Source organism: Gobius niger (assembly GCF_951799975.1).
Source record: "Gobius niger genome assembly, chromosome: 24".
Classification (NCBI taxonomy): Eukaryota; Metazoa; Chordata; class Actinopteri; order Gobiiformes; family Gobiidae; genus Gobius; species Gobius niger.
This window is the reverse complement of record NC_136875.1, coordinates 1639245-1711333: the sequence shown is the minus strand read 5'-3', so window position 1 is coordinate 1711333 and position 72089 is coordinate 1639245. Positions and strand designations below refer to the sequence as shown.

The following is a 72089-nucleotide window of genomic DNA, read 5'->3' as shown; positions in this document are numbered from 1 at the left end:
ATGAGGCCAATGAAGAAACGGACAGGTTTAGGCAAGAAGCAAGCGTTCTACGTGGACAGGTGGAGAAACTGTATGAGAATTTGAACTCTTCTGCAGCTGACCAAGAACTACTACAGATAAATCTTCAGGAGAAAGTTAAAATAATCAGGCACTTTGAAGAAATAAACAAGTCGCTTGTGTCTGAAAAATGCGTCTTAGCAGAAGAGCTAAAGACGTCGAAAGCACAAACATCAGGGACCATATTACAGCTGGAAACACAGCTCCAGGAGGCCAAGACGGAGCTGGAAAAATCAAAGAACTTCCAACAGCAGCTGCAGCAGAATATGGAAACCAACCTGATCCTTAAGAAACTCGAAGAGGAGAAATTAGAAATGAAGGCGGACCGTGATCAGGCCGTGGAAGAGGCAGACAAGTTGAGAGAAGAAGCTCGGGTTCTCCAGATAAATAATAAGGTCATTTATGCGAATCTGGAACACGCCGCCAACGTCTATGTGGAAATGATGTCTGACATAGAGGCACTTCGGAAAGACAACATCAGCCTTTTACGCCAAAACATCGCTTATGAGAAGGCAGAGAAGGCAGCAGCCGCACAGCAGGAGACGAACGAAAAACCACCAGATCTGCTGAAAACCGTGGAGCCAGAGAGGAGCTCAGAACCTCAGGACACACGGGCAACCAACAGCTACGCCTCACAAGACATCAGGAACCGGAGACAGAACGACCAGAGGAACGATTCAGACCAGAACATGCCCAACGTTCAAGGCCGGTGGAGGCAAAATGGCTTCAACAGGAGACGCTAGGAGGAGCAGGGTTAGAGGAGAAACGGTCACTGGGCCTGAGGGGAACAGATCTCTCTCACGAGGTCTGAGGGAACAGATCTCTCACGAGGTCTGAGGAGGACAGATCTCTCACGAGGTCTGAGGGAACAGATCTCTCACGAGGTCTGAGGGGAACGGATCTCTCTCACGAGGTCTGAGGGAACAGATCTCTCTTGAGGTCTGAGGGAACAGATCTCTCTTGAGGTCTGAGGAGGACAGATCTCTCTTGAGGTCTGAGGGAACAGATCTCTCTCGAGGTCTGAGGAGGACGGATCTCTCTCGAGGTCTGAGGAGGACAGATCTCTCTTGAGGTCTGAGGAGGACAGATCTCTCTCACGAGGTCTGAGGAGGACAGATCTCTCACGAGGTCTGAGGAGGACAGATCTCTCTCGAGGTCTGAGGAGGACAGATCTCTCTCACGAGGTCTGAGGGAACAGATCTCTCTTGAGGTCTGAGGAGGACGGATCTCTCTCGAGGTCTGAGGAGGACAGATCTCTCTTGAGGTCTGAGGGAACAGATCTCTCTCGAGGTCTGAGGGAACAGATCTCTCTCTCGAGGTCTGAGGAAGACAGATCTCTCACGAGGTCTGAGGAGGACAGATCTCTCTTGGGCAAGACACTTCACCCGCCTTGCCTCCAGTGTCTGACGCTGGTGTGTGAATGAGTGTGAATGGGTGAGTGGTTCCTTGATGTAAAGCCTTCTGAGTGCCTCAGTGCAAGTACAAAGGGTGATACATATATGGGACCATTCACCAGTTCCCCTTCTCTCTCTTCTTTCATTTTTTTCTTTTTCTGGGGTGACAGTGGCGCTGGGTCGTCGCTTAACCCTCGTGTCGCCTTCGCGGGTTATTTTGACCCGCTGTCATGTTCCGGGCATTTGGATGCAAGGTGACACAAGGGGGCGCCCTTCCAACCTTCTCAGTGTAAACGTGAGTTGACTTTCTTCAGAGTGAGACTTTAGGTCAGACACCATGACTGACAGTAACATGACGCTAAATACAGTGAGCTCTTTGTTTGCAGTAAAAAGTCTGAGGCCTCATTGCTCTTCAGGCACAGACTGAGAAGTGAAGAAGGAAGTCATGGATCTTCTGCTTTAGACAGAACTTCAGACTTCTGCAGCATATAAGAGTCATATCATTTTCTGAAAGTCAATGATGTAGTAAAAACATAATAAATGGAAAATTATTATTACAATTACAAAAAGAAAAATATTTGATATCTAATCAGTTTTAATCAATCAATCTAATATTTTTTTTAATTTACCCTCATTCAAAAAAAACAAAAAAACAAGCCAGGTCATTTGTATCTGCTGTAGAGTCATGTTTGATCCAGTTCCTCTGAGTCGTGGTGCAGCAGGACTTATGTGGACAGATGTTACAGAAGAAGCTCATGAGGTTCATTTCTTCAACAGTTACTATAGTAACTATTTTCTCCAAAGTAAAAGTAGATCTACCACAGTCCTGTCCACATCTGTCATGGTCCACCAGGACCCACCACGACTCAGAGGAACTGGGACAAACATGACTTTACAGCAAATACAAATGGTTAGGGTTTGTTTGGGTTTTCATTTTTTAGAATGAGAGCAAATAAAATAAAAAACTAATTTCTATATTAGATACAGGATTTTCAAATATTTTTCTTTTTGTAATTGTAATAACTATTTTCCATATATTATGTTTTTACTACAGATTTTAGTTTTAGAATATGATCAATCAATCAAACTTTATAAAGCACTTTTCATACCAAAAGGAATCACAAAGCGCTTTACAGATTACAATATTTGATATGATATGACTCTTACATGCAGCAGAAGTCTGAAGTTCTGTCTAAAGCAGAAGCTCCATGACTTCCTTCCTCACTTCTCAGTCTGTGACTGAAGAGCAATGAGGCCTCAGCCTTTTTACTGGAAACAAAGAGCTCACTGTATTTAGCGTCATGTTACTGTCACTCATGGTGTCTGACCGAAAGTCTCACTCTGAAGAAAGTCAACTCACGTTTGTTGGAAGGGCGCCCCCTTGTGTCACCTTGCATCCAAATGCCCGGAACATGACAGCGGGTCAAAATGACCCGCGAAGGCGACACGAGGGTTAAGCGGAATGTCCTGTAGGCGCACACTGTCGTTGTGTCCTTGGGCAAGACACTTCACCCGCCTTGCCTCCAGTGTCTGACGCTGGTGCATGAATGAGTGTGAATGTGTGATTTCCTTTTTCTTTTTCCCTTCTCTCTGTTCTTCCCCCTCTCTTCTCTCCATTCCCGTCTTCTCTCCTTCTCCCCCGTCCTCTCCTCTCTCCACCCCTGTCCTCCATCCTCTCCTGAAAACCATCTCGTTTCTCATCCGCAGACCTCCTCTCTCCCACCAACAGATCCTGTAGTCTCTTTGACCCTGTAGACCCTTCTCACCCTGGACATGGACTATTCACCCTGCCTGTCAACTGCTGAGGGATCCTTCGGCCCTGGGTCTCTACAGCCTGTCCGTCCATGGGAGTGGATCTCTCCTTCTGTGGTTCTCCCCAAGGTTTCTCTTTTGTCCCGCTGGGTTTTTGAGTTGTTCCTTGCCGTGCTGGAGAGTCTAAGGACGGGGGAGGCCCGCGCCGCTCGTCGCCACCTGCTGCCGACTTTTATTTGGACATTATATTTGCCTGGACACGCGATACAAAACATTAAACCATTAAACTTAAACTTAAGCCCCTAGGGTTTAAGGAGGCTACGGTCCACTCAGACCTACACCTCCAACCACATGAACAGTTTATTCTCCTCCACCATCAGACTCATGAACGATCACAGGGCCCAATAACTCTGTATCAGACTCATGAAGATGAGTTTGCACGGCTCTATTGCTCTATTGCACTATTTGTGTAGTTTATTATTGATCTAAGTTATGTGTTAAATGTTTTATGTTTCATGCTGCATGATTGAACCAGAAAGAATTCCTGGTTGTGAACCTGTTCATTAACAATGGCAAATAAAACATTTCTGATTCTGATTCTGCTTTCTGGTCACATTAGCATCATTTTTCTTTACTTTTGTTTATTTCCTTTGAAACAGCTCGTCCTGGTAACAAAGGCCTATATTAAATGCTTGATGTCATTAAACAGAGTTGAATGAACATCTAAACTTCATACGCAGGAAACAAATCCCAATCGAGACGGGTTAGTGAGTTTCATATTACTGACGCACTCGGATACACAAAAATATATCAACAAAATAAAACCATACATTTAACCATAAATTAAACCATACATTTAATCTCCCTATATTAAAGTATTAATTTTTGGTTGAAGTGGAGATTTTCTTCCCATAACATTTTAGTTTTCAAGTATCAAATTTGTCAAAACTTACACTGTATGATACTTAATTTGTGATGTTTTGAAGAAGCTGCAACATCTCTGTGGCTAATATTGACATATTTTATATCCACTTGTCCAAGGTGACGCTGTAAACCAAATATGGAGTTTTTCCTTCTGTGAGGCCCTCGGTTCAGAAGAGCGGAGAAATGTTACTTAACAGTTTGGGCTTTTTATGCACAAAACGCCTTATTCTTATATGAAAAGCAACGGGTGAGGAAAGCTCTTCACTTTGGTCGTTTGCACTGCTTAAAAGCCTGGAGAATCTGCAGTTACGCTTCAGACCTGAGGTGGCAGTAGTGAGTATTAAATGACGAACTTGCATCTAGTCCCTTTAAGTATAATTGTCAGGGGAGTCTCAGCCTCAGAGGCGATCATATTGAACATTTATTGTTTAAAGCAGTACTAAGTAGCTCATGCCCCTAGAGGCCGTAAGCGCCACTGCAGGTGTCGTAGCATGTTACGTTTTTTTTTACTCATTAATTGTCCGTTAATACACTGACAAAAAGGACAAAGGGACAGAGGGATATTGTACATCCAATTACACAATGGAGATCATTTTTTTTACTCAAACTTGGCTGTAAATACTTTCTATTACTATAGGCCAATGTAACCCCTTATTTGAAAGCTAAGACCTACATGATTTAACCCCTGACCTGTAGAGCACAAATCACTGAGTATGTCAAAAAGAAAGAGTCTCTCGCCCATTCCTGTGTGGAGCTATGATTATTTTTTAACCAAGTAACCAATAGACTCAGCCATTAGGGAGAAACTTAAATAAATAAAAAAGATTTCCACACTTGTCCAGCAGAGGGCACTGACATAAGAGATCAGGATATAAACACATTATAGCCACGTGGTAAATGAAGTCTCTACTTCACAATGAGGCCTGCTGCATTTTGGTCTGGGTCATCTATGTTATAGCCAACCCGGCCCGGCCCCCCATCACAGTCAGGAACCATAATGTGGCCCCCAGAGAAAAAGTTTGAGGACCCCTGATCTAAAACCTGTCCGTCCATTGGAGTAGATCTCTCTTTCTGTGGTTCTACCCAAGGTTTCTCTTTTCTCTCAGGTTTTTTTTTAGCTTTTCCTTGCCATGGCGGAGAGTCTGAGGATGACGGACGCCCGGGGCCCGTTTCCATCTGCTGCTGACACTTATTTGGAAAGGACCTCTATCTGGACTTTAAGTCCCATAATGTAAACACCCGATGGAGCGGCCAGGACAGAGCAGTGAGTCAATCAAAACGTGTGTGCTAGCGTGTGTGTTAGCGTGTGTGTTAGCGTGTGTTAGCGTGTGTGTTAGCGTGTGTTTGCGTGTGTGTGAGCGTGTGTACTAGCGTGTGTGTTTGCGTGTGTGTTCATGTGTGTTAGCGTGTGTGATAAATCCCTCGTGTCGCCTTCGCGGGTCTTTTAGACCCGCTGGTATGCTCCGGGCATTTGGATGCAAGGTGACACAAGGGTGTAAATGTGAGTTGACTTTCTTCAGAGTGAGACTTTCGGTCAGACACCATGAGTGACAGTAACATGACACTAAATACAGTGAGCTCTTTGTTTCCAGTAAAAAGGCTGAGGCCTCATTGCTCTTCAGTCACAAACTGAGAAGTGAAGAAGGAAGTCATGGAGCTTCTGCTTTAGACAGAACTTTAGTGTTCTGCTGCATGTAGGGGTCATATTACATCATATCAAATGTTGTAATCTGTAAAGCACTTTGTGATACCTTTCGGTATAAAAAGTGCTTTATCAAAAAAGGTTGATTGATTGATTGATTGATAATATTCTGAAACTCAAATCTGTAGTAAAAATATAATATATGGAAAATAATTACAATTACAAAAATGCTGTATCTAATCAAAAAAATAAAAAAAAATTTTAATTTACTCTAATTCTAAAAAAGAAAACCCAGGTCATTTGTATCTGCTGTAGGTCATGTGTGTCCCAGTTCCTCTGAGTCGTGGTGCAGCAGGACTGATGTGGACAGATGTTACAGAAGAAGCTCGTGAGGTTCATTTCTTCAACAGTTACTATAGTAACTATTTTCTCCAAAGTAAAAGTAGATCTACCACAGTCCTGTCCACATCTGTCATGGCCCACCAGGACCCACCACGACTCAGAGGAACTGGGACAAACATGACTTTACAGCAGATACAAATGGTTTGTTTGTTTTTTATTTTTTTTTAGAATGAGAGTCAATAAAACTATTTTTTTGATTAGATACATGATTTACAAATATTTTTCTTTTTCTAATTGTAATAATTATTTCCATATATTATGTTTTTACTATAGATTTGAGTTTCAGATTATGATCAATCAATCTTCTTAAAGCGCTTCGCATACTGAAAGGTATCACAAAGTGCTTTACAGATTACAACATTAGATATGATGTAATATGACCCCTACATGCAGCAGAAGTCTGAAGTTCTGTCTAAAGCAGAAGCTCCGTGACTTCCTTCTTCACTTCTCAGTCTGTGACTGAAGAGCAAAGAGGCCTCAGCCTTTTTACTGCAAACAAAGAGCTCACTGTATTTAGCGTCATGTTACTGTCACTCATGGTGTCTGACCTAAAGTCTAACTCTGAAGAAAGTCAACTCACATTTACACTGAGAAGGTTGGAAGGGCGCCCCCTTGTGTCACCTTGCATCCAAATGCCAAGAACATGACAGCGGGTCAAAAAGACCCGCGAAGGCGACACGAGGGTTATATTTTTCTATATTCTCTCTTTCTTACTGTCGGCCAATTTGGCCGATGGACATAATTTTTACCGGCCATTTGCTTTGCAAACCGGGCTACAGCCGGCTAACGGAAACCCTGCCCTCCGCTCCTCCTCAGTCAAAATGGGCTGCTTCTCTGCAGAAGTTTTCAACTCGGGTTGTGCAATATCTTCTTGATCTTCTCTCCAGAACCTCCATTTCACCAACATCAGTGTCTAAACTTGTATCGTGTAAACTACAGTTTTATTTTATGAGGCCACTTTTCCTTTAACTTCTATGTGTTTTCTTGTTTCTCTGAGCCTGGACCAGAACACAGAGACACAGTCCTGTCACACTAGAGCCACTGCAGAGACACTGTAGAGTTAAGACTATACTTTCAGGGATCATTTCTATAGTTTATGACTTGAGAAATGTGTTTCTAAAGTGTATGGTCTCGCTGCCCATGATGAAGAGTTGGAGATACTCCTTCTTGAACATGAAGAAGGTGGAGACTTGGTTCATCCATGTTCTCTGCTACTTTTGACTGTTCACTGTTCCTGCTGGAGACAGTGAGGGACGGAGTATGATCTGAGTGGTTTCTCAGATGTTTTGTACCAAAATATATATCAATGCAGTTTTCTTGTTTTATTTAGCTGAGTATCAAAGGAAAAAGTAATCATAAATACAACTCAAGCCTAACCTGCTGCATCTGCCTCATCAGATCACTCCTCTCCACGGCTCATCAGCAACTCAGGTCATACAACATTTTCTTCATTTTCTCATCACAAGTTCCTCTTCACCACCACCAGTGTCTAGACTTGTATTGTCTGAAAAAAGTTTTTTTTTATGAGGCCCCTTTTTTTTTTTGATCCTGGACCAGAACACAGAGACACAGTCCTGTCACACTAGAGCCACTGCAGAGACACTGTAGAGTTAAGACTATACTTTCAGGGATCATTTCTACAGTTTGTGACTTGAGAAATGTGTTTCTAAAGTGTGTGGTCTCGCTGCCCACGATGAAGAGTTGGTGATACTCCTTCCTGAACATGAAGAAGGTCAAGACTTGTTTCATTCATGTTCTCTGCTACTGATGACTGTTCACTAGTGATGGCAAGATGAAGCCCCATGAAGCACTGAAGCATCGCAGCCAACTGCGTCACACATAGTTCGAAGCATCACAACGCTTTATTTGCTCCACTAAGCCATCATGTGGACAAAATATATGTAGCATGCTGAGTGCTTACAATAAATGGTGGGGGTTGAAAGTGAAAGAAATTTCAGAATTCAGAGAGTTGTGATGTAAAATGTGCTTGTGTTACTTTGTTTATGTCTGTGCTTATGCAACACGTAAATGTGTGTAACAAAAAAATAATAATAATAATACATTTATTCATTTTTATTTAGAAATAATTTTTCCACAGTACTTGGACTCAGGCGGTTTCTTTTTTTGCACAGGATTTCACCTGCTTTTGAAAAAACTCTTTCACAGGGCACAGATGATGCAGGAGTGCATAAAAATGACAAGGCAAGTTTGTACAAATTTGGATATGTAGACTTATGTCTTTCCCAATATTGAAGGGGGCTTTCGAGTCTGGCAATACTTGGTTCCCCCACATAGGTTTGCACCTCAACTGTTGCATTGGCAGTAACATTCGGGGTTCTTGTCTGCTGGCATGTGGGGTCAAAATGCCTCCACAGTTTACTTCCTACAACAGACAAACAGGCTGTAAGTGACAAAATATTAGCACAATTAGAAGATATTAATTACCTCCTGCCACAGATTGAGAAGCAGAAGATGATGATGAAGCAGAAGATGATGATGAAGCAGAAGATGATGATGAAACAGAAGATGATGATGAAGCACATGATGATGAAGCAAAAGATGATGAAGCTTCTGATGATGATGAAGCAGATGATGATGATGAAGCAGAAGATGATGATGAAGCAGAAGATGATGATGAAGCACATGATGATGAAGCAAAAGATGATGAAGCTTCTGATGATGATGAAGCAGATGATGATGATGAAGCAGATGATGATGAAGCAGATGATGACGATGTGAGCCTTATAACTGCAGCACATTCCACGATCAACCTTTTTTCTGCTTCCACTGCTCTATTGGCGCTAAAGAAGCCTATTTTTTTTAACCTTGGGTCAAGCAGAGTACCAGGGACATAATGCTCATGGACTGGAGAAGGTTCAGCTTCTCTCTCCGCTGTCTTCGCAGATACTCAGCCATTGCTCTGCTATCAGGTGTCTGAATGGGTCAAATCTCCTCTTCTTCCAGAGAATGATGGAGAATGGCCAAAAGTGGAATCACTTTTGATCCGGACACCTTCTCATCCTCAGACAGCACTATTGTAGCATAGTGAAATGGTGCTAGCACTTTGAGACTGTCTGCAATAATTCTAAATTGTTCTGCAGTGAGTGGAGCAATGTCTGTACGCAGACCGGCCAAAGCTGCTCCAACAGGCTCTCTCAGATCATACAGACGTTGGAGCATGAGATACGTACTGTTCCACCGTGTATCAACCTCCTGCAGAAGTTTAAGCACTGGGTGGCCCATTTGCACTTGCATCTGTGTTAGTCTCTCCTATAAAACAGTCAACAAACCTATGATTGCATGTGTCAATGCAGAGGCAGAAATGATATTTCACATATTACAAGTAAGGACCTTACCTTCGCAGTGGTGCTGCTCTTGAAATAGCCAACAATCTTACGACTGTTAGTCCGGATGTCACATAATTCAGGACTTTGGTCAAGAGCTTTTTTTATCATCAGGTTCAGACTATGCGCCACACAAATAGTGTGACGCAAATGAAGCTCTCGAGCACAAGCACCCATATTGGCAGCATCGTCAGTCACCAGACATGTCACCTTTTCTGCTATACCCCATTCAGACATGAGAGAGGTCTTCACTCTAGCCAGATTTGCTGCAGTGTGTGCCTCAGGGAAGTGCTGCACCCCAAGGTCAACTGACTGCAGAGAGGTGTCTTCATCAATAAAATGACACGTCACAGCGAGAAAAGCATCCGTGTTGATAGAGGTCCACATGTCTGATGTTAAACTCACAGCAGACGCTTTAGCCACAATGGCTTTGGCTTTCTCCTTGGCTTCCTTGTACCTCTTCTCCACCAAGGCTTTCAAAGTCTAAAAAGAAAAGTAAAATCTAGAAATGGCTAATCTGACAAAATAGTACAAATAATTGCTTGACGTGTTCACATACATACCTGCCGTGTGGGTAGAACATAGGATGGAGCCAAAGCTTTTACAAGCTTTCGGAACCCAGTTCCCTCCACAAAGGAAAAGGGTTGGGTATCCTCTACCACCATATCCACCAACACCTGTCAAGTCAACCTTCCCAGCTGAATGAAAGTATATGACATAGTTAGACATTTTAATACAAATATCAATTCAATTTGTTTGGAGCAAATAGTGTAATTAACTAGCAATTATGATCATGAATTAAAATGGCCTACCTGAGACAGGTTCACCTTGGTTAGCCTCCTCGCTGCCATGCAAGGCTCGATAGTGCCTTAGCATAGATGAGGTGTTGTTGTTATACCCCAGTTGCTTGGAACACACCAGACACTTCACCTTAAATAATCATTAAAAATAACAATAATTCAGATGCATTCAGAAAAGAGAAGTGTGAAGAATAAAAATGATGTGTTGTCATAGTTGTGCAATCTATTATTACATAATTATTGCTATGCCTTACCTTATTAGGTGAGATCAGCTCAAAATGCTCCCAAACTGGGGAAAATCTCCTCTTTCTTGCTGGTTCCATCGCAGAAAATAGAAGCTCGAAAAGGATGACAAAAGAAGCGCAATAGCAATAACCCAAAAACACAAAATGTGAGGAGGAATCCATTACGTTTCACTGTCGCTTTTATTTTGAATCGCGCTCCAAACCCACGAATCAGTTCCTGAATCAGTCACGTGGTACCGGCCACTTCCCGAGGCTTCGAACGTCACCACACACGTGATCAACACACGCTTCGATACACGCCTCAATAAACACCCCTCAAGATTACTCGGCACACGCTTCGAAGCCTCGACACGATCGGCACATCACTAATGATATGACTCTTACATGCAGCAGAAGTCTGAAGTTCTGTCTAAAGCAGAAGCGCCACGACTTCCTTCTTCACTTCTCAGTCTGTGACTGAAGAGCAATGAGACCTCAGCCTTTTTACGGCAAACAAAGTGCCCGGAACATGACAGCGGGTCAAAATGACCCGCGAAGGCGACACGAGGGCTAATCTCTCATCAGACATCTCTCATTGTTCATTTTCTCATCAGAACTCCCTTTTCACTCCCACCAGTGTTGAGACTTGTATTGTCTAACCAAAAGTTTTATTTTAGCAGTCTGCTTTTCTTTTACCTTGTACATATCTTCTTGCTTCTTTGAACCTGGACCAGAACACAGAGACACAGTCCTGTCACACTAGAGCCACTGCAGAGACACTGTAGAGTTAAGACTATACTTTCAGGGATCATTTCTATAGTTTGTGACTTGAGAAATGTGTTTCTAAAGTGTATGGTCTCGCTGCCCACGATGAAGAGTTGGAGATACTCCTTCTTGAACATGAAGAAGGTGGAGACTTGGTTCATCCATGTTCTCTGCTACTGATGACTGTTCATTGTTCCTGTTGGAGACAGTGAGAGAAGGAGTATGATCTGAGTGGTTTCTCAGATGTTTTTTACCAACATAAATATCAATGCAGTTTTCTGGTTTTATTTATTTGAGCATCAAAGGAAAAAGTAATCATAAATACAAATCAAGCCTAACCTGCTGCATCTGTGCCTCATCAGATCACTCCTCTCCACGGCTCCTCAGCAACTCAGGTCATACAACATTTTCTTCATTTTCTCATCAGAAGTTCCTCTTCACCACCACCAGTGTCTAGACTTGTTTTGTCTGGAAAAAGTTTAATTTTATGAGGCCCCTTTTTTTGTTTGAACCTGGACCAGAACACAGAGACACAGTCCTGTCACACTAGAGCCACTGCAGAGACACTGTAGAGTTAAGACTATACTTTCAGGGATCATTTCTATAGTTTGTAACTTGAGAAATGTGTTTCTAAAGTGTATGGTCTCGCTGCCCACGATGAAGAGTTGGTGATACTCCTTCTTGAACATGAAGAAGGTGGAGACTTGGTTCATCCATGTTCTCTGCCGCTGATGACTGTTCACCTTTTCTTCTAGAAACAGTGAGGGAAGGAGTATGATCTGAGTGGTCACTAAGATATTGTGATAAATAATAATCATCACAGCACTTGACTGTTTTGGTTTGTTGAATATGAAAGGATAAATCAAGACAAACCTGCTGAAGGTGGGCTTCTTGTAAGATCACACCTCTCCACTCCTCCTCAGCTTCTCTGCAGCAGTAAGCAACTCAGGTCATACAATATCGTCTTCATTTTCTCATCAGAACTTCCACATCACCACCATCAGGGACGAAACTTTTATCGTCTAAAGTTTTATTTCAGAGGCCTGCTTTTCCTTTACCTTTCACATCTTTTTGTTTCTCTGAGACAGGACCAGAACACAGAGACACAGCCCAAATACAAATCAAGCCTAACCTGCCCACGTTGAAGAGTTGGTGATACTCCTTCTTGAACATGAAGAAGGTTTAGACTTAGTTCATCCATGTTCTCTGCTACTGATGCCCTTCGGAATGACCAGGGAGAATCAGATGTATTTTTCAAAGTTTATTTTGAGCTCAAAACATTACAAAAAGGGAAACGTAGGTCCTCTGTGAACACACAATAAAAATGGTAGGTTTTATCATATTGAGGATTAAGTTCGATGGGTAAACAAGCAGATAAAATGACACTTACCTGTCCCACAGGTGTAAAATGGCTTTGGCCACGGCCCACTTCTGTGCCACAGCTTCTGCTCTGAGGCTGTGGCCTAGATTTATTACCGCCATAGTGTTTCTGTGGTGGCTCTAGTGTGACAGGGCTGTGTCTCTGTGTTCTGGTCCTGTCTCAGAGAAACAAAAAGATGTGAAAGGTAAAGGAAAAGCAGGCCTCTAAAATAAAACCTTAGACGATAAAAGTTTCGTCCCTGATGGTGGTGATGTGGAAGCTCTGATGAGAAAATGAAGACGATATTGTATGACCTGAGTTGCTTACTGCTGCAGAGAAGCTGAGGAGTGGAGAGGTGTGATCTTACAAGAAGCCCACCCTCAGCAGGTTTGTCTTGATTTATCCTTTCATATTCAACAAACCAAAACAGTTAAGTGCTGTGATGATTATTATTTATCACAATATTTTAGTGACCACTCAGATCATACTCCTTCCCTCACTGTCTCCAGCAGGAACAGTGAACAGTCATCAGTAGCAGAGAACATGGATGAACCAAGTCTACACCTTCTTCATGTTCAAGAAGGAGTATCTCCAACTCTTCATCGTGGGCAGCGAGACAATACACGTAAGAAACACATTTCTCAAGTCACAAACTATAGAAATGATCCCTGAAAGTATAGTCTTAACTCTACAGTGTCTCTGCAGTGGCTCTAGTGTGACAGGGCTGTGTCTCTGTGTTCTGGTCCAGGCTCAAAGAAACAAGAAAGTGTGTAGAAGGTAAAGGAAAATTGGCCTCATAAAATAAAGCTTTACTTTAGAAGTTTAGACACTGGTGAAGAGAAAGTTCTGATGAGAAAATGAAGAGGATAATGTATGACCTGAGTTGCTAACTGCTGATGAAGAGTTGGTGATACTCCTTCCTGAACATGAAACAGAGACTTAGTTATTAGTTTTGTTGTCTGCTTCTGACGATCGGTCACTTTGTCTTCCCGTGACAGTGAAGGAAGGAATATGATGTGAGTGTTTTTTCAGATCGGACAAGAATAATGAGTCCTTCTCGAACTTCCTCTTTATCAAAAAGAATGACAAAAAGACTTATCAACACACATAGACGTAGAAGTAGAAGTAGAAGATGGGCAAGATGAACCTTCATGAAACTCCGAAGCAGCTCAAGCGATTGTGCCAGTGCCTCAGTTTGAATCACTCCACAGTGACATCTAGTGGCAAAGTGGCATTACAACAGCATTTCCAGTGTTTCAGGATTCAACCATGTTAACCCTCGTGTTGCCTTCGCGGGTCTTTTAGACCCGCTGGTATGTTCCTGGCATTTGGATGCAAGGTGACACAAGGGGGCTCCCTTCCAACCTTCTCAGTATAAACGTGAGTTGACTTTCTTCAGAGTTAGACTTTAGGTCAGACACCATGAGTGACAGTAACATGACGCTAAATACAGTGAGCTCTTTGTTTCCAGTAAAAAGTCTGAGGCCTCATTGCTCTTCAGTCACAGACTGAGAAGTGAAGAAGGAAGTCATGGAGCTTCTGCTTTAGACAGAACTTCAGACTTCTGCTGCATGTAAGAGTCATATCATTTTCTGAAACTCAAATCTGTAGTAAAAACATAATATATGGAAAATTATTATTACAATGTAATTGTAATATTCAAAGAAGAATATTTGAAAATCCTGTATCTAATCAAAGTTTTATTTTATTTGCTCTCATTCTGAAAAATAAAACCCAAACAAACCCTAACCATTTGTATCTGCTGTAAAGTCATGTTTGTCCCAGTTCCTCTGAGTCGTGGTGGGTCATGATGGACCATGACAGATGTGGACAGGACTGTAGTAGATCTACTTTTACTTTGGAGAAAATAGTTACCATAGTAACTGTTGAAGAAATGAACCTCATGAGCTTCTTCTGTAACATCTGTCCACATCAGTCCTGCTGCACCACGACTCAGAGGAACTGGGACAAACATGACTCTACAGCAGATACAAATGACCTGGCTTTGTTTTTTTGTTTTTTGTAGAATGAGGGTAAATTTAAAAAAAACTAATTTTTTGATTAGATACATGATTTTCAAATATTTTTCTTTTTGTGATTGTAATAATAATTTTCCATATATTATGTTTCTACTACAGATTTGAGTTTCAGAATATGATCAATCAATCAATCATCAAACAGCTCTTTTCATACCAAAAGGTATCACAAAGTGCTTTACAGATTACAACATTTGATATGATGTGATATGACTCTTACATGCAGCAGAAGTCTGAAGTTCTGTCTAAAGCAGAAGCTCCATGACTTCCTTCTTCACTTCTCAGTCTGTGACTGAAGAGCAATGAGGCCTCAGACTTTTTACTGCAAACAAAGAGCTCACTGTATTTAGCGTCATGTTACTGTCACTCATGGTGTCTGACCTAAAGTCTCACTCTGAAGAAAGTCAACTCACATTTCCACTGAGAAGGTTAGAAGGGCGCCCCCTTGTGTCACCTTGCATCCAAATGCCCGGAACATGACAGCGGGTCAAAATGACCCGCGAAGGCGACACGAGGGTTAATAACACAGATTTATATTATGATTTTATTTTCAGGAAAACCATGACTTGCCCGGAATACTCTCCAGTTTTCAGGCAGCTTTTGCAGATGCACAGGAGAGTGTAGTAATTGCCCGCAGAAAAAGGACTGTCCGCAGTGCCAAAATCGCCATGGACAGTCCCAATTTTTTATGGAATAGAACCCCATCTGTAGAGATCAAGCCCTCGCCGATGGAAAGTATCAGCTTGCTGGCAAACTAGCAGCTTGGTCCATTTTTCACAATGGCCCTGGTCCACGAGGAATAAACAAACAATTATTCCAACATACGTGTGGTCAGAAAACGGACCTTGGTGTTCTGGGCCCTGATGTCCTGACAGACGAAGATGAACGGCTGAAAATGGAGCAGGTATTTAATGTTTAATTTGATGTGTAATGACTTTGATGGTATGACAGTGCCACTGCAGTGTGTACAGGTGTGGAAGTGCTTGTCCCAGGAAGATGTCAGCAAACTGAAAGAGGAACTTGGGGACGGGGTGGCGTCCTGTGGCGTGCCTGAAGTCTTTGCCACAACCTTGGAAAAGCTCCCAGTTGTGCAAATAAGACTAATGGAGCATTTCTTATTTCACAGGTAAAAAAATATAAATAAATTGTTAATATTTGGTCAATTAATAATTAAAAGCTGTGCTAGATTAATAGTTGAAATGCATTATACTAATTTTTTCAGTTTACCAAAAACATATATTTTCCTTACAGAACGGCCAGCATGATACGATATTGAGGGATTTAACTCCTGTGGGGGCTTCTGGGAAATCGCCCAGAGATCCTCTGTGCAGTTTCAGCCGGTGTTTTGTCACACGGGTGAGAAGCTGACAAGAAACAACATGCAGGCACTTTTCAAGATGAAATGGTCGGTGGCTGGCAGCAATCGCAGGGAGTCGGAGGAGGAAACGATATTTTGCTGGGCATGCTGGCTGAGGGATATTCACGGTAAACAAATCTAGCCTAATGAATTTGTTCATTATGAAAGAAGTTAGTATTTGACACTGTCTTTACAGAGGGCCAAGTTGACCTGACACTACAGGATGTCCTTGTGTTCGTTACTGGAGCAGATGCGGTGCCCCCTCTGGGATTCGAGCCAGCACCAGCAATTGACTTTTTAGACCAGGAGCCTGGGGAAAAACGTTTGCCATATGCATCAACATGTGCATTGGTTTTGTTCCTACCAAGAGGGGTAGAAGAAGAAAAGACTTCCGTGCAATGATGGACTTTGCGATTAAAGGTTCACTTGGATTTGGCAAAGTCTGAGACTAGTCTGTCTTTCAAGTGTTCTGTACTGTAACAGAAAATTAGTATCTGTGATGGTCCTGTGGTAGATTGAGGTGGAAAAAGAATGAAATATAATATAATATAAAATAATTTAATATACTAACTATATAATATATAAAATAATCATATAAATAACATTTAAAAAGTTACAGAACACATTCCTTATTCTTGTGTTAGGTTGTATGTGGAGGTCACATATGCATATGAATATAATTTCCTCATTTAAGAACTTAAGATTAAGTCCTTACCTTATATAATACCAGCATCTTACTTTGTATTACACAAATGTAAAGAGTGCCATTAAAATCTGTGAGGGTCGAAAGCTATCAATTTGTTTTTTGATAAAGAATGTTTCAAAAGTTCCACTTCACAGGTGTAAAATGAGCCTAATGTATAATGTTGATAAAGAATGTCGTTCTTGAATTGAATACTGTTTACTTCCCCATGTGTCAGTCAGATACATACATTTGATGATTTGCCTTTGTGTGATTGTTTTGCTTTTTTACTGGTCGGCCAGTCGCTGGCATAATTTTGAGAGTCAACGCAAATAGTTTTAATCCAGTTTAGGTAAGGAGGTGGTTTGTGATAGTCCTGTGTGCTGTGGTGGATGGAGGGGGGGAATAAACAACAACAACAAATAAAACAGTACAAAGTTACATAACGCACTGGCTATTCTTGTGTTAGTTTGTGGAGGTCACAGGTCACTTTAAGCATATCAATATAATTTGCTCATTTAAGAACTTAAGAGCAAGTTATTAACTAATTCCATAGCCAAAATAATAACAGCATTAGGTTTTGGTTATGAATTGTTATCCACCTGCATCTTTACTTTGCATGACACACTTTTACTGGATCCAAAATTGCTATTGCTGTAAAAGCCCAGTAGATGGCAGCAAATAATAGTAAATGACAGTCTATGGTCGTGCTTTTCCCCTCAAATAATATTTTACTATGAATATCTCTTACACTATTCTATTCCTAGAATGACCTCTTGTCTTATTTTATCCCTGACAGGAGTCTGTGTCCTGGCCAGCTGTCTCGCTCCTCCATCAGCAGGCAGTCCGACCAGGTGGAACCAATGTTGAAATCGCTTCGTTCCAACACGGACCGAATGAACCAAAGGACTTCTATTCCAAGATGTAAACAAGAGAAGTGTAAGTAAGCTGTGTTTCTGTTGCTCTTATTCACACTGGGTGACTTATTTCAGTGTTAACTGCTAAATGATTGTTTATGGGATTATGCTCAAAACAGCACAACACAAAAAAGTGAACAAAAAGGCTTGTTTCCTACATATTCATTGAAATATCTACTCCAGTTCATTAGCGAAATCATACATTCAACACAATGCTTTATTTATGCATTTGTTTACATACATATTTACATGCTATTGTCTTGTGTTTTTAAGGATTGTCTCCTGTGTCAAAGCAAAGTCTCCAATAAAACAAAAAACGGAAGAAAAAAAACAAGTGGAAAGAAAAAGACGTTGGGGTGAAAAACCAATACAACTTCCACGTGGAAAAGGTCATCCTTTCAAGTTGAGGAGGCGCAAGGACAATCTTGACACTTTGTGTGAATGTTAAAAGTCCTATATCCTGCTATTTTAGCCATTCCAAAGTTAAGTATAGGCATGTATATGATATATTGTACCTCTACCACTATGGAGCACTTATTTTTGTGATAAATATAAGTGTTTTCTGGAGGTATTTTTCAAACCCGGAAGAACCCAGTTAACTCTACAGTGTCCCTGCAGTGGCTCTAGTGTGACAGGACTGTGTCTCTGTGTTTTGGTCCAGGCTCAAAGAAACAAGAAAACACATAGAAGGTCAAGGAAAAGTGGCCTCATAAAATAAAACTGTAGTTTACACAATACAAGTTTAGACTGAGGAGGAGCGGAGAGGTATGATCTGATAACAGGCTCTCACGGTTACTCTTGATTTGTATCTGACTAAGTCCATTGATACTAAGCAACATAAAACCAGGAAACTGTGGGGACAAGTTGCAATTTTTAATCAAATGTTCACTCCTTCACAATTTTTGAGAAACCACTCAGATCATACTCCGTCCCTCACTGTCTCCAGCAGGAAGAGTGAACAGTCATCAGTAGCAGAGAACATGGATGAACCAAGTCTCGACCTTCTTCATGTTCAGGAAGGAGTATCTCCAACTCTTCATTGTGGGCAGCGAGACCATACACTTTAGAAACACATTTCTCAAGTCTCAAACTATAGAAATGATCCCTGAAAGTATAGTCTTAACTCTACAGTGTCTCTGCAGTGGCTCTAGTGTGACAGGACTGTGTCTCTGTGTTCTGGTCCAGGCTCAAACAAAAAAAGGGGCCTCATAAAATAAAACTTTTTTCAGACAATACAAGTCTAGACACTGGTGGTGGTGAAGAGGAACTTGTGATGAGAAAATGAAGAAAATGTTTTATGACCTGAGTTGCTGAGGAGCCGTGGAGAGGAGTGATCTGATGAGGCAGATGCAGCAGGTTAGGCTTGATTTGTATTTATGATTACTTTTTCCTTTGATACTCAGCTAAATGAAACCAAAAAACTACATTGATATATATTTTGGTACAAAACAGCTGAGGAACCACTCAGATCATACTCCTTCCCTCACTGTCTCCAGCAGGAACAGTGAACAGTCATCAGTAGCAGAGAACATGGATGAACCAAGTCTCCACCTTCTTCATGTTCAGGAAGGAGTATCACCAACTCTTCATCGTGGGCAGCGAGACCATACAGTTTAGAAACACATTTCTCAAGTCACAAACTATAGAAATGATCCCTGAAAGTATAGTCTTAACTCTACAGTGTCTCTGCAGTGGCTCTAGTGTGACAGGACTGTGTCTCTGTGTTCTGGTCCAGGCTCAAAGAAACAAGAAAACACATAGTAGTTAACAGGGACACGGAAACATGACCATATCTCACCGGTTTTAGCTTCTCTCCATTGGCTCCCAGTCAGATTTAGAGTTGATTTCAAAATTCTTCTCTTTACTTTTAAAAGTGTGAATGGTCTCGCCCCCTCCTATCTGTCTGACCTGATTCAGCCTCACGCCCCCTCTCGTGCTCTCAGGTCAGCGGATCAGCTGCAACTGGTGGTCCCAAAAACCAAGCGCAAACTTCGGGGAGATCGGGCCTTCTCTGTTGCACACATATAACACATCGTTATAGTTCCTTTACTTTGATGTGAAAAGGCTTTGTCTGTATTTTTTTATGTAACAAGCACAGTTAAACTTTTTTGAAACTATTTCAGTTTGTGTAGGACTATCAATGCTTTCTGAACATATTAACACACATTTAAATAAAACACCGCGATAATACCGAAAACCGTGATAATTTTGGTCACAATAACCGTGAGGTAAAATTTTCATACCGTGACAGCCCTATTTGAAAGTGAATTAACTTTCAATCAAAGGTGCTTATAAAAGGTTAACATGTTAAATGCTACACATAAAGAATTAAGAATTAATTAATAAGGAATATGTATCCACGTTGAAGAGAAAAACCCCGCCGGGGTTCAAACCCATGAATAGAAAACACAACTGCCATAGAGCCACACGCGCTGCCCACTACGCCATCATCTCAGATGGATATTCTGAGTCCTTAAAGTACTTATATATTGTCCATTTAGAATTAAATGTTAATTCAGAAATAAAATAAGGACATTCTGAAAGTGATCTGCCTCTCGTGATCTTTTACACTGCGTTCCAAATTATTATGCAAATGACATTTTTCTAAGATTTTCTAAATTGTCAACTCAAATGAGAGTCAGCATAATTTTCAAGTCTTTAGCTGGTAGAGGATCAATTAAATGTGGTGGAAAAAATTTCCTAGTGATAACGGTATTTTTTTCAAAAATAAATATAGTAAAAACCTCAAAATCCACTGTTCCAAATTATTATGCAACTCATCGTTTCAATAGATTTTAAAGCTTGTAATTAACTGAAAATGGTAATTTGTTGAATGTGTAGCATTAGGAGGTCATATTTACTGAAATCAAAAGCTATTTCAATCAAACAAATATTAACAGGTGAAGTTATATTTTACCATAGGAGCCCTTGTGTGAAGCAGCTTCAAAATTCTTAAATCCATTAAACTTGTGAGTTTTTGGATAGTTTCTGCTCTGATTTCTTTGCAGGATGTTAGAATAGCCTCCCAGAGCTGCTGTTTGGATGAAAACTGCCTCCCACCATCATAGAAGTTTTTTTTGTTGAGGCTCCAAAGGCTCTCAACAGGGTTGAGGTCAGGAAAGGATGGGGTCCACATCATGAGTTTCTCTCCTTTTATGCCCATAGCAGCCAGTGATGCAGAGGTTTTCTTTACAGCAGGACATGGTGCGTTGTCATGCATGAAGAGGATTTTGTTCGGGAAAGCACGGCTCTTCATTTTGTAGCATAGAAGACAGTTGTCAGTCAGAAACTTCACATATTTTTCAAAGGTCATTTTCACACCTTCAGGGAGCCCAAAAGGGCCTAAAGGAGCCAACCAGCTCTCTCCTCATGATTCTGGCTCAAAACATGACTCCGCCACCTCTTTACTGACGTCACAGCCTTGTTGGGACATTGTGGCCATTCACCAACTATCCACTACTCCATTGATTTGACCATCCAGGGTTACACGGCCTCATCAGTGAACAAGACTGTTTGAAAATTAGTCCTCATGTATTTCTGAGCCACTGCAGCCGTTTCTGTTACTCAGCATTCAATTAACAATTTAGGGGAGGCCGGATAGAAGGTTTATGCACAACTGTAGCCTCTGGAGGGTCCTACACCTTGAGGTTCGGGAGACTCCCGAGGCACCAGCAGCTTCAAACACCTGTATGCTGCTTTGTAGCATCTGTTCTCCTAATCTGATGTGTTTGTCTGGCAGAAACCGTCCATATTGTGCCTTTATCTGCACAAACCCGAGTGTGTCTGAATCATCCACAAATCTCTTATCTGTATGATGATTACGCTTAATCTTTCATGAAATATCGAAGGTTTTCATACCTAGACCAAGGCATTCAACTATTTCATGCTTTTCATCAGCAGAGAGACCCTTTTTCTTTACCATATTGCTTGAAAATAATGATCTGCATAATAAAGTGGAACACCCTTTTTCAGTAGTTTTTCCCGTAACTGGGCTTAACCTGACAACTAATAATCCAAGGTCTCTGAGATTAATGTCAGTGATTCATAGAGCCCCAAGACACGATACCATCCATGAGTTTCATTATTATTATTATTTTTTCTACCTTTTTGACACAAAAATCCAATTTGCATAATAATTTTGAACGCAGTGTAGTGAGGTCTTGTCATTGTATTTACTGATTGGCTGAGCAAGATTGAATGGATTTGTTTAAAAGAAAAATCATTATCATACACTCTGGACGGCGTTTCAAACGGCATTTATTTTGAAAAGTGGCGTTTTTAACTGCGTTTTTTTATTAAATAACGCGTAATAAGTGATGAATTTTGGCACACATGGCTGGCGATATGAGGCCACAGCCAGGCAACAAACGCGCGTTCCGGAACAGGCAACAAACGCGCGTTCCGGAACAGGCAACAAACGCGCGTTCCGGAACAGGCAACAAACGCGCGTTCCGGAACAGGCAACAAACGCGCGTTCCGGAACAGGCAACAAACGCGCGTTCCGGAACAGGCAACAAGCGCGTGTTCCGGAACAGGCAACAAACGCGTGTTCCGGAACAGGCAACAAACGCGTGTTCCGGAACAGGCAACAAACGCGTGTTCCGGAACAGGCAACAAACGCGCGTTCCGGAACAGGCAACAAACGTGTGTTCCGGAACAGGCAACAAACGCGTGTTCCGGAACAGGCAACAAACACACACTCCGGAACAGGCAACAAACACACACTCCGGAACAGGCAACAAACACACACTCCGGAACAGGCAACAAACGCGCGTTCCGGAACAGGCAACAAACACACACTCCGGAACAGGCAACAAACACACACTCCGGAACAGGCAACAAACACACACTCCGGAACAGGCAACAAACGTGCTTTCCGGAACAGGCAACAAACACACACTCCGGAACAGGCAACAAACGCGCGTTCCGGAAGATGCAACAAACACACACTCCGGAACAGGCAACAAACACACACTCCGGAACAGGCAACAAACGCGCGTTCCGGAACAGGCAACAAACACACACTCCGGAACAGGCAACAAACGCGCTTTCCGGAACAGGCAACAAACACACACTCCGGAACAGGCAACAAACGCGCTTTCCGGAACAGGCAACAAACACACACTCCGGAACAGGCAACAAACGCGCTTTCCGGAACAGGCAACAAACGCGTGTTCCGGAACAGGCAACAAACGCGTGTTCCGGAACAGGCAACAAACGCGCTTTCCGGAACAGGCAACAAACACACACTCCGGAACAGGCAACAAACACACACTCCGGAACAGGCAACAAACGCGTGTTCCGGAACAGGCAACAAACGCGCGTTCCCGAACAGGCAACAAACACACACTCCGGAACAGGCAACAAACGCGTGTTCCGGAACAGGCAACAAACACACACTCCGGAACAGGCAACAAACGCACATTCCGGAAGATGCAACAAACGTGCGTTCCAGAAAAGGCAACAAACACGCATTCCAGAACAGGCAACAAACGCAAGTTCCGGAACAGGGAACAAACGCGCCTTCCAGAACAGTCAAAAAACGCAAGTTCCAGGAAAGGCAACAAACGCGCATTTCGGATGAGACAACAAACGGGCGTTCTGGAAGCTGCAACAAACATGCGTTCCGGAAAATGGTAAAAATGCATGTTCCGGAACAGACAACAAACGCGCGTTCCGGAAGCTGCAACAAAAATGCCATCCGGAACTGGCAACAGACGTGCGTCCCGGAAAAGGCAACAAACATGCGTTCCAGAACAGGCAACAAACGCGTGTTCCGGAACATTCAACAAACGCGCGTTCCATAAGCTGCAACAAACATGCATTCCGGAAGCTGCAAGAAACACGCGATCCGGAACTGGCAACAAGCGGTCGTTCCGGAAGCTGCAACAAGCATGTGTTACGGAAAATGGTTAAAAATATATGTTCCGGAACAGACAACAAACGCGCGTTCCGGAAGCTGCAACAAAAATGCAATCCGGAACAGTCAACAAACACGCATTCCAGAACGCACGTCTGCTGCCTTTTCCAGAACGTGCGTTTGTTGCCGCTTCCGGAATGCGTGTTTGTTTCCTATTCCGCATCGAGCGTTATTTGCCTGTTCTGGAACGCGCGTTCGTTGCCTTTTCCGGTACACGAGTTTGTTGCCTTTTCTGGAACTTGCATTTTTTATCTGTTCTGGAATGCGCGTTTGTTGTCTGTTCCAGAACATGCATTTTTACCAGTTTCCGGAACGCACATTGGTTGCAGCTTCCGGAACGCATGTTTGTTGCTGCTTACGGAACGCGCGTTTTTGCCTGTTCCGGAACGTGTTTGTTGCAGCTTCCGGAACACGCTTTTGTTGCCTTTTCCTGGAAGCACGTTTGTTGCCTTTTCCAGAACGCGCGTTTGTTGCCTGTTCTGGAATGCGTGTTTGTTGCCTGTGATGGAACACGCCTTTGTCTCTTTTTCCGAAACGCACGTTTGTTGCAGCTTCCGGAACACGCGTTTGCTGCGTTTTCCTGAAAGCAAGTGTGTTGCCTTTTCTGGAACTTGCGTTCGTTATCTGTACTGGAAGGCGCGTTTGTTGCCCGTTCTGGAACGCCGTTTGTCGCCTTTTCCGGAACACACGTTTCTTGCAGCTTCCGGAACTTGCGTTTGTTGCAGCCCCTTGAACGCGGTTTTGATGCCTTTTCCGGAACACACATTTTCCGGAATGCGTGTTTTTTGCCTGTTTCGGAACACGCCTTTGTCTCTTTTTCCGAAACGCGCGCTTGTTGACTTTTCCAGAACGCGCGTTTGTTGACTTTTCCGGAATGTGCGTGTGTTGCAGCTTCCGGAACGCGGTTTAGATGCCTTTTCCGGAACTTGCGTTTGTTGCCTGTTCTGGAATGCGCGTGTGTTGCAGCTTCCGGAACGCGGTTTTGTTGCCTTTTCCGGAACTTGCGTTTGTTGTATGTTCTGGAACGCGCGTTTGTTGTCTTTTGTTGCCTGTTCCGGAACACGCGTTTGTTGCAGCTTCCGGAACGCGGTTTAGATGCCTTTTCCGGAACGCACCTTTGTTGCCTTTTTTTAAACACAAATACAATGGACAAAATCAGCACGGTGCAGTTGCAACAACAGAGGTAATTTTTAATTTTAAGAAATATTCTGCATTCAAAACACTATTTATTTTATCTTTGATTATCTTTCATGTCCGTGTTCTTTTTGTTTATAGACTGCTACGTCCTAATGTTTATCACTTTTTTTTGGTCCACTTTTGATTTCAAACTTTCATCTGTCAGAGACTCTTGTCTCTGTTTCTGTGTAAGTCACTTTGCAGTTTTATGATTGGGATTTAGTGGTTACACCTGATTGTCTATATGTTCAGATGTTTATAGGTTATTTTTTTCCATTACACTGTCCTCACCATGACACTGCAGAAACTGGAAAAATGATTTTATTATTTGTCATTATTGACATGTTTTTAAATGAAAAGTTATGGCGGTAATCTTGCGTACTATTACAATTTCAAAACAACAAGAACAATTAAAAAAAAATTTTAAATTAAAATAGGGTCATCACATTATCCGAGGGCTCCAATGAGGAAGTGGAAGGCTCCGATGAAGAAGTGGAGGGCTCCAATGAAGTGGAGGGCTCCGATGAAGAAGTGGAGGGCTCCGATGAAGAAGTGGAGGGCTCCAATGAAGTGGAGATCTCCAATGAAGAAGTGGAAGGCTCCGATGAAGAAGTGGAGGGCTCCAATGTAGTGGAGGGCTCCGATGAAGAAGTGGAAGGCTCCGATGAAGAAGTGGAGGGCTCCAATGTAGTGGAGGGCTCCAATGAAGTGGAGGGCTCCAATGAAGAAGTGGAAGGCTCCGATGAAGAAGTGGAGGGCTCCAATGTAGTGGAGGGCTCCAATGAAGAAGTGGAGGGCTCCAATGAAGTGGAGGGCTCCGATGAAGAAGTGGAAGGCTCCAATGAAGAAGTGGAGGGCTCCGATGAAGAAGTGGAAGGCTCCAATGAAGAAGTGGAGGGCTCCGATGAAGAAGTGGAGGGCTCCGATGAAGAAGTGGAGGGCTCCGATGAAGAAGTGGAGGGCTCCAATGAAGAAGTGGAGGGCTCCGATGAAGAAGTGGAGGGCTCCGATGAAGAAGTGGAGGGCTCCGATGAAGAAGTGGAGGGCTCCAATGAAGTGGAGGGCTCCAATGAAGAAGTGGAGGGCTCCAATGAAGTGGAGGGCTCCAATGAAGAAGTGGAGGGCTCCGATGAAGAAGTGGAGGGCTCCAATGAAGAAGTGGAAGGCTCCGATGAAGTGGAGGGCTCCGATGAAGAAGTGGAGGGCTCCAATGAAGTGGAGGGCTCCAATGAAGAAGTGGAAGGCTCCAATGAAGAAGTGGAGGGCTCCAATGAAGAAGTGAAGGGCTTCGATGAGGAAATGGAGGGCTTCGATGAAGAAGTGGAGGGCTCCAATGGAGGGGGACCTTGCTCAGATATCTGAAGCAGCTCTTGGCCTTCATGTGAGTTGTAATTATCTCTCTCAGGTACAGTCTGCTCTATGTGGATTTAATGCAGGTGTATAATCAATTCCAATGAATTTAGCAAGCTTTACTAAACAACCACACTATGTAAACCACCTGCAAAATCCCTTGTGTTGCCTTCGCGGGTCATTTTGACTGTCATGTTCCGGGCATTTGGATTCAAGGTGACACAAGGGGGCGCCCTTCCAACCTTCTCAGTGGAAATGTGAGTTGACTCTCTCCAGAGTGAGACTTTAGGTCAGACACCATGAGCAGGGTTCGTACAGATTTTCTCTGGAGGCTTACCATGACTTTTCCATGACTTTTTCATGACTTTTCCATGACCCTTAACCACATTTCCAGGACCCCAATGCCATCATTTTATTAGCCACATTTATTATTCGACGTACGTATTCATCAGCACTACATTTTCAGTTTATTAGGCCTACTGTAGTCGAGACCAGAACACTAGAGAAAGATCAATGAGACCATGACCAGGGCGCCTCCTGACTGGGCTGCAAACTGGGACATTTTGAAAAAGGTGACAGTTTATCGGCAAGACGCCCACAGGCGTGTGCACGCTCCTGTGCACGTGCCATAGAGGATCACTGAGCAAAAAGAACTGGTGAATCACTGGGAATTGATAACAGTGTCACACACTTTAAAGCCTGATATATCATTATGAATCAGTTTCTAATGTGCTTCTCATGAATTGTGTGTCTGTCAGATACATGTAAGTGGGGGTTGGTATAAGGTTTGGGGTCCCCCCAACAAATGTATAGCTTATCATCCTTATTTTCCCACATTCTAGTGCAATTCAAAGGGTGATTATTGTCCTAAGATTTAGCCACTTTAAAAGGAACATTTTTTTAGTTTTACCTTTGAAACAACTTTAGCTCACGCAATGTAACTCACTAAACAGCTCACTCTTTTAGCTCTAATGATGTTTCTGAGCATCACAGGCTCCCTCAGCCTGGAGCAGCGGGGGGGGGCAATAGCAACATTTAGGCTCAGCCCTGAACTTTTGGATAAACTGTACAATAAATGGTACTTCTGTGAGCTGTTCTGTTATTGAGTTGTACTTGAGTGATAATTAAGAAAAGCAGTCTTTCTACTAAATATTATAGAACATGAGGGGTATTACGGGTAATATTTTGTAACTCTGAGGATTCACATTTTTCTTTTTTTTATTATTAGCCTGGATTTTAAACAATGGTTGGCTCTGCTTTGTGCCAAGACACAGCCAGGATAAAACACTGATCCTATCGCACGCCTGACGTTATAGCTTTGTTTCTTTTATCATTTTTATAATCCTGCTGTGAAGGCGAACCTCCGGAGATGCGCCTTTAACCTGCTCTGACCACGGAGACGACAGAACGGCATGTTTTATTTTACTAACATGACGTTGTTCAACACACAACGCGATCGTGATAAAACAAACACTCATTTTTTGTTTGAGTTCAGTTCGCTGTGAATTTTCTCGTGTAATCCGTGCGTGATCTGGAGCGCCCTGAAGCTGCTCGGGCTGTTGGAAACAAACACTCGTGGGGAGCGGCTCGGGCACACAGGTACAAGTTTATGTTTCAAATCAAGCTCATGGGCAGATAAAGTAGCCAATTTAAAAGCCCTGTCCATCCCATCCGGTTGGTCACAGGCGCCCCCTATTGACGAGCTTTGAAACAATGATGTTTGGTGAGCTCGTCATAAAACACACTGAGGATAAAGACACAGCACCACCTTCCTTTGTAAAGCGCCTGGAGCCTGATGTCGGTGGGACAGCACTGAGATCATTTACTAGGCCTGGGGACCGGTAAACAATACCAGTCCAAAGAGTTTAGGTTCGACTGGTATGGAAAAGGGACAGAAAAAAAAAGTGTTTCTTTAGACCCAAACTTTGATGCTGTTGGTAAAAAAAAAAACAGGATTAAAAGAAGTGACCTATTTATCCCCGTTTTGCCTATTATAGACCGGGAGCCAGACCCCCGCCTCAGGCACATTCTTGCTACCTTTATCAAACTAGTATCTTTCAATAGAGTATATCTTGGGTCATTACCAGTGGGGACCCCCAATTGCAATGGCTGTGGGACCCCAAAAAACACTTTAACGGGACAGGCTTCAAACGGAACTTTGTGATTCTCTCCAAAGTAGTGCTGTGGTCACATACAGAGTCACAGATGAATGAAATTTAGAACAAAAGATATGCAGCTCAAATTGTATTCACAGAATATTTGCTATATCAACACCAACTGTGCCAAGTTTGAAGCAAATCCAAAAAGGTTCAGTTGAACTATTGTCCAAAAAGCTGTAACCTTTCCATGGAATGTTCTCACAGGCCTATATGGACAAATGCATGAGAATTCCACTGTTCTGAGAAGGAGCGTGGAACACATTTTCTGTTATAGCTGCTGATCCGTTTGAGGTACTGAGCTCATCTTGGGCTTAATGTGAAGCTAATGAGTTGGGGCAGTTTTCTATTTACATTTGAAAAGGTAAAGATAACAAAAAAGACAATAATGCACTCATTTGTGAAGCGCTTTTCTCATCTATATGACATTTATTTAGCATTTTTGTAGATATATTGTTTAATATATGGAAAAAGAAAAAGCTAAAGCCCAAAACTGTCATATTCCTTTGTTCCTCATCATGTCAGCTTTCTTTGTTCTAAATTTCATTCATCTGTGACTCTGTATGTGACCACAGCACCACTTTGGAGAGAATCACAAAGTTCCGTTTGAAGCCTGTCCCGTTAAAGTGGTTTTTGGGGTCCCACCGCCGAACGGGGCCGAGTTGCAATGGGGGGTCCCCACTGGTAATGACCCAGGGAACACTCAACTGAAGGATACTAGTTTGGAAAAGGTAGCAAAAATGTGCCTGAGGAGGGGGTCTGGCTCCCGGTCTATTATTATAGATTTATTTTTTCTACTTTTTCTTCTCTATTTTGCACCATTTATTCCCATTTTTTGCCCCATTTTTGAAACCCCTTTTTTTCCTTATTTCTGCCACAATTTCTCCCACTCTTGCCCCATTTTTCCCCAAATCATTCCCCATTTTTTCCACAAATTTCTTGATTTAATGTACTTATTGTATTGAATAAAATTGTAGCGGTGCCCAGCTCTAAAGCTAATCTTACCTTAGCCCTAACCTTAAGGATAGTGGAGTTTACGAACTAAAGCTAACCTTGCCTTAGCCCTAACCTTAAGGATAGTGGAGTTTACGAACTAAAGCTAACCTTACCTTACCCCTAAACTTAAGGATAGTGGAGTTTACGAACTAAAGCTAACCTTACCTTAGCCCTAACCTTAAGGATTGTGGAGTTTACGAACTAAAGCTAACCTTACCTTAGCCCTAAACTTAAGGATTGTGGAGTTTACGAACTAAAGCTAACCTTGCCTTAGCCCTAACCTTAAGGATAGTGGAGTTTACGAACTAAAGCTAACCTTACCTTACCCCTAAACTTAAGGATAGTGGAGTTTACGAACTAAAGCTAACCTTACCTTAGCCCTAACCTTAAGGATTGTGGAGTTTACGAACTAAAGCTAACCTTACCTTAGCCCTAAACTTAAGGATTGTGGAGTTTACGAACTAAAGCTAACCTTGCCTTAGCCCTAACCTTAAGGATAGTGGAGTTTACGAACTAAAGCTAACTTTACCTTAGCCCTAACCTTAAGGATAGTGGAATTTACGAGCTAAAGCTAACCTTACCTTAGCCCTAACCTTAAGGATAGTGGAGTTTACGAACTAAAGCTAACCTTACCTTAGCCCTAACCTTAAGGATAGTGGAGTTTATGAACGAAAGCTAACCTTAGCTTAGCCCTAAGTTAGGGCTAAGCTAAGGTTAGCTTTCGTTCGTAAACTCCACTATCCTTATGGTTAGGGCCCCTAACCATAAGGATAGTGGAGTTTACGAATTAAAGCTAACCTTACCTTAGCCCTAACCTTAAGGATAGTGGAGTTTACGAACGAAAGCTAACCTTACCTTAGCCCTAACCTTAAGGATTGTGGAGTTTACGAACTAAAGCTAACCTTACCTTACCCCTAAACTTAACCCTCGTGTCGCCTTCGCGGGTCTTTTTGACCCGCTGTCATGTTCCGGGCATTTGGAAGCAAGGTGACACAAGGGGGCGCCCTTCCAACCTTCTCAGTGTAAATGTGAGTTGACTTTCTACAGAGTGAGACTTTAGGTCAGACACCATGAGTGACAGTAACATGACGCTAAATACAGTGAGCTCTTTGTTTCCAGTAAAAAGGCTGAGGCCTCATTGCTCTTCAGTCACAGACTGAGAAGTGAAGAAGGAAGTCATGGAGCTTCTGCTTTAGACAGAACTTCAGACTTCTGCTGCATGTAAGAGTCATATTATATCATATCAAATGTGGTATGCAAAGTGCTTTATAAATAAAGATTGATTGATGATAATCTGAAACTAGTAAAAACATAATATATGGAAATAATTATTACAATTACGAAAAGAAAAATATTTGAAAATCATCTATCTAATCAAAAAAATAGTTTTATTTAGTCTTATTCTAAAAAAAAAAAACCCTAACCATTTGTATCTGCTGTAAAGTCATGTTTGTCCCAGTTCCTCTGAGTCATGGTGGGTCCTGGTGGACCATGACAGATGTGGACAGGACTGTGGTAGATCTACTTTTACTGTGGAAAAAATAGTTACTATAGTAACTGTTGAAGAAATGAACCTCATGAGTCAGTCCTGCTGCACCACGACTCAGAGGAACTGGGACAAACATGACTTTACAGCAGATACAAATGGTTAGGGTTTGTTTGGGTTTTCTTTTTTAGAATGAGAGTAATTTAAAAAAAAAATATTTTTTTTATTAGATATAGCATTTTTGTAATTGTAGTTATTTTCCATATATAATGTTTTTACTACAGATTTGAGTTTCAGAATATGATCAATCAAACTTTATTTATAAAGCACTTTTCATATGAAAAGATATCACAAAGTGCTTTACAGATTACAACATTTGATATGATATAATATGACTCTTACATGCAGCAGAAGTCTGAAGTTCTGTCTAAAGCAGAAGCTCCATGACTTCCTTCTTCACTTTTCAGTCTGTGACTGAAGAGCAATGAGGCCTCAGTCTTTATACTGGAAACAAAGAGCTTACTATATTTAGCGTCATGTTTCTGTCACTCATGGTGTCTGACCGAAAGTCTAACTCTGAAGAAAGTCAACTCACATTTACACTGAGAAGGTTGGAAGGGCGCCCCCTTGTGTCACCTTGCATCCAAATGCCCGGAACATGACAGCGGGTCAAAAAGACCCGCGAAGGCGACACGAGGGTTAAGGATAGTGGAGTTTACGAGCTAAAGCTAACCATACCTTAGCCCTAAACTTAAGGATAGTGGAGTTTACAAACTAAAGCTAACCTTACCTTAGCCCTAAACTTAAGGATAGTGGAGTTTACGAACTAAAGCTAACCTTACCTTAGCCCTAACCTTAAGGATAGTGGAGTTTACGAACGAAAGCTAACCTTAGCTTAGCCCTAACCATAAGGATAGTGGAGTTTACGAATTAAAGCTAACCTTACCTTAGCCCTAACCTTAAGGATAGTGGAGTTTACGAACGAAAGCTAACCTTACCTTAGCCCTAAACTTAAGGATAGTGGAGTTTACGAACTAAAGCTAACTTTACCTTAGCCCTAACCTTAAGGATAGTGGAGTTTACGAACGAAAGCTAACCTTACCTTAGCCCTAAACTTAAGGATAGTGGAGTTTACGAACTAAAGCTAACTTTACCTTAGCCCTAACCTTAAGGATAGTGGAATTTACGAGCTAAAGCTAACCTTACCTTAGCCCTAACCTTAAGGATAGTGGAGTTTACGAACTAAAGCTAACCTTACCTTAGCCCTAACCTTAAGGATAGTGGAGTTTATGAACGAAAGCTAACCTTAGCTTAGCCCTAAGTTAGGGCTAAGCTAAGGTTAGCTTTCGTTCGTAAACTCCACTATCCTTATGGTTAGGGCCCCTAACCATAAGGATAGTGGAGTTTACGAATTAAAGCTAACCTTACCTTAGCCCTAACCTTAAGGATAGTGGAGTTTACGAACGAAAGCTAACCTTACCTTAGCCCTAACCTTAAGGATTGTGGAGTTTACGAACTAAAGCTAACCTTACCTTACCCCTAAACTTAAGGATAGTGGAGTTTACGAGCTAAAGCTAACCATACCTTAGCCCTAAACTTAAGGATAGTGGAGTTTACAAACTAAAGCTAACCTTACCTTACCCCTAAACTTAAGGATAGTGGAGTTTACAAACTAAAGCTAACCTTACCTTACCCCTAAACTTAAGGATAGTGGAGTTTACGAACTAAAGCTAACCTTACCTTAGCCCTAACCTTAAGGATAGTGGAGTTTACGAACGAAAGCTAACCTTAGCTTAGCCCTAACCATAAGGATAGTGGAGTTTACGAATTAAAGCTAACCTTACCTTAGCCCTAACCTTAAGGATAGTGGAGTTTACGAACGAAAGCTAACCTTACCTTAGCCCTAACCTTAAGGATTGTGGAGTTTACGAACTAAAGCTAACCTTACCTTACCCCTAAACTTAAGGATAGTGGAGTTTACGAACGAAAGCTAACATTAGCTTAGCCCTAACCTTAAGGATAGTGGAGTTTACGAACTAAAGCTAACCTTACCTTAGCCCTAACCTTAAGGATAGTGGAGTTTACGAACGAAAGCTAACCTTAGCTTAGCCCTAACCATAAGGATAGTGGAGTTTACGAATTAAAGCTAACCTTACTTTAGCCCTAACCTTAAGGATAGTGGAGTTTACGAACGAAAGCTAACCTTACCTTAGCCCTAACCTTAAGGATTGTGGAGTTTACGAACTAAAGCTAACCTTACCTTACCCCTAAACTTAAGGATAGTGGAGTTTACGAGCTAAAGCTAACCATACCTTAGCCCTAAACTTAAGGATAGTGGAGTTTACAAACTAAAGCTAACCTTACCTTACCCCTAAACTTAAGGATAGTGGAGTTTACAAACTAAAGCTAACCTTACCTTACCCCTAAACTTAAGGATAGTGGAGTTTACGAACTAAAGCTAACCTTACCTTAGCCCTAACCTTAAGGATAGTGGAGTTTACAAACTAAAGCTAACCTTACCTTAGCCTTACCCTTAAGGATAGTGGAGTTTACGAGCTAAAGCTAACCTTACCTTAGCCCTAACCTTAAGGACAGTGGAGTTTACGAGCTCAAGCTAACCATACCTTAGCCCTAAACTTAAGGATAGTGGAGTTGACGAACTAAAGCTAAAGCTAAGCCCTTTACCATTTGTTTTCCAGAAGAAAATGAGGCTAAAAAAAAAAACATCGCACTTTCAGGAATCCATCAGGACAAGGTCAGAAGAAGAAGACACCGGAGCTATTGAAAAGTCTTTAGAATAATTTATTTAGTTGTCAAAGTTGAAACGATCAGAAACAGGAGCATTAACGCCTCCTCAAACAGAAAATAGAATCTGGAAAATACAAAACCTTTTATTGCTTTGAAAAGTTGAAAGTTACAGTGTTCAGTGTCAGCAGTAGTCTATGGTTCAGCCCCGGTGTTCCTAATAAAGCGGACGTCCCAAAAATGCCCAGTTTTAAAATAATAATAACGATGATAAAAATAACAGAAAACGGTAAAAACTCCGCTTTCACAATAAGACCAGACAGAAACTATAGGAAATGTAAGCAATGTTTGGAGTCTCGCGTTCTCTCGTGTGCAGGAACCGACCAAACACTTTCTGAAAATGTGGCGAAATGTCCAATAAAGAGCGGTGAAAAGTGGTCGCAGTAGTTCCACATTATTTGAGATGAGCCAGCCAATCGCATGCCAAGCTGGGTCCGCAAGCCCCGCCCCCCCTTTCAACCCAGTACCCTGCCAGAGGAGCTCAACAGCGCCGCCACCGAGGCCGCGGGAGTAAGTGGAGATTCAGTCAATGTGAAACGTCTGCTGTAGATTACTGACAGACACGTTCTCCCTCTGAACACCCGCCTTAAGCAAGGGCACTTCCTCCAGGTCAGCTTTACCCAAATCCATAAGATCCATAAGCCTGTAGGCGTCATTTGACCTACAAAGAAAGACCGTTCTCTTTTGTTTTCATCACATTTTCGCCCCATTGTCACTTTTTTGTCACTTTTTCGTCGCTTTTGTGTCACGTTTTCGTTTTCTTCTCCATTTTGTTGCTATTTTGACACTTGTTTTCGGGAAGCGTTTAGATTTGGGTAAAGCCAAACTGCCTGAACCGAGCACGTGTTCTCCAGTTTCCCAAATGTAAAACCCTCTTGAAGAACGTGTCGAAACGGTGACGAAAACGAGGATGAAAATACAACAAAAAAGCAACAAAAAAAGCGACCAAAACATAGTTAAAAAAGCAACAAAAAAGAGCAACAAAAACGTGCCAGAAAAGCAACATTAACACAATAAAAAAGTGGCAAAAACATGACTACTAAGTGACCAAATCTTGACGAAAACACAATAAAAAAAGCATCAAAAAGCAAAGAAAAAACGATGAAGAAAGCAACAAAAAATGCCCCAAAAGAGACAAAAAAAAGAGACAGAAACGCGACAAAAATGCTGAAAAAAAATGTGATATAAACACGACGATAACGACAAAGTCACTTTAAGTTTTGTAGGTCTTAGCTTTCAAATGAGGCGTCACTCTGGCCTATAGCCTGTAAACTCCAGTCAAGAAGTTATTTGAGATTTGGGTAAAGCTGAACTGGAGAAAATGTGCTCGGTTAAAGGAACAGGCCACAGTTTTTACACACTGAGACATGTTCTTACCTGAGCTTAGACGAGTTGATGTGTACCTGTCTGGTCTTTGTGCGTGCCCTCAGTCACGACTAAAGATGTTGTTAGCATTTGGCCTCTCCCAGTATATCCCTATGGCTCCAAACGGGGGGGGGAAGTTGGGTACGGGTACGTATCAACTCGTCTAAGCTCAGTATGGAAGAACTGTGGCCTGTTCTTTTGGAGAAAACGACCCTAGAGTTTTCTGTTTATCCCTGCGGACTTTGGCGGCTGGCGTCTTCCACATAGGAAATGACCATACTTGGATTACAGAGTGTTGTCGGGGGGATTCTGTGCATTGCGTCAATACCATGTCAGTATTTGTGAACGAAACCATGTTGGAGTCTTCAAAACGTTGATGAAAAATGAAACTTACTTCCACTCGGGGGCGCTGTTGAGCTCTGTGAAAGCTCCGCCATAGCCCCGCCCTCCCTCTCCCTGACCCTTCCCTCCCTTCCCCTTTTCTCCAGTAGCCCCGCCCTCATGCCCGTATATGTACAGTATTTACAGGAAGACACAAAAAACATGGCCTCAACCAAAGACAGAACAGAAATATCAATAATAACATTAAAAAGGCTGTTACCAAAATATACATTTGCTTTGTTTCTCTGAGTCCGACGTTACAAAACACGGATTTTCTCTGAGCCCCACGTTAAAAACATGGATCGGGGGGAGGATTTTTCTGATAAAAACGCTTTGTAGATCATCGGCAAAAACCTGCGGGTGATTGGATCGACCCGACGCAGAGGAAAAGGAAGTTTTAAAGTCTCTTCTTCTTGGAGTTTACTCTTTGTTTTGCTGCAGTTTTCTCCGCCGCAGACGGGGCGGGTGGGGGGGGGGGGCTGGGGGTGCTCCAGGACCGGGGGCAGCCAATCAGCAGAGATTGCGCTGGGATTAGCTGAGAGTCAGTGGTATCCGTTGGTGAAGGCGGTCGCGATGAGAGGAGGCTAAAAACGGCAGACACACGGACAACAGGACGTCAGTACTGCGGGGGTGAAGCTAGATTATCAGCTAATGCTAATAGCAAGTCATATAAAACATTTTTATATAACTTGCTAAGTGACATCCAAAGAAAAAACATTAAATAGGGTAATGCTAACGGCGATAGGAAAAAACATTTAACAGGCTAATGCTAACGGCTATTAGCCTGTTACGAAAAAAAAAAACATGAAACGGACTAATGCTAATGGATGTAGGAAAAAAACATGAATCAAGCTAATGCTAGTGGCTCTAGGAGATAATATTAAACAGGCTAATGCCAACGGCTATAGGAAAGAAAACATTAAACAGGCTAATGCTAATGGCGATAGGAAAGAAAACATTAAACAGGCTAATGCTAATGGCGATAGGAAAGAAAACATTAAACAGGCTAATGCCAACGGCTATAGGAACAGTATGTTGAACAGGCTAATGCTAACGACTATAGGAACAGTACGTTGAACAGGCTAACGGCTATAGGAACTGTACGTTGAACAGGCTAATGCTAACGGCTATAGGAACAGTACGTTGAACAGGCTAATGCTAACGGCTATAGGAACAGTACGTTGAATAGGCTAATGCTAACGGCTATAGGAACAGTACGTTGAACAGGCTAATGCTAACGGCTATAGGAACAGTACGTTGAACAGGCTAATGCTAACGGCTATAGGAACAGTACGTTGAACAGGCTAATGCTAACGACTATAGGAAAGAAAACATTAAACAGGCTAATGCTAACGGCTATAGGAACAGTACATTGAACAGGCTAATGCTAACGGCTATAGGAACAGTACGTTGAACAGGCTAATGCTAACGGCTATAGGAACAGTAGGTTGAACAGGCTAATGCTAACGGTTATAGGAACAGTAGGTTGAACAGGCTAATGCTAACGGCTATAGGAACAGTACGTTGAACAGGCTAATGCTAACAGCTATAGGAACAGTACGTTGAACAGGCTAATGCTAACAGCTATAGGAACAGTACGTTGAACAGGCTAATGCTAACAGCTATAGGAACAGTACACTGAACAGCCGAACGGACTCTGAAAGGTTTCTCGTCGCCTTGCTAACTGTCTGCATACGTTCGGACCGGACACTATTGTACTCACCCCCAGTCCGTGTGAGAATCCTGTGGAGGGGGCGGGGCTGGCGGCGCTGATGTAACCGCTCATTCCTGAGTCCTGATTGGCTGCGGCGGCGTAGAGCTCCGCCATAGGTCCAGGGCTACTGGTGTTCAGGAAGGCGGAGCGCGAGGGGGCGGAGCCTGTCACACAGACATAAACGTTAGAACCGCAGACACTCCTCCTTCACAGTAAGGAGACTCTTTATGTTGGCAGGAAAATATTTACTCCAGTAAGAGTAACGTTACTTTAAAACAACTAAGAAATAAAAAGTAGTGGCCCAAATATTTACTCCAGTAAGAGTAACATTACTTTAAAATAATTAAGAAGTAAAAAGTAGTGGCCCAAATATTTACCCCAGTAAGAGTAACGTTACTTTAAAATAACTAAGAAGTAAAAAGTAGTGGCCCAAATATTTACCCCAGTAAGAGTAACGTTACTTTAAAATAACTAAGAAGTAAAAAGTAGTGGCCCAAATATTTACCCCAGTAAGAGTAACGTTACTTTAAAATAATTAAGAAGTAAAAAGTAGTGGCCCAACTATTTACTCAAGTAAGAGTAAACAGGTACTTGGATAAACTTGAGTACGGTGAGTACCGAGTAACTGTTCGAGCGTGAAAGCCTGATTCATGTTTCAGTCATGACATTAATTATGAGAAACAAAACATGAAATACTGTGAAAATTGTAATATTTTTAAAGAAAATCCTATGAAACACATGAAAAGGAATCATTATAAAGAATTATGTAAAAAATACATCTATTTCTGGATTTTTCCCTTAATGAATTACTCACAGGGGCATGAGTTACTATTTTTCTTTTACTACTAAGCAAGAGTACTGACACTTGACTTAAATATTACTCAAGTTGATTTGTAAAATGTTGTGTATGTGGCGCTGACCTCTGACCATAGCTGCGGTCGCGGACGTCATGGGTGCGTACGCCGTGAGCGGGATCGCTGAAACAGAAACAGCAGACTTACAAACGTGCTCTGAAAGCATCACTGTTTCAGCTCAGTGAAGATCACGGAGCGAGTAAACAGGAAGCGCCTGCAGGGGGCAGTGTGGAGGGGAGAGAGAGCTGAGGCACCGACCTGTGAGCTCCGGGTGGGACGACGTCAGCAGGGGGCGCTCTAAGTGGAACTCTGAAAAGGAAGAAAAGGCACGTGAAGAAGCTGTTTCAGGAGTACGACTTTACTGGACTCAGAAAATCTAATGAACAAAAGCAGAGGCGCCGTTAGTCCATCCTGTGAATACTACTGCACTTTTACAGCAAATACTTCACTACTTTATACAGAAAATACTTCAGTACTTTCACTTTTACTCCAGTAGTGAAACCAAGTACTTTGACCACCTCTAACTGGACTGCAGTAGTAGTACTACTGAGCTGTGTGCAGTTGTAGTAGTTGCCTGAGCTGTGTGCAGTTGTAGTAGTTGTACTGCAGTAGTAGTACTTGTACCTGTGAGCTGTGTGCAGTTGTAGTAGTTGTACTGCAGTAGTAGTACTTGTACCTGGGAGCTGTGTGCAGTTGTAGTAGCTGTAGTAGCTGTACTGCAGTAGTAGTACTTGTACCTGGGAGCTGTGTGCAGTTGTAGTAGTTGTACTGCAGTAGTAGTACTTGTACCTGGGAGCTGTGTGCAGTTGTAGTAGCTGTAGTAGTTGTACTGCAGTAGTAGTACTTGTACCTGGGAGCTGGTAGCTGTATCCCGGGGCGAGGCCAGAGAAGGAGCGGCTCGTGTAGGTCGTGGTCTGGAAACTGGGATAACCTTAAAGGAACATGAAACATGAGACAAATATAAACACGTGAAGTGAACACGGCTGAAACACGACAGCTCTGAATAAGTCCATGTTTCATTTCTGAACTCTCTCACCTTCGTTAAAACATTAATCTACATTCACGCCGGAACACAACATTTCTAATGCAGGAAATTTAGTCCAAACGCGCTGTTGAAAATGTTTGAAATGGTCATTATAGAAACGCTGCAGTTTGGATTGAACGCCTGCTGGAGGTGTGAACAGATCAGTAACAGCAGCTTCATTCCCGAGTGTGTCCAGCAGAGGGCAGCACATGGTCCTCTATTCTCAATGACCTCTAAATCTGACAGTCAGGCTCTCCACCAGGAAATATACATTTGAATTAGAGATAACTTCATTTTTCAGCAGGAATCTACAAAATACCAGTATTTTCCATGATCATAAAGGTTTATGCAGCAGGTTTACTGCTCTTTAATGCTGTTTCAATCTTATATGTCACAAATTCAAACATTTAAACCCTGCTCTAAACATCATTTGGATTTTATCAGTGAAAATATTGGCCATTTGTTTCTATGTCCAAACCCACAGACGGTAAACAAATCAGGGAGCGTCGCGCAGATTTATTCAAAGTGCTCATTTGTTTACGCTGACGTGGAGGCAAATTTGGCGTGTTCCTCTGGGAGGAACTTAGAGACGAGTCTCCTCCGTCTTCAAAATTTAAAACAAGTTTAAGTGCTTTCATTTGGTGTTTTGTCAGGGAATTTCATCTGTAAAGCACGTTTTGCTACAGTGTTTTGTTTTGAAAAGTGCTTTATGAAAAAGGTTTGACTTCATCTGATTAAATATGAAAATAAGGTTACAAAGATTTGCTCAGAGGATTTTGGATCTTGTTTAGTTTGAATAAACTCATTAGTGAAAGAAAAAAAATATCACATTTCTTTTTGTTTTTTTGTGTTCAAAGCTCAATAAATCAGGCAGGAATTAGATATTGAAAACTCTCTATAAAACGTTTTGTACTCTAAAATGTTAAAGTAATATTCTGAAAGTCTAAATGTTTTATACATTTTATGTAATGTGTAAAATCGACCACCTGGTCTTGCATTTTGATGTTAAAGGAACAGGCCGCCGTGTTTACATACTGAGATATGTTCTTAGCTTAGACGAGTTCTTTAGGACCTGTCTGATCTTCCCCCGTGCCTTCAGTCACGTAAACACAGCGCAGACGGCGTTAGCATTTAGCCTCTCCCTCTCTCCTCTATAGCTCCAAAACAGGTGAAGATAGAAGCTACCAAGCTCTTCCACGTTCTCCCTATTTAAATATGGTTACGTGAAGTGTTCCACTACAAAGTATAATTAAAAAATGTGGATTTTCTAAGCGGATAAATATCTTCACTTTACTGTGCGGATGCCGAGCATCTTCACCTGGTCTGGAGCTGGAGGAGTTTGGAGGAGAGGCTAAATGCTAACGCCGTCTGTCGTCTGTGCTATTGCTGTTGCTTGGCCTTCCTATGGCCTGTTCCTCTAAGGGGGGCGGCTCCAGGAGGGCTTTGTAAACTAGGATGTATGATTTGACGAGAGTAAAATGACGTGCTGCATCTTGACTTGAACTGAGTTGAGTGTTTTTACCCAGCATGCCGATCCCCAGCATGAACGCGTCCATCCCGTAGGGCACGACCCTGGAGCGCCCCCTGGCGGATGTCGGCGTCATCACTTCTTTAGGCTGCGCTTTCTTACATTCCACCTGCAGACGACAAACATTAAAACGTTCACTCCTTCACATCCGGCGCTAAGAACATTCGTAAAACATGTACAACGGGGCATGCACCATTTTGCTGTTGATCTGGTGGAAGTGGATCTCGCAGACTTTCTCCACAACGTCCTCGCTCTCAAACGTCACGAAACCGAAACCTGACGAGACAGAAACAGGTTAGGTTCTGGATTCTTTCCATCAATTATTATTTGTCTTATATTTATGTTTCACAAGGATTCATTTGTGGGTTGAAAATTGTGTTATAAGATAATATTGTATAAAATAATTATGTGATTATGTGTCAAATAAAAGATCTTGATGAGATTTCTTATTTTAATTCCATCTGAGGTTATACTTTATTTTTCACTACCTTAATGCACGGTGCACCAATCTGAATTTAGTAGAATGCTTTGCAACAATGTGTAATAATTACTTATACCTATGTACAAGGGTCTTATGTCTCATTACATTATGAACTTCGAAAGTACTAACTCACATTATTCCACAGTGAATGTACTATATGGTACATAGCACATTATATTGTACTAATTTTGGCAGGTACAATGTATCAAGGGTATTGTAAACTAAAGTGTTAGCGGGTCATTTATTCTTATTTATTTCATTTTAATTCATTAGTTTACATTTTTTGTATAATTTTTTTATTTTACTCCCATTTTTTACTTTTACTTTTTTACTTAGAACTTTATGTTAATTTATTTTATTATTTTAATTTATTTATTCTATTTATTTTACTTTATCTTAATCTTATTCTTTATTATTCTTTATTACTTAGTTTTTAATAAAGTAATGAATAACATTTATGCATTTAAATAAATCTTATTTATTTATTCATTCATTCATTCATTCATTCATTTATCAGGGATGATGCAATACACATAGTTACCATTCAGGGTTGATGTCACTTTATTGAATGATTTTATTAAATGATTTTAATTACTATTTTTATTAAATGATTTTATTGAATGATTTTATTAAATGATTTTATTGACTGATTTTATTGAATGATTTTATTGAATGATTTTATTAAATGATTTTATTGACTGATTTTATTGAATGTTTTTATTAAATGATTTTATTGAATGTTTTTATTAAATTATTTATTGAATGATTTTGTTGAATGTTTTTATTAAATGATTTTATTGAATGATTTTATTGAATGTTTTTATTAAATGATTTTATTAAATGATTTTATTGAATGTTTTTATTAAATGATTTTATTGACTGATTTTATTGAATGATTTCATTGTCTGATTTTATTGAATGATTGTATTGAATGATTTTACTGAATGATTTTGTGGTATTTATTTGTTTGGGACAGTGCACAGTCACTTCACAATCACATCCCAAATTGTAAAAGTGCCGGATTGTAGCTGCTCATTTACATGTATGTTTCCAGGCAGATCAAACATCTGTAAACTATGCAAATTAAACTCATTAAAGCAAGTTCAGGACTGATTTCACCGTTTACGTCATGTTTGAAGTAAGTAGTAAGTTCCTGTGTCTTTCCTGTGTCTTCCATAGTTCCAGTGTTTGGGATTTACCTCGGTGTCTGTTGGTCGTCTTGTCGAACATTAACATGGCGTCGTCCACCTGAAACAGACAGATTCAACATTCAACTTTTAGCCTCTTAACCCTGTCTTAACCGAGTGCATTTTCCCCAGGTCAACTTGACCTAAATCTAAATGCCTGTAGGGCAGGGTCATTTGAAAGCTAAGAACTGCAAAACTGACCCTAACTTTTTTGTGACGTTTTTCTTTTGTCTTTGTAGGTTTTTTTGTCGTCTTTTTGTCATTTCTTTGTTGCTTTCTTCATAGATTTTGGCGCTGCTTTTTTGTTGTGTTTTTTAGTCCCATTTTCTTCACTTTTTAACCTCTTACCCACCGCATGAACCTCCAGTTTGGCTATACCCAAATCTAAAAGCTGTTATTCTGGAAGAAACATGTATTGTATCGGTTACTGAAGTGATATTAACGCTAAGTGCTCCTCGACAAACCGTCATGAACTAAACAAAGGGAGAGTTTGCTCTATATTTCACACACACATTAGCCGTGTGCTTTGCTAAAGTGGTGCAGGGTTAGCTAACACGTGATAACGTCTGGTCCTCAGATGAAGCAGCTGTCTGCTCTTCTTCCCCGCGTTGTGTCATTAGCATCATGTTTCGGCGCTAACCCCTTCAGCCCCACATGTCTATTCCTGAGCGCTTTTAATTATCCGTGATCCCGATGCTAACGCTAACCCCGCAGAGCCGTTCACAGGCCGCGGCTAAAGCACAGCCTCTCAGGTGTCGGCAGCTGGAGAGGCAGTACGGTCAAACTCATCTTTAACCCGTCTTACACTTTGTGGGTTAGGAAATGCACGATCGATGTAAAACAGCCGACACTAAATATCTACAACGTTTCACTTCCTGGTTATTCAAGGAATCTAACTCCTCCCACCCCGCCGTCTTTTGCCTCCCATTTGCTGCACTGCTGTTTCAATTAACCTCTTAACCCCCACATGAACCGAGCACATTTTCCACACAACTGCTATATTTATAGTCGCCTGGGAATCCCCAGGCTACTGTGCACTGCACATGCATGCATTTGGGGACCAATCATAAAATGGAGGGACGGCAAGATGATGACGCACTATTCGACTATGGAAGCTTGTAGTTTGTCTACTGTCTCTATATTTATTTTTTTTACGTTTATTTACAGATCCAACAGCAGCGACTCCATTTTTCGATCAAGCTTTAGACCGTGTTCTAAAGCTTGAAGGTTTACAGCGAGTACGTCATACGTCATCTGATAGCTTTGGCTACGTGCAGACGCATGATAGACATTTGTAGCCCCCAATAAACGGCTATGGACGATCGTAAACCACACCGCTTCTATCAGAAAATGAATTGGTGGTCCCCAGACTAAATATAACTTGTGATGTGTGTGTGGGCGGTACCTTTCCGAACTGGTCGAAGTACAGCTTGACGTCGTCGATGGTGGTGTTCACGGATAAACCTCCCACAAAGATCTTCTTCGTCCTAGTCACCAACTGCAGGAAATATATTCAAGAAATCAGTCAGTAAATGAAGTTATAAACCACAAACATAAACATGAGAACATGGAATGCAAAATGTAATCTATTTTGCCAAGTTTTTAGAGTTCAAAGCTCCAGAACACTGGCTGATGGTCTCACCTTTGGCTGGGCTCGACGCGGGAACGCCACCTTCGGGTCGATCTGTGAATTACAAGAGATCGTCAGAAGAGAACGATGTAATAATGATATTTTTGCGATATTTTGCTAAACCATTTCAACACGGTTCCTTTACACTGAAACAAAATAATCCTCAGCATTTATTATTTTTAATTGAGTCAAAACAAGAGTCTATGTAAAAGACCCACTCCTACACCAGGACCAAACTCAGGGCTAAAACTGGACATTTAGCACATTTTAAAGCTGTTTTAGTCTTTGTCAGATGGAGACCTCAGAGATCGCATCACTTCATATTGCGATGGATAGAGTGAATGAACAGTTACCATGGAGATCCGCCATGTTTGTGGGTGTGCAAACATTTTCCATAGACTAATGGTGCGTTCCAGGCGACTGGTAACTGGTATCTTTCCCATTTGAAAACGAAGACCTACGACCTCAGAGCGTTCCAGGTGAGTAAACAAAACGGCTAATGCTACAACAGTTAGCTCGTACGATGCTAACGTTATATCCAAACCAGAGAGCATTAAAAACATGTTTTCATCCATGCCTTCATCTCGTATCTGAAGTAAGTAAGTGCTTTATTGTCATTGTACAAGCGGACACTGATATGGTGTTCAGGCGTCAGTCCTGAGCTGCCACTGTTCATCAACCTGACCCGCATGACCTTGGAGGACGGGGAAACTGTAGCACTCAGAAGAAACCTGGCTGCCCTCTGTCTCCTCTGATCCTCTGAAACTGGTCAGCTCCTATTTTTGTTTCCTGTAGCTCCTCTTGTGACGCCTCCACTGTGCTGCAGGTGTGGGGGCTCTCGGTGCCTCTTCAGTGTCTCACAGCAGTCTGGAGGTTTCTGTTGTAAGTTGTAATCACGCGTAATCAAAGGCATTTTTCCAAGTGGGAGGTGGGAAATTTACCAGTTGCCTGGAACTCACCGTAACATGAGCTAAAAATGATATAAAAAGTGTTGAAAAAGCCGCACAAAGTGTCCAAGTGTTTGAAAGTGATCAATAACTCCAGTATTTATTTTAAAATCCCCATTAGTTTATTATTGCTGCAAATCCCATGATCACGTTCAAGAGGAAACCAAACCTGCTCTTTCACCATCACTCCTGAACTACTTTAACACAGCTGAAACATGTTTTCAACCAAATAAAGACACTGAGACACGGTCCCAGTCCACTTTTATACATATAGCAGCCAATGCTAACCTTAATCCTAATGTTAATGTTGCTTTCTTGTCATGTTTGAGTTATTTTGATCATTACACTGCAAAAAGTATTTAACTTGATCAGTATAAACATCTCAATTTGAGCACAATAATCCAAATTTGAGCTGTTTTGACTAGTTAAGAAGTTGTTGGGCGTTTGTCCCAGATTATTTCACTTGTTCTGAGACGTTTCTGACTCGTTTCGATACGTTTCGTCCTTATTTCAGGTCATTTTCTTTGCCAATGGGGTAAGAAAGTTGGTCTTATCTCATTGGCAATTTTACTTTCTTATTTCAAGCGAGATTTACCCCAGAACTGGTCTGAAATGTCCTCAAACAAGCAAAGTAAACTCGGTCCGATCAGGAAAAGTGTCTAAATGAGTGAAAACCGCTCAAAATAAGATACATTTCCTCAGTTCAAGTCATTTAAGCCAATGCTTGATATTTACTTTTTGTAGTGCACCAGTTACCATTTCTCAGCCTTTTTTGGTGCGTTTTCGTAGCTGAATTCCTCATTTGAAAGCTAAGACCTTATAGTTTAGATATGTGTAAGATCTGTTTGAGTAAAACACAAGTGGCATCAAGGGTATCAAGAAACTAAAAAGAAACTTTGGAATCCGGGTTCTTCCGAAGATGAGATGTGACTTGATGATTTCACACTCTCTCCTTTCTCCCGCCAAGGTTACGGTTAATTTTAGCCCAGAAATCACCTTCTCCAAAGAGCCGTCCTTCAGCAGAACATCCCAAACATGCCAAATCCTGGCCCTGTTTCCACTCATGTCCACTTCAGGAGACGCGGCGGGAATGGGAAACAAAGCCTGTTCTGATGGAAACCATGGAGAGGGATTAGGAGGAGACGGTTCCGTGTTAGTGTGATCCCAGTGACCCCGCACCTCCAGAAAGTCCATCTCATTTGGTAGATTAAAGTTTAAAGGATGTGAGGTCTTTCCGTGTGGAGCTCTCCACCTAAGCATCTGCCTAAAACATGTACAGCGGGCTGCTCCTGACCCAGATCCACTGCTGACACGGGTTTAACCACTGTAGCATCTGAAACCTTCACTTCACCTTGAGACGACGCGGAGGGGGAGGAGGGGAGAGAGAGGGGAGGAGGGGAGAGAGGGGGGGAGGAGGGGAGAGAGGGGAGAGACAGGAGGGGGAGGAGGGGGAGGAGGGGAGAGAGGGGAGAGAGGGGGAGGAAGGGAAGGGAGAGAGGGGGAGGAGGGGAGAGAGAGGGGGAGGAGGGAGAGAGAGGGGAGAGAGGGGAGAGAGGGGGAGGAAGGGAAGGGAGAGAGGGGGAGGAGGGGAGAGAGAGGGGGAGGAGGGAGAGAGAGGGGAGAGAGGGGAGAGAGGGGGAGGAAGGGAAGGGAGAGAGGGGGAGGAGGGGAGAGAGAGGGGAGGAAGGAAGGGAAGGGAGAGAGGGGGGAGGGGAAGGGAGAGAGAGGGGAGGAGGGGAGAGAGAGGGGAGGAAGGAAGGGAAGGGAGAGAGGGGGGGAGGGGAAGGGAGAGAGAGGGGGAGGAGGGGAGAGAGAGGGGGAGGAGGGGGAGAGAGAGGGGGAGGAGGGGAGAGAGAGGGGAGGAGGGGAGAGAGAGGGGGAGGAGGGGGAGAGAGAGGGGAGGAAGGGAAGGGAGAGAGAGAGAGGGGGAGTAGGGAAGGGAGAGAGAGGGAGGAGGGGAGAGAGAGGGGAGGAGGGGAAGAAGGGAAGGGAGAGAGAGGGGGAGGGAGAGAGAGGGGGAGGAGGGGAAGGGAGGAGGGGAGAGAGGGGGAGGAGGGGAGAGAGAGGGGGAGGAAGGAAAGGGAGAGAGAGGGGGGGGAGGAGGGGAGAGAGAGGGGGAGGAGGAAGGGAAGGGAGAGAGAGGGGGAGGAAGGGAGAGAGAGGGGGAGGAAAGGAGAGAGAGGGGGAGGAGGGGAGAGAGAGGGGGAGGGAGAGAGGGGGGGAGGAAGGGGAGGAGGGGAAGGGAGAGAGGGGGAGGAAGGGAAGGGAGAGAGAGGGGGAGGAGGGGGAGGAAGGCAAGAGAAAGAGAGGGGGAGGAAGGGAGAGAGAGAGAGGGGGAGGAGGGGAAGGGAGAGAGAGGGGGAGGAAGGGGAGGAGGGGAAGGGAGAGAGAGGGGGAGGAAGGGAGGGAGAGAGGAGGGGGAGGGAGAGAGAGGGGAGGAAGGGAGGGAGAGAGAGGGGGAGGAGGGGAAGGGAGAGAGAGGGGGAGGAAGGGAGGGAGAGAGGAGGGGGAGGGCCTCCAGCAGCAGGAGTACAGCTACGTGAAGGTGACACAGGAACAAAGCGAGAGGAGCCAGACTGTCCAACTCCTCTGATCCATTCATCGCGTTACTTAGTGAACAATCACGGATTAAATGTGACGTCATCAGAGGGCCCGGCCAATCACTGCGTACTCCGGTCAATCGACGGGTCGTCACGGCGACAGGCCCAGTCTGACAGCGCATCAGTGACAGTAGGCTACTCTCTTTCTCCTGAGGATAACGCGACGGCGACGAGGTGGAACATGTCTGCTAGTTTTGGCTGGCGAGACGGAAATGTTCCAAAGCGGGTCCGAGAGACGTTCACAGTCAGGGCGGCGTCTGAAAGTCACATGACTCCACCGACAGCGACGTCCCGGTGAAATACTGCGGCGCACGAATGCAGAAAGCATCCTGATGAACCGATGTGCCGGCGGCGCGGCTAATAAACAACAAAACAATGAGGAGTCAGAGGACGAGGAGGAAAAACCCTGCTCACAACCAAGACTTTTCTGCCTTTTGTGGAGGAATCTGTGTCAGCAGCTTCAGACGACCTTCAACCTTCAGAGCCTTTTACAGAACACCTAAAATCACTGGTTGGAATACGAACACTGAAACTGACCAAAACTGGAGTAGCAAGTAAACAGATGCTGCGGCCAAACTGAAAACTAAAGCTACAAAAACTCCACACTTCTAACCTCACTGTACAACATCTGCAACACACAAACATCTGCAAAGGAGACGCTAAAAAATGATGACGTCTGAAGAATGTCCGCAGCAGACAGGGAGCGCATGTTTGTGTGCGGAGCCTCAAAGACCACGCCGTCACAGAGTGAAGCGCTGACAACTTAATATGTACATAAATAAATGAGTAAACCGCGCAGTAGAAGCTAGAAGTCCAGCTAATCCCCCGCTGCACCTCAAGACAAACCCACATGGTCCAAATGTCCATCGATCGTTTCCATGGTTGAACGTTTAAACTCTTCATCCCCACGCTCGTCCCGGGCCTCTCTAAACTCCTGTTACCCATACACGTAAAATCACCAGGTCCTCTCCTCTTTGTGCCGCGTGTATCATCCACACTTCCTGTTTGTTTGGGCCGAGTGTTTCCCTGGGGATTGACCTGACAGGTGCTGCAATCGGTCAGTTCTCCTCGATTAAAACGCACCAAGTGACCATCATGATCGACCTTTGTTAAAATCACCATTAGATTAGAATTTGATGAATTGCCCAGCCCTAGTACACCCAGAGTAACGCCCCATTTGAAAGCTAAGACCTACACATTTTTTAAAGCATTTTTGTTGTGTTTTTGTCTCCTTTTTGTCCTGTTCTTGTATGTTATTTGTCAATTTGCTGATTTCTTCATCACTTTTTGTTGCTTTTGGCTGTTTTTTTTTTCTTTTTCATCACTTTTTAATCATGTTTTAGTCGCTCTTGTGTTGCTTTTTATTATGTCTTGTTTTCGCTTTGACACTTTGTTTAAGAGCTCTTAAATTTGGGAAACTGGAGAAAACGTGCTCGGTTCAGGTGCGGGTGAAGAGGCATGAGCGAATCTCTGAAACTCAGGGAGTGGGTCCGGTGACTCTGTGGAGAGCAGCAGAGTTACTTTCAGTAACTGACTCTCAGTTCTCTGAGTGTGCGTGGCTTGAAGCTAATCTCCATCAGGTTAAATCTCTCCGCTGTGCCCCTAGCCCCCCCACTCACAGGGTCAGGGCCACGAGCAGAAGTGGAGCGATCCCCGTCTGAAAGGCCAGCAGAATGAGCCACCCCAGATAGCAAGCCAATGTGGCCCACATCAGGCAAAGATGTGGCACTTGTGGCATTGGTGTGGCCCGCGGGAAACTGATGTAAACCAGAAGTGGGCCATGTAAAACATAACAACACATGGCCCATTAATGGAATAACGTTTATGGGCCACTTATGGCAAAGACATGGCATGTGTGGCCTCAATATCTCCAGATAAACCAGCAGTTAACCAAATGTGGCCCACATGCAAATGACCAACTATGGCCCATTAATGAAAACACATATATGGGCCACTTATGGCAAAGACATGGCAGTTCCAGGATAGTTTAAACCGGAATAACCAGAGGCAAACCAAATATGGCCCATATACAAAATATCAAAAATGGCCCAAAAATGGCAAAACATCTGTGGGCCAATGGTGGCAAACATATGTGTACCAACAGTGGGCCATGTCTGGACCACCTTTGAATAATCTGGTTTACTACTGGCTAAGAATTGGGCCTGTTCTGGGTTTATTGTGGGCCAGATGTGGTAACCGGATATGGACCGCGTTATGGCCGATAATCCACGCGGTATGTGGGCCAAACGTGAGCCAAAAGTGAGATATGTAGGCCAGACGTGGGCCAAAAAATGTGTCCACGTGTGGTACTCCACTGGGCCAGATGACGACCACATGTGTACCATCAGTGGGCCATGTCTGGACCACCTTTGAATAATCTGGTTTACGACTGGCAAAGAGTTGGCCCTGTTCTGGGTTTATTGTGGGCCAGATGTGGTAACCGGATGTGGACCGCGTTATGGCCGATAATCCACGCGGTATGTGGGCCAAATCAATGTGTCTGATGTGGGCCACATCTGGGCCATACCAATTTTGCTATCTGGGACTACATCTACTGTACGTTTGCTAAACTACAGGAGTGATAAAGACCGTTTCATATTCATGGATCATTCTCAGTCAGATCCCTTTTATTTCACATGGATTTGACATGAATGGATCATTGCCTTGTGGCCTTCGCCGTAACCATTCAAACAGCTGTTTTACTCCTGTTGTGTTTAGTTCAGGGTTCCTGTTTAAGGATGTGCCGTTCACTTTTCTCGCTCACACTCTCTGTTTGCTGACGTGAGCGGGATCTTCGTGAGAGATAGTGGCTTCAGTAATTACCACAGAACAACAGCGAACACGGACAAGGAGCTTCCACTCATTCAGATCGAAAAGATACAAAAGAGACAAAATACAAAAACCTCAGCGATTCAAACTTCCATAGCAGAGCGCGGGTTCAGGAGAAACACTGTCGAGGCGAGACGCTGCAGGTGCACAGGGACAAACGGTGAATCCATTACTGACAGACATATGAGGGACAATGTGGTGCAACTTTTCTGTCAGTGTGTGTTTTCAGAGAGAGTTTCCCAGTATGCATTCTGAACAGTATTGAGCAGCGACCGTCACAGACAACTCGATATAGACCACAATGCACTGGGAGAGTCAGAGGGCTACAGACAGACAGGTCTTTGAACTATGCACAACACGAATGAGTGAAAACAGCTGGTTTATTCACGTGTTGCTTGTTAATGGTTTAGCTTGAGAGATCGATGGCTTCCTCTCGGACAAAAATCCAAGCTGGATGCTATGGTGAAATCAAACATATCGGACTGATGTTAATGCATCAATATTCCACTGGACTTAGTTGGTCTTTATTGCAGGAATACATTATCCCCAGAGTTTAGTGACTTAGAGCAGATGCATTCACTCACACTCCGGACTCGAGGCTCAGTACTTTCTCCTCGAGAGGGAGAAAGTACTGTCTGAATCAGTGCACTATACAGTCTACAGTGAGGGCCTAAACAGTGAACGAGTGGTTAGGGACTAGGGTGCACATTCAGACTAGGGCTGAAACAACTAATCGATTACTAAAATAGTTGTCAACTATTTCAGTAATCGATTAATCGTTTTCTAGTAAACACAGACTAAAATAGAGCAAAAAAGACATGACAATTATGTATTTTGGATGAAAACCTACTTTGTTTTTAAAGTTAGGGTCTGCAGTGTTTTGTACATTGTAAATTTCATAAATATCTGTCTTTGTCTCGTCCAATCAGAAAGCAGAAGTAGCACAAAGAGCCTCCTACAAACGTTTACTTTAAGTTTACTCCATCAACGTGTCCTCAAGCGGCGCCACTTTAGCTTTATGTGATGAAAACATTTTATGCACCTTTCACAGCCAATCGATTAATCGATTAATCGTAAAAATAATCGGTAGATTAATCGATTACCAAAATAATCGTTAGTTGCAGCCCTAATTCAGACACAGCCCTTGTTTTTAGTTCAAAGCTCAATCAGGCAGGACTTAGATGTTAAAAAGCTTCCTCATGTCGTTGAGAGGAGTAGGTAAAGTTTGAGTCTTATGGAGCGACTAAAGTGCAGATGTTGTTAAAGCAGTACTAAGTAACTCTTCCCCCTAGAGGCCATAAGCGCAACTGCAGGTGTAGTAGCAAGTTACGATTTTTTAACTTATTAATTGTCTTGGAGAGTAAATACTACGCTGACAGGAAAGGTGAAGGGAGAGAGGGTTACTGTGCATCCAATTATACAATGGAAATATTTTTTTTCACTCAAACTTTGCTGTAAATACTGTTTAAAGTGATGTTAGCCCGCAGTTAGCTTTGCCCGTTAGCATGTTAGCTTCTTCTTCGTGATTCCATTAGTGTGTATTGCTTTCTCCGCACCGGTGGCAGTCAAGTTGCAAACATGGTTTTCTGGTCAGAGACACCAGGGGGAGATGAAAGACGCTCCAATCATCCCATAAACACTTGTATTACCCCCACAGGGACTACGGGGAGGATTTATTAAGGTAAACACGTTACTTAGTACTGCTTTGTGTGGAGTGGAATGAAAACAGCCCTAAAGTTTCATCACTTTGTCTGCACGTGCGCACCTCCATCATGGACAACACCTCCCACCCACTGCACTGTAGAGGAGCTGAGCAGCTCTTTCAGTTGCAGACTGAGACACCCTCAGGTCCGTCATCCCCACTGCTGTCAGACTGTACAACACTACAGCGAAGTAACTCATGTGCAATAACCGCTTTGCAGAAATACATGCAATAATCACTTTATCAGCCACTTGCACTGTGACTGTCAACCTGCACTGCTAATACTGACATTCTATCTTATCTTATTCCCTCTTTAGCCGCTGCTGTCTCCCACAAAGGAAATGACCATATTACACTTTCATGCTACACGCGGATACCAAATGTGTCAGTATTTGTGTATGTTGGAGTCGCTTCAGACAAAAATCCCCAAACGTCATCAAAACAAACCCTGTGAGGGGAGAGTTTGGTCTGGTTTTGTTCACTGTAAGACAAGGTTAAGGAGAAATCGCTCAGATCCATGTTTTCGCCTGCAGCGTCTCTTTTTCCTCCAGCCGCAGCAGCAGGAGGAGTAAAAATCCTTCGTCTCCCCGTCCTCTCTCAGTAAATGTTTAGTGTGGCCTCACTCTGGACCTTGGACCAGTGACTCTGACTTTGGAGAATTTCCCACACGATAGCGAGACGTGTTCAGACCAACGGGAGACAGATTTACCGAGGAGACAGGAGACAGATATCAGTGTCATTACGGCTAAACAAAGGGACGCAGCTTCACACTGTGAGACGCCACAATATATAGGAAAAAAGAAAAAACAGGGTCAAAATGATGAAAAACGTACAGATGTTCAGTATGTTAGTCTAGTTTTCATCATAACATTTTAGTTTGAATGTCCAGGTTAAAACAGCCCTAACTCTCTCTTTACAAAGTTTATTAAGTAAAATAAATACCGGGACTTTAGCAATACTTGGTTTTCGATGCCAATACCTGAACGACAGGCTACTTGTTACGATGCCTATACTCAAATATTTGGCATCTGAAACCAGACAATAGAGCAATGATGTTTAGAATTAGTGGTCGATCTATATGGGTTTTTCTAAGGCCTCGGGTTGATTTTTCTTGGCCGATTTTTTTCCAAATGTCTGGTGTATAATCCTGTAAAAACATGAATACTTGGCCACTCCAGCTGTTTTATTGCATTACTTAAAGCAGGGGTCCTCAGACTTTTTTCTCTGGGGGCCACATTATTGTTCCTGACTGATGGGGGGCCGGACCGGGTTGGCTATAACATAGACTTGTATGACCCAGAGCAAAATGCCTCTTTGTGAAGTAGAGACGACTCGCCTGCACCGTCGTCCACACGACTTTATCCACAAGATCAACACTTGATTGAGGCACATATTTGTTTCACTGTCGTGGTTTGCAAAAATAGTAATCAAGTCTTCACACTTTGTTTTAATTTCCATTTGTTTGTATTTTCAAATAAAACATCATTATGTAATGTGACCAAAGTAATAACTTCTTACACTTGTGCTTTACAAGCCTGTTCACAAGTTTCTCAAAGTACTGTGGTCATTATTCATTCTCTCCACACTCTGTGGTTAAGCTTCATTTACCACGAGGCTATAATGTGTTATTCTGATCTCTTATGTAAGTGCCCTCTGCTGGACACCTGTGGAAGTATGTTTTATTTATTCAAATTGCCCCCTAGTGGCTGGAATGAGTAAACTGGTTATTTAGTTAAATTAACCTAACTCCGAACAGGAATGGACTGGAGACTTACTTTTTTTTTTTGACATACTCAGGGATTTGTGCTCTACAAGTGCGGGGCTGGATTAAATCATCTTGCAGTCCGGATTTGGCCCGCGGGCCGTAGTTTGAGGACCTCTGACTTAAAGGGTCTAGATGCAAGTTGACCATTTTATACTCACTACTGCCCCCTCAGGTCATACATGTAACTGCACCTTCTATATTAAGCTCGTTCATGACGGCACTTCGGAAGTAACACGTTTTTGAGTGACAGTGCAGTGAACAGGTCTGAGCTCATTCACACATGGCTGGAACATGTAGGGGGAGGAAAATACATTATTTCAACATTTTTAAACTCTGTATAGTCCCTTTAAGGTGATTCAATCATAGCTTATGTCCCAGCTTTGATTAGTTGCCACCAGCATTAGCATACTGTTGCTAGCCGCGGCTTTTAGCACAGAGGTCAAAAATACAATTGTTGAAACTAACTCAGCAATTGAATTCTCCAGGTTCTGTGCATCACAATGACATGCAGCATGTCCATATTCACCCAGGTTTAGTGAAGCTTACATTTGACAAACTTGTAGCTAAATAGTAGCCGATATTGTACAATCCCTAAATATCAGCCCGGTATCGGTCAACCTCTAATTTCAATATATTCATCAGGTCAAAGTCAAGAATTGTATGAAAAATGGGGAATAATTTTGAGAACAAATGGGGGAAATTACTAGAAATTGTGGCAAAAGGAAAAAATGAGGTTTGAATTCCACTCTCACCACTTAAGTTGCTCCTACAGACTCCAGACTTTACAGCTCGGACTCAACTACATTTGGGAGCATTTTTCTCAGGGATCTTTCTCATTCCCGGCAGATTTATTGAGCTTTGAACCTGAAAAAACAGAGAAATTGGACATTTTCCAGATTTGTCCCACTAACTAATCTTTGGACCTAATGTGTGACAACATGAAAGCGCTCGGTCCATTATTCAGATGTTTGTGCATAAAACAGTGGCCTCCAGCAGAAGCTTCACCTTGATATCTCTAAATGATGTATTCTTTTCCTTATTCACCTGCGGCGTCTCGCTTTAAAGCCTGACGGTTAAGTTTTGAATCTCTGTCTCTCTCTCTGTCTCGCTCCCTCTGAGGCTCCGGGCGATGCAAAGCGGCGTGCGTCGTCATGGCGACACAAATCCCGCCGGGCCGAGCGCCGGGAGAGTCTCCGGTGACTGCGGTCGTTCAGGCGACACAAAAACACCCAAAGGCACCAGCTCCACCAGCTCCAGGTCACGAGAGGTGAACTCAGCTCCATGCACTGCACTGGACTTTACTTTACTGAAGCGTTCTCGTGGTCGCCATGGGAACAACATCTGTCGCAAAACTGATCAGCTGTTTGAGGACTACGTGTGTTTGTTTTGTTTTTTACAAACAAGCATTTTATCCCAGTAAAGACCAAAACAGAGGAAAACGGTGTTGTAGGAAGGTCATTGTTTGTAAAATGCCAAATAAATGATGACCTACTGAAGCCAAACCACAGCATGCTAGTTTGTAGCCTTGGTTAGTTATTTTACAGTTAGTCACACGTTAGCTACGTTAGGACTCTGCATTCATGACTTTGCCATATGGAGTGACGAGAGTTTCATTTCGTTTCATCATTTTGATACGTCACTATTGTCATGCCTCGCTGCTGTGGCTGTGAACCTGCCCGCGGCCGTGCTCTGAGCTCCAGCCGGAGTTTGTCCCCTTTCGTCGCCACCCTGAGCCCCATGGCGGTCTGCCCCCGCTCTGTGCCCGGCTGGCGCACAGAGCGGCGAGTGGTGGAGCTACTTGTGAGAGGGCGTCACATTCAGAAGCGTTCGAACCTGTCATACACACTTTAAGCGTGGGAAACACACTAACTAACTATATATATATAGTTTTCTACTAAAGAAAGAAACGACATGGGGAGGAGCAAAGTGGTTCAACAGCCCATAAATACATGAATAACGGAGAATGCTAACTTGATGCTACATGTTAGCATCGGGCTAATGCTAACGTTAGCTAGCGCAAGCTACAACTGCCGTTTTTTCACTTCTACTGAACAATCTGCTGTGAGAAAACATCCATATGGACCCGATTTACACTTGACTTTATTTATGTGATAAATAAGTTGATATTCCACCAGAAAATGGCTAAAAAGAGGGAAAATTGTGTTTTTCTAAAGATTCTATTTTCCCCCTCGGCGAAGCCACGCCCCCTTCTATGACGAGATGCGTCTGTATCTATGTTGGAGTGATTTCCAACAAAATCCACAAAGTCCACAAAACTTGATCAAGTTAACGTCGTAATGGCTGAGTTTGGTCTGTTTTCTACTAAACTGGCGCCGCAGGAAAAATCCATGTTTTCACCTGCAGCGTCTCGACACATTGTGAATAAATAAAAAATAAATAAATACCGTTTTGGAATCCAGTTCGTGTTTGCTCTGAGCCAGAACTTTGTCCACTCCGGCCTGGTCCTCGAACGTCACGAATCCAAAGCCCCTGGAGCCACAAAATCAAAGCAACCTTCAGTTCCATCATGAATCAGCGCTTCACTGTTATTTACACCGTGTCACTCCTCAAGCAGCTCAGGATCAGTGATTCAGACGAGTTCTGAAAAGGAAGAGTAATGGTGTTTCTATGATCCTACTGACCCGCAGAACCAGCTGGAGAGGACTGAACATGACTGCGCCTCCATATTTGGACTTGGAGTCAAAGAACTTTAATAAAACTCTAGATAGGACGGTAAATGCGTACGTTGGAACGAATGGCAATTATGGCGGCCATCTTGTGACTGGCCCTTCTAACCCAGTGCAATGTCATCAAATGGAAACACCACTTAATCCCTTGATTCTGTTTTGATCTATTGTATTGTATTGATTATTGAGTTATTTCATGACTCTTTGATCATGGTGACCGACCTCAGGTCAGATCTGGGTGATGTTACATAGAGACTTTATCGACTTTAGTGCCATTTGTTGATGGATTTTCCTCTGTCAAATCATTCACTTCTCTTTATATCAAATATAATTGGTAAATGGTCTCAACTTATATAGATACAGACGGCATCTCGTCATAGAAGGGGGCGTGGCCTCGCCAAGGGGGAAAATAGAATCTTTTAGGAAACACAATTTTTCACTCTTTTTAGCCATTTCCTGGTGGAATATGAACTTATTTATCACATACAAATAAAGTCAAGTGTAAATCGGGCCCATATGGATATTTTCTCACAGCAGATTGTTCTGTAGAAGTGAAAAAACGGCAGTTGTAGCAAGCGCTAGCTAACCGTTAGCATTAGCCCGATGCTAACATGTAGCAGCATGTTAGCATTCTCTGTTTTTTTATGTATTTATGGGCTGTTGAACCTCTTTGCTCCTCTCCATGTCTTTGTATCTTTATTTAGTAGAAAACTATATCAATAATTCAGCGTTTGTTAAAGTAGTTTTTAAATAATTAGAGAAAGTTTCGATTATTTCAAAATTGTTTTTCCCCCTTAACTGTTTTCAAACATGACCATATATGGGCGATTCCAGAGATGCCGTCAGTATCTATATAGCGCTTTTCTACCTTCATTTGTTTACTACTTTAAAACAGAATTTCTGTCCTTTTTAACACGACATGACCCACATTTATTAAACATGGGACAGTGACGAGTGGAGAAAACAAAGCTAACATGGCTTAACAACACGACGTTTCAAACAAATGACCTGATATTAACTGAGAGAGACTTGCTCCTGGTGTTGCATTGGTGGCATAGGGGTTAGCCTCACCGACCGGTCACATGATGGCCGCCACGTTTTCCACATCATCGAGAGTCACGTCCAATCTGGAGTTTTATCAAGCATCTCAAAGCGTCCCATGTGGAGTCACCTATAGGTGAGGAAAGCCCTTCTCTTTGGTCCTCAGGGCGACTCCAAAAGACACTTGGTAAACAGCATTTCTATGAAGACTTTGACCTTGTTTAAACGGCTCAAAAGCTAAAAATGGCCATGACCCACGTGACAACACTGGGCGGGTGTCATATTCTTAACCACACTGTTTTTTATTAGATTTAAAAAGTGGAAGCCTGAGTCTATGATCGACTCTGTGGAGGCTCGAAGCCGGACCACCTCACGCCTTCATGCCCTTTTAAGGAACAGGCTTCGTAGGAGGAGACAAAGGTTCAGGTTCAAACCTTTATTCTTCTTCCTTACAGTAGTGATGTCAGCAAAGTTAAATACAAATGGCACAAACCGCACTTTAACTTTGAATAAGGATGTTAGAGAAGAGCTGCAAAAACAACTCACAACTGGATCGAGCAATATGCTTTTTCTTTATCCTTTATTATTTTCATTTAAATGTTTTTATCCTTTTATATTATCTTTGAATCTTTGTGACATTAGTTTGGCCTTTTTGCTTCACTTTCCTGTTAGTTTATGAACAAGTATGAAAGATCAGAAAGAAATCAGACAACTTTATCAGAAGATGTTTCTATGTCTCTGTCTCCGTTTGCTGAGGTTAAAACTTCTCCAAATTCACTTTGATTTAGTTTGCAAAGCCATATATTTAAAACGTTGAGAGCCAAAACAGGTTCAGTGTCGGCTATTTTGAATCAATATGGGATATCGTATTTTTTCCAGGATAGGTTCCGATTATTTGTAGGCAAAGTTTTAGTGCCAAGGTTTTTTTTTTTTCCGCGCAGCCCTGAACCTGTCGGGAACACATCCACAGCCATCCAGCGTTTGGCCCTGACGTGTGAATGAGCAGTTCTCCAGAGAAATCAGAACAGAACGTGTTTTAGGCTAAATCTCGTCGCCGGCGTTAACCAAAAGTGGAGCTAAACAGCAGTTAGTTAAAAAGTTTCAGCCGAGTAACTCATTGTCTGCTGCAACAGGAACAGAGCTGGGCAATGTATGATCTACATTACAAGATGACACTGGAACTGATGGTTCTGCAGATCTACAATGTCGAGTTTATTTCAAGTTTAAGTCAAGGGGATGGGGAAAGAAATGGGGGGATGGTACAAAATATGGAAAAAAATATTGAAAAAAAGTAGGGAAAAGGAAGGGGTAAGACACAGGGAAAAGACAGTGGAAAAAGTGGGGAATGGACAGTAGAAAAAATGAGGATAAGGAATTGGAAAAAGAGTAAAGATAGTGGGAAAAATGGGGGAATAAAGTGGAAAAAATGGGGAACAAAAGTGGACAAAGTGGGGAACAGAAAGGGGGAAAAATATAGAAAAGGGAGGGGAAAAATTGTAAGAATGTGAAAAAAACAGGGGAAGTAAAAGGAAAAAATGATACCATTCTAATTAGCGCACAGGATATTTTACATGAAAGTTGTAGTCCTTCATGGGTCTGTTTGTCTAAAAATAATAAAGTTTCCCCAGTGTCAGTGGATATGTTGACTAGGATTGGCACACAATATGCTTTTGCAGTGTATCTCAAAATCAGACGTGGTCAAAGTTGTCACATCGTATCAGAAACAATATATCACAATAAACCAAAGGACCAGTGTGAGCAGAGTGCAGTTCATATAAACCTATGAGGGACTCACCTGGAGCGCTTGGTCACGGGGTCCCGCATCACCATACACTCCTTTATGTCCCCGAACGCACCAAAGTACTCCCTCAGGCCCTCTGCACAAACACACACAAACACAGGCGGATCAGGGATAGGCGCTCAACGTTTGGTGATATCACTCACATATTATTGTTCTCATACACCAGGGCTATTCAAGTACATCAATGTTTCAAACACTTATTACTGTCATTGCTCAAGTAGAATCAATTCCATTTAGCTGTAGAGCAGTAGCCTGGTTTTACCAGAGCCTCGTACTCATTGTGTTTCATACAAGGGTCTGGACCTTCACAATTGAGCTCCGTTATCAGGTGGGAGGGTGAACTCCTTTGAAACCATTAGATCTGATTTTCGTATGTAATGCGCCCGAAGCAGCTATTATAACTCTATCATAACTCTATCATAACTCTATCATGGCTCTATCATAGCTCTATCATAGCTCTATCATAGCTCTATCATAGCTCTATCATAACTCTATCATAGCTCTATCATAACTCTATCATAGCTCTATCATAACTCTATCATAACTCTATCATGGCTCTATCATAGCTCTATCATAGCTCTATCATAGCTCTATCATAACTCTATCATAACTCTATCATAACTCTATCATGGCTCTATCATAGCTCTATCATAGCTCTATCATAACTCTATCATAGCTCTATCATAGCTCTATCATAACTCTATCATAACTCTATCATAACTCTATCATGGCTCTATCATAGCTCTATCATAGCTCTATCATAACTCTATCATAGCTCTATCATAACTCTATCATAACTCTATCATGGCTCTATCATAGCTCTATCATAACTCTATCATAACTCTATCATAACTCTATCATGGCTCTATCATAACTCTATCATAACTCTATCATGGCTCTATCATAGCTCTATCATAGCTCTATCATAACTCTATCATAACTCTATCATAACTCTATCATGGCTCTATCATAGCTCTATCATAGCTCTATCATAGCTCTATCATAACTCTATCATAGCTCTATCATAACTCTATCATAACTCTATCATAGCTCTATCATAACTCTATCATAACTCTATCATAACTTTATCATAGCTCTATCATAACTCTATCATAGCTCTATCATAGCTCTATCATAACTCTATCATAGCTCTATCATAGCTCTATCATAACTCTATCATAACTCTATCATAGCTCTATCATAGCTCTATCATAACTCTATCATAACTCTATCATAACTCTATCATAGCTCTATCATAGCTCTATCATAGCTCTATCATAGCTCTATCATAACTCTATCATAACTCTATCATAGCTCTATCATAACTCTATCATAGCTCTATCATAACTCTATCATAACTCTATCATAACTCTATCATAACTCTATCATAACTCTATCATAGCTCTATCATAGCTCTATCATAACTCTATCATAGCTCTATCATAGCTCTATCATAACTCTATCATAACTCTATCATAACTCTATCATAGCTCTATCATAGCTCTATCATAACTCTATCATAACTCTATCATAACTCTATCATAACTCTATCATAACTCTATCATAACTCTATCATAACTCTATCATAGCTCTATCATAACTCTATCATAGCTCTATCATAACTCTATCATAGCTCTATCATAACTCTATCATAGCTCTATCATAGCTCTATCATAACTCTATCATAGCTCTATCATAACTCTATCATAGCTCTATCATAACTCTATCATAACTCTATCATAACTCTATCATAGCTCTATCATAACTCTATCATAACTCTATCATAACTCTATCATAGCTCTATCATAACTCTATCATAGCTCTATCATAACTCTATCATAGCTCTATCATAACTCTATCATAGCTCTATCATAACTCTATCATAACTCTATCATAACTTTATCATAGCTCTATCATAACTCTATCATAACTTTATCATAGCTCTATCATAACTCTATCATAACTTTATCATAGCTCTATCATAACTCTATCATAACTTTATCATAACTCTATCATAACTTTATCATAGCTCTATCCATGGCCGTATCTACCATTGAGGTCACCGAGGTCCGGACCTCGATAAATTGTAGCTTTTTTTTCTCTACACATTGAATCCTTTACTGCACAAATGAATGTTGTAAACGTGCGCTAATACAGGCGGAAGAGCCTCTAATTCAGACGTGGATGAGCTTGTTATTAACCTAAATGTGTCCACTCTAAGCTTAAACCAGCGCATTCACCTTTGTAGCTACCAAATGCTTGGCGTCACCTACAAGCCCCGCCTCCCCCGCTCGCTGAATGGTAGGTTGAAAGTCAACCGATGTAGCGCAGCCACTGAGATCAGGCCCAGACGTTATGTAGGAACTGACCGGAGTTTAGGGATGGCTAAGGCCATTAGAGTGCCAACAATCCAGACAATTTTTCATGTAGCACCACAGCATATTCCATTTTATAGCTATTCACACATGTTATAGCACACATGCTATAGCTCGTTTGAAAGGCGAGACCCTAAGCTCTCCGTACGTGTAAACAGTTTAATTCTACGTGCCTCGGTTCCTGAGAAATGCTAAGCTAAACAGAGGCTAGTTTTGATCAAAATTACCGATTTTTTTTCTAGAAACGGAGATTCATCTCCTTTCTGATTAACTCCTCTCTCCTCCTCTCCTGCCTCTTCACATTTTCATCGACAACATTGTTGACACGTTTTGAAACACTGCATTTTTATGTCGTGTGCATTCAAACAGCCTGGTTCTCGGATTGAAGACTTTAACAGGATGTTTCTCAGCCATCTTTGGTCTGATTCTAACCATTTAAAACAGTGAGAAATGTTACAATCTCAACTGTTTCGATCGTTCCATGGGAAACGTGCTCCAGAGAGCGAGAGAGAAGCGTCGACTTTGACATCATTTACATGCAGCGGTAAATCGCAACTTCGTAACAGCAGGGACTTTAGTTCATTATGAAAAAAAAAGTAACGAGATGCGAGCGTGGATATGCAGGCGTGGATATGCAGGCGTGGATCAGGTTTAAACACTGAGGCAGTGGTTCCAAGCGACTGACCATACAAACTTCAACATTTTCTTTCTTTTTTGAGTGCCAATTAATATAGAACAATTGCCTAAATATTCCCATGAGTCCTATAAGCAGTCTACAGGAAGAAGGTCTATATCTAAATCTCAGACTATAAAAAAATTAAAGAAGAAAAAAAATAAAGATGACTTTACACTGTGATGATAAATCTCATGGCAATTAGATCTCGCGACTCGGCCCATCTCTAATATTAACCAATTAAAGAAGTCACAGCGTGCATACACGGCCACTATGTGGAGCTGTTTCCTGAACAATGATCCATAAACTCGCTCATGTCATTGTCCACAAAAAACTAAGAAAATATTCCAACAGTGAGTTGATGTGTCCACACTCAAGGCCATTTTCCTGTGGTCGGACACTGTCCCCACATACACACCAATGACATTTTAACTCTTGATTCCCCCAAAAGGGGGCGCGGCTCAGCAAGATTCACGAATGTTCCTCCCATCAAAAAGTGATTATTTATTTGTTATAGAAAATTGACACAGACCACAGGGTTTCAACACTGAACAGCATTAAAAGTCATTGAGTGAATTACAATTAAATTAAGGCCTCAAAAGTCAATACAAATCATCAAGTTGGATTCAAATTAAATCATTGAATTGAACATTTGAAAATACAATTGTCCCTTGCAGACAAAACTCACTCAATGACATTCCTCAACTGTTTTTACTGCATACATTTGTCAAAAAACACAAAAACGACGGTTTGAAACAAATCCAGCTGCATCTTTTGCTCAAAAAAGGTCCCGGTGTGTCAATGTAGTTTTGAATATCAATATTTCCACACATTCTTCTGTTCGATTGAATGTTTACAGATCTTATTAATCAATTAATAAAATTAGTCGGGGCAAAGCTCTCGATTTACCGATCGATCTACGTTCCCACCCTCACCTATGGTCATGAGATTTGGGTCATGACCGAAAAGACAAGATCGCGAATACAAGCGGCCGAAATGAGTTTCCTTCGCAGGGTGTCTGGGCGCACCCTCCGAGATCGGGTGAGGAGCTCAGTTACCCGGGAGGAGCTCGGAGTAGAGTCGCTGCTCCTTCACGTCGAAAGGAGCAGCTGAGGTGGCTCGGGCATCTGTTCCGGATGCCTCCTGGTCGCCTCCCGCGGGAGGTGTTCCAGGCATGTCCTATTGGGACAAGGCCTCGTGGAAGACCCAGGACACGGTGGTGGGACTATGTCTCCGAGCTGGCCTGGTGTCGCCTCGGGGTCCCCCCAGAACAGCTGGAGGAAGTGTGTGTGGATCGGGAAGTTTGGGCATCTCTGCTGAGACTGCTGCCCCCGCGACCCCGCCCCGGATAAAGCGGAAGAAAATGGAAGAAAGCGGATGGATGGATGGATGGATGGATGGAGATCTTATTAAATGATTGAAGATTTTTTTTTGCATTTGTGGTATTAAAATATAGTGTTTTCCATTAAAAAGCCTGGATCAAATTGTTTGGCAGGCCGGATCTGGCCCCCGGGCCGCTAGTTGCTGTACAATATGAAGGTTTTGTAGATTTTGTGCATTTTTTTTTATCACTCATATAAAACTTTAAAAGTAAATATCTTAGAACTAGGCAGAACTGAACTGATTTTATTTATTAGATTATTTGGTCAGGACAGTGCATGTAAACACGCCACACCGGATTGTAGCCTGGGCTCTCAAACACACTCTCATTCATCCTGGCCTATTGTTCATGTTTTTAGTGGTAGGGGAAACCGGAGTAACCAGAGTACCCGGAGGAAACTGTACACAGAAAGGCCCCGTGCAGGTGGGAATCGAACCCGGGACCGTCGGGCTGTGAGGCACGAGCACTAACCACTGCGCCATAGTGCACAGAGTTATTATTTTATCTCATCATTCTAGGAGGACGATTTATCGACTCAAAAGGTAGAATTCACTCAGACCACTAAACAGAAGTGTTATGACGCCGCAGTCTGTCACAGTGACTGAGCTGGACTTGTTTTGATCATGATTTCGCAGCTAGAAGGTCCCGGGAGTGCAATAGTACGATAACAATATTGCAAAAGCGGGATGTGTTCCATGTTTACACACACAAAACACAACATCGGCTCCAAAAACGAGGCTACAATGGGACGAAGAGATGGACAATTGGGACTAAACCTGGACTTTGGCATAATGAGTGTTTCTGTGATGATTGCGATTTGTTGTGATATGGATCGAGTGAATTCAGGTCATTTGGGACAGCATAAGCAAATGGCCTGTTACTTCTGTTCTAAAAGGCTCACAAACTACAAGGTCTGAGCTTTGTAGCGTAAAAAGTAATGAAAACATGACAAAAAAGTGTTAAATAAAGCACGAGTAAGTGCCAAAAACATGCTAGAAAAGCAACGATTGTGCAAGTATTGTGTTGCTTATCTAACACAATAAGACAAGTAATAAAAAAGCAACAAAAACATGACCTCAGACCATTTGACCAGGACCGAATTCAGCACATTGAGGTCCATTTTTCATGATGTTTGTATCACCACCGCATATTCTGTGTTCTAGCTTTGGACACATGCTATGACTCCTTTGAAAGGGGAGACTCTAAGCTCTCCGAGAAAACAGTTTAATCCTCGGTTCCTGAGAAATCTAAGTTAAACAGAGGCTAGTTTTGATCAAAATCACTTTTTTTTTCTAGATTCAGAGATATTGTGTGTTTTATGCAACACTCTCCTTTCTGATTAACTCCTCTCACGCACTTACATTATGGGAAGAGGCAAATGCCTAAATATTCCCATTTCAAGTCAATTTTCAAGGACAACATTGTTGGCAAGTTTTGATCGATCGCTTTTTATGGCATGTGCTTTTAAAGGAACAGGCCACCGTTTTTACATACTGAGATATGTTTTTACCTTAGCTTTGACGAGTACTTTAGGACCTGTCTGATCTTCCCCCGTGCCTTCAGTCACGTAAACACAGCGCAGACGGCGTTAGCATTTAGCCTCTCCCTCTCTCCTCTATAGCTCCAAAACAGGTCAAGATAGAAGCTACCAAGCTCTTCCACGTTTTCCCTATTTAAATATGGTTACGTGAAGTGTTCCACTACAAAGTATAATCACACACAATTAAACAATGTGGATTTTCTAAGCGGATAAAAGGGGGGACTATATTGTAACGCATAATAATACCAGGAGTAATTTGGCATCCACACAGTAATCTTCACTTCGCTTAGAAAATCCACATTATTTGATTGTGTGTAATTATACTTTGTAGTGGAACACTTCACGTAACCATATTTAAATAGGGAAAACGTGGAAGAGCTTGGTAGCTTCTATTTTGACCTGTTTTGGAGCTATAGAGGAGAGAGGGAGAGGCTAAATGCTAACGCCGTCTGCGCTGTGTTTACATGACTGAAGGCACGGGGGAAGATCAGACAGGTCCTAAAGAACTCGTCAAAGCTCAGGTAAGAACATATCTCAGTATGTAAAAACGGTGGCCTATTCCTTTAAGCAACCTGGTTCTCAGATTGAAGACTTTAACAGGATGCTTCTCAGCCGTCCTTGGACCATTTAAAAACTCAGAGAAATGTTAAAATCTCAACTGTTCCGATCTCTCCATGTGAAGCCGCTCTGCTTTGTCAAACACGCTCCAGAGAACGAGAGAGAAGTGTTGGGTTTACAGCTGTTCACTACACAACACCACGGCCCCTCAGACTAAAGAAAGAAAGAAAGAAAAGAAACACAATAATATATATATAAAATGTCCAGATCGTGACTATTCACAAGTTTCTGATCGTCATTCATTTCACTTCTGTTCATCACAGAGTTTGAAAGCCGCGTATTCCAGGAACTGAAAGGCCAGTGTGCCGAGGGGCCGGCAGTGCGTTTGGATAAAAGACTGACCCAAACTTAGAAAAGCAGCTTCGAGCATCATCATCACCATCATCATCATCATCATCATCATCATCACTGCAGCTGACATCAGACGCCTCAACAAAGATAAAGACTTCCAGCCATAGCATGGGGTGAGTCTGACATACAGAGAAATCCAGATCCCCCAAAACAAAAAAGCCACAAAAACGTGACATTAATGCAGCAAAAAAAAGTTTCAATAAGTTTTCGTAGGTCTTAGCTTTCAAATGAGGCGTTACACTGGCCTAGAGGATGTTAAGCTCCAGTCGAGAATCTCTTAGATTTTTGTAAAGCCAAACTGGAGAAAATGTGCTCGGGTAAAGGAACAGGCCACCGTTTTCCCATATTGAGATGTGTTCTTCCCTGAGCGTAGACGAGTTGATGCGTACCTGTCTGGTCTCTGTGCGTGCCCTCAGTCACGCAAAATAACCGCAGATGTTGTTAGCATTTGGCCTCTCATAATGTATTCCTATGGCTCCAAATGGGATGAAGTTAGAAGCGACCGAGCTCTTCCACGGACACAAAGACCAGACAGGTACGGATCAACTCGTCTACACTCAGAACAGATCTCAGGGTGTAAAAACGGTGGCCTGTTCCTTTAAGGCGGGGTTAACCTCTTAAGGGGAGACACTACAGGCAAAACTCAATTTTTTCCGTTTTCAGGTTTTGGGCCAAATTGGTCTCTGAACATACAAGCTTTCACCCGGAAACCAAAAATATATCTGATCTTCACAACAACATGTTTAAATATTGCGCTGATTCAATGTTCCCCCATAGACTTATATGGGAGAACACAATTTCAAGGGCCTTTTTCTGCAAACACATTTTTCTGTCATTGTGGCGACACTATGTCCACGTCAGTCGGACCTAAAGACTTCACATTTTCCAGCCTTGGACTGAACAATATTTGGAAGATTTTTTCAAAGGGATTTTTTATTATTTAATCCCTTAAGCCCCATTTATTGAGTTTTGAATGTCAAAAAATAAGGCGAAAATTTAATTTTTACAACATTTTCCACTAAAAAAACAGCTTATTTTAAAACTAAAAAAGAAATCCAAAATCCCCTCAGAGAAAGTCTTGGCAACTCATTTATCAATAAAATGAAACCATAAATTTGAATGTAGCTCTATCCATTATTCAGATTTCGTCGCCGAAAAGATGGGAAATTTGGGGCATTTTTAGGCATAAAACACCTTGTTCTTATATGAAAAGATAAAATGACAGAAAACTTGCAATGTATGTTTTTCTTACATTTATGCCAGTGATCGACAGCAACAGTTTCAAATTGATATCTGTAAATATACATTTTTCCCCTATTCGCCTGCAGTGTCTCGCCTTAACCCCGGAACGGAGCACGTTTTCTCCAGTTTGGCTTTACCCAAATCTAAAAGCTTAGTGGAAAAAAAGTCTCAAAAGAGTGACAGAAAAGTTGCAACGACGTGGGACGAAAACGCAACCAAAAAAAGTGACACATAGATCAACGACAACGAAAAGCGATGAAACAACGGCAACGGAAAAAAGATCAACTTCGACGAGTTTTGTCGGTCTTAGCTTTCAAATGAGACGTTAAAGGGTAAAGGCTGAGGTTACATTTTGAAGACCGGCGGGAGGTAGTATCACACACTGGGACATTGTCTCCACTGTGGACACGAGCGAACCAAACGGAAACAACCAAACGCGTCCTAAACCCTATAGGCTTTACGTGACGCGTGATCCCGCAGGGACTTGCGTTGTAAAAAAGAACAGTCGCTAAAAGCTGCGCTCTTCTAAGAAACACTGATAATGCGGATGCCCCGTTAAAGTGCATGACTCTGTTTGACGCTCGCGCGGAGGGAGGGATGCGCGGCACGAGGCTGCGTCAGACAATGGGGGGCACTCGCGCGAGGACGGACCACGTTGTTTGTTTGCGCGTTTTTCCTTTCGAGCGAAAACGGTTCCCCCCCCGAAGACACCCCCCAGGACGCACGGCGAGCGCGCGCGGCGGGGGGGGGGGAAAGGGGACGAATATTAGTACGCGATGGAACCGGGGGATGTTGCTCGGGAAACGTGCGCGTGTGACGCCGAGCGAAACTGGACACGGGACAAGTACAGGGAGAGAGAGAGAGAGAGGGAGGCTCGTAATCCTGCGCAGCTTACGGAAGGACGCGGGGAGGACGTTCGGGGATGGCGGGAGGAAAAGCGCGTTAGTAAAGGAGAGAGATTCCACTCCAGGGTCACCCCCCCTCCCCCCCCCCCCAAACACCCCCTTCACCATTCACTCTCTGTCCCCCCCCGTCCCGCTCCGTAGCTTTCCGTTTGATAAAACAACAACAACAACAACAACAGTGGAGATCGGCGCGCGGCGGCGGGACACTCACCTTGGGTCGTCTGCCAGCTCAGCCCCCCCACGAACATTTTGCTGAACGAGAGAAACACAAGCCGTTAGCGGGACGGGGCAGAGGGGGGGGAGGGAGGGGGGGGGAGAGGGGGGGAAGCACGAGGGGGGGTGGGGGGGCAGCCATGTTTTGGACTTCTCTCTCTCTGTCTCTCTCTCTGCCTCCGCGCGGGGATGGAGAAGTTCACGCGTGGCCTGGATACGGCGGCGCGCGGCGGACAAACGGAGCAGCTGCGTCCCGGACCGGGGTCTGGTCCCCCCCCCCCCGGTTCAGACGAGGCTCCAGTTCGGTGTCCAGCGGTTCAAGTCCCGGTTAGGAGAGTCCCCCTCTGGTTCCAGTTCCGCAGCGGCTCTGCTTTGTCCGCACGCGCGCGCGCCTCGAACTCCCGTAAAGTGCGCCGTTTTCGGAGGATCAACTGGGGGGGAGGAGGAGGGGGGGAGGGTAGAAGGGTAGAGGGAGAGAGAGCTCGTGGGCCCGTGCTCGGTACCGGGGGTCGTTCGCGGAGGAGTCCTCGAGGCCTTCCGTGTCCATGATGCGCGTGGCTCCAGGTCCTCGTCCCGCACTGAGCTCGCGCGTCGCTCCACACTGCGAGGGGCGGGGGGGAGGGGGAGAGAGAGAGGGAGAGAGAGAGAGAGAGAGAAGGAGGGAGCCTGGGGGAGGGGACACGCGCACACAAATACACAGCATGCACACAGGCCCCGCCCCTCCCCCGCGCTCCCGCAGACGGGACCCTCCTCCGCGCGCCATTGGCTGCTCCGAACCACGTGCGCCACAAAGGAAAACACGCACGAGCTTCACTGATCACAGACTACTGCAATTACTACTACTACTGCAACTACTACTGCAACTACTACTACTACTACTACTACTACTACTACTACTACTACTCCCAGAGGTGGGTAGAGTAGCCCACATATTGACTCAAGAGTTATCTGTAGTTCTGTGAGTAACTGAGCGTAAATGTCTCATGATTCATAAACCTATAATAACAAATCTTTATGAAGAAATACTTTTTTTTTCTTTAAGATTTACTCGCTGAGTCCAGAGTTACTTTTTTCTCTCTACTCGAGTAAGATACAGATTATTTTTTTTATATTAGTAAAGTTGAAGTAAAAGTACAGTTACTTAAGTACCTACTTGAGTAGGCTAAATGTAACTGAGAACTACCCACCTCTGACTACTACTACGACAACAGCTAGTCGGCTACTCTCGTTACTTTGTGTACTAATACTACAACACATCTTTAGTCAGTTTTCTGCCAGGTTTGGGGATAAAAGAGTTCGCATTGAGGCAACATTCATTCATTCATGTATTTATTTATTTATTTAGTTGACCTTTATTTAAGCAGGAGTCCTGAATCCTATTGTACATGTTTTGGTGGTTAGGAGTTTCCTCTGGAGAACAGAGGTCTCCAACAGACGAGATGATTCACTAAATAAACATAAAGTCTGAAATGGAATAAGCAGAAGCTTAAAGGCCCTATACCTGATTTTTTGTGTATTTAAAAACATATACAGTAACAGCTGCCAGTGTCTTATGCAGTTATACATGTTTTGTTTTCAGATCGTCACAAAGAAGTAAAGAAAAATTTATCATCTTAATTTTGCATCCTGAGCATCCATTCTCAACATATTTTTTTTAAATGGATTTCTTCAAAAGAATCCATGAAAAGCTCCCTGTAAGCCACTTTATTCACAATGTGGATGCCTCTTTTTTCAACTGATACTAATAACCACACACACTCGTACTATAAAGCAAAGTGGGGCCAAATGTTTGTATTTGGTTTCATTACTTAAGTAAAAGTACAGATACAACTGGTAAAATATTACTACAATAGCAGTAAAAAATGCTCAGTAAAATAATGACTTCAGTGAAAGTACTGAAGTATTTGCTGAAGTAGAAAGTACAAATCCATGTAAATAAGTGTGATGAAAATGTAGCCTGATTTCCCCTCTGTACGGCAACACGACAGGGACAAACCTTCTTCAGTGGCATTGACAGTATGTCTGCACAGCGCCACCTACTGTTCAGGGAGTTATTGGGCTTTTGGACAAATGGAGCCTTGATAGTAATGGAGCTGAAAGTAGGTCAGTCCAGTGTGGTTTGGACGATCGATGAGAGAGTTCAGTCCAGCAGCCGCTCATTTGACTGTGATGCAAAACGAACGCCCGGCCACTGCACTGGGAACGCCCCGGTCCGGACGCCGTCTCGAGACGCCGCCGCAGAAGATGAGGATGTGTCAGTCCGTTTGCACCTCCTCCAGACATCTACAGTGCCTCTCGAAAGTATTCATACACCTTGGACTTTTGCACATTTTGTCATGTTTACAACCCTAAACATAAAGATTTTATTTAGATTTTTTTACTGAACGTTCACACACAAGTAACAGACAAATGTGAAGTGAAAGCAAAATGATACATGATTCTGTTATTTTTCAAAAAATAGAAAAGTGAAAAGTGGGGCGTGCATAAGTATTCATACAGCATTTTCTGAGTGCATTAAATTACCTTTAAAACATTCCTAATGACTCCAGAATGTTCACACCTTGGCCTAACGGTTAAATAGAGGCACCTGTGTGTGATCTACTCTCAGTATAATTTCAGCTGTTCTTTTAGGCCCTCAGAGCTGTGGTCGGAGTGTATTGGTCACTAAACAACATCATGAAGGTCAAGGAGCACCAGAGAGGTCAGGGATAAAGCTGTGGAGAAGTTTAAAGCAGCGTTAAGTTATACAAAGATTTCCCAAGATTTAAACATCTCCCGGAGCAACTGTTCAATCCATCATTCAGAAATGGAAAGAGTAAAGCACCACTGCAGATTTACCAAGACACGGTCGTTCATCTAAAATATTAGATCAAACAAGGAGAACACTGGTCAAAAATACAACCAAGTGCCCCAAGATAACTCTGGAGGAGCTGTGAAGTCCTGCTGCTGAGCTGGGGGAATCTGTACATGGGACAACTATAAGTCGTATCTACACAAATCTGGCCTTCAAGAACGAGTGGAAGAAGAAAGACATTATTGAAAGGAGGCCATAAGAAATCCCGTTTGAAGTTTGCTAGAAGTCATATGGAGGACACAGCTCCATGTGGAAGAAGGAGCTTTGGTCAGATGAGACAAAAATTGAACTTTTTGGCCCAGATGCAAAACGTTATGTATGGAGCAAATCTGACACTGCTCATCGTCCTGAGTGCACCATCCCCAGTGGGGGGGGCATCATGCTGTGGGGCTGCTTTTCCTCAGCGGGGACTGGGGAGATTGTAAGAATAGTTGTGAAGATGGATGGAGCCAAATACAGAGACATTTTGGAGGAAAACCTGCTGGAGTCACAAGAGAACTGAGGCTGGGGCGGAGATTCACCTTCAGCAGGACAATGACCCGGAGCACAAAGCTAAATCTACAATGGAATGGTTTAAAAAAATATATATATTAATGTGTTAGAATGGCCCAGTCAAAGTCCTGACCTAAATCCTATTGAAAATATGTAGAAAGATCTGAAAACTGCTGTTCACAAACGCTCTCCTTCTAATCTGAGCTTGAGTTGTTTTGTAAAGAGGAATGGGCTAAAATGTCAGTCTCTAAAAAGGGGGTTCCACAAAGTATTCATTCATGCTGTATGAATACTTATGCACACCCCACTTTTCACTTTTCTATTTTTTGAAAAATAACAGAATCATGTATCATTTTGCTTTCAC

General features: G+C 42.6%; 1 protein-coding gene across 1 annotated transcript; it reads right to left on the bottom strand.

The window, feature by feature from the left end:
- Window positions 1–35398: 35398 nt before the first annotated feature.
- Window positions 35399–69170, bottom strand: LOC306982521 (RNA-binding protein Musashi homolog 1-like). The gene is made up of 14 exons (XM_079582482.1): window positions 68883–69170; window positions 68378–68418; window positions 59076–59157; window positions 55958–56042; window positions 43722–43763; window positions 43485–43577; window positions 42092–42140; window positions 40605–40687; window positions 40406–40520; window positions 38710–38790; window positions 38118–38168; window positions 37926–37982; window positions 37015–37169; window positions 35399–35875 (listed from the first exon to the last, which is right to left on the bottom strand). The coding sequence occupies exons 1-14, from the start codon at window positions 69140–69142 to the stop codon at window positions 35834–35836; spliced, it is 1236 nt and encodes a 411-aa protein (XP_079438608.1). The 5' UTR covers window positions 69143–69170; the 3' UTR covers window positions 35399–35833.
- Window positions 69171–72089: the final 2919 nt, after the last annotated feature.

Excerpts from the sequence above, each read along its gene's own strand:
- LOC306982521 (XM_079582482.1), bottom strand. The coding sequence starts at position 69,142 with ATGGCGCGCGGAGGAGGGTCCCGTCTGCGGGAGCGCGGGGGAGGGGCG. Across the intron at positions 43,764-55,957 it reads ACGAACTGGATTCCAAAACG|ATCGACCCGAAGGTGGCGTT; the intron begins GTATTTATTTAT and ends TGTAATTCACAG. Across the intron at positions 40,521-40,604 it reads ACCAGATCAACAGCAAAATG|GTGGAATGTAAGAAAGCGCA; the intron begins GTGCATGCCCCG and ends TGTCGTCTGCAG.